The sequence below is a fragment of the Mustela erminea genome, chromosome 12 (genome assembly GCF_009829155.1).
Source record: "Mustela erminea isolate mMusErm1 chromosome 12, mMusErm1.Pri, whole genome shotgun sequence".
In the NCBI taxonomy this organism is placed as follows: domain Eukaryota; kingdom Metazoa; phylum Chordata; class Mammalia; order Carnivora; family Mustelidae; genus Mustela; species Mustela erminea.
The window spans coordinates 40689467-40761555 of NC_045625.1; positions in this window are offsets into that span (position 1 = coordinate 40689467).

The window sequence follows — 72089 nt, forward strand, 5'->3', positions numbered from 1 at the left end:
TCCAAAGGAAAAGAGAAAGGACCCAAATTAATAAAATTATGAATGAAAGGGGGGAGATCATGACTAACACCAAGAAAACAGGAATAATCATCAGAAATTATTATCAATAGCTATATGCCAGTAAGTTAAGAAACCTAGAAGATATGGATGCATAAACCTATAAACTTCCAAGACTGAAACAGGAAGAAACTGACAGTCTAAATAGACCAAAAACTAGAAACAAGATGAAGCAGTGATCAAAGACCTCCCAAAAAACCAGAGTATAGGACCTGATGGATTCCCTGGGGAATTCTACCAAATATTCAAAAAAGAAATAATACCTATTCTCCTAAAGCTGATTAAAAAATAGAAAAAGAAAGAAAACTTCCAGATTCTATGAGGCCAGCATCACCTTAATCCCCAAACCAAGCAAAGACCCCATCAAAAAAGAGAATTTCAGGGATGCCTGGGTGGTTCAGTTGGTTAAGCAGCTGCCTTCGGCTCAGGTCATGATCCCAGGGTCCTGGGATCGAGTCCCACATCGGGTTCCTTGCTCGGCAGGGAGCCTGCTTCTCCCTCTGCCTCTGCCTGCCTCTCTGTCTGCCTGTGCAAGCTCGCTCTCTCTCCCTCTGTCTCTGACAAATAAATAAAATCTTAAAAAAAAAAGAGAGAGAGAGAATTTCAAACCAATATCCCTGATGAATATGGATGCCAAGATTCTCAACAAGATCCTAGCTAATAAGATCCAACAGTACATTAAAAATATTATCCACCACAACCAGGTGGGATTTATCTCTGGGATACAAGGGTGGTTCAACATTTGCAAATCAATGTGATAGAACAAATTAATAAGAGAAGAGAGAAGAACCGCATGGTCCTCTCAATTCATATAGAAAAACCTTTTGACAAAATACAGCATACTTTACAGATTAAAACTCTTCAGAGTATAGGTATAGGGGGAACATTCCTCAATTTCATAAAATCCATCTATAAAAAACCCATAGCAAATATCATTTAACAGGGAAAAGCTGAGAGCCTTTCCCTTAAGATCAGGAACACTACAGGGCTGCCCACTCTTGCCACTCTTGTTCAACATTGTACTAGAAGTCCTAGCAACAGCAGACAACAAAAATAAATAAAATGTATTCAAATTGGCAAACTCTCTTCACAGATGACATGCTACTTTATGTGAAAAACCCAAAAGACTCCATCCCCAAAGTACTAGAACTTATACAGCAATTCAGTAATCTGGCAGGATACAAAATAAATGCACAGAAATCAGTTGCTTTCCTATACACTAACAATGAAATTGTAGAAAGGTAAATTAGAGAATTAATTCCATTTACAGTAATACCAAAAACCATGAGATACCTTGGAATAAACCTAACCAAAGAGGTAAAGGATCTATACTCAATGAACTACACAACACTCATGAATGAAATTGAAGAAGACACAAAAAGATGGAAAATATTTCATGCTCATGAAATGTTTATTCTCAGAAGAATAAACATTGTTAAAATGTCTATGGTGCCCAGCGCAATCTATACTTCCAACACCATCCTGATCAAAATACCACCAGCATTTTTCAAAGTACTGGAACAAACAATCCTAAAATTTCTATGGAACCAGAAAAGACCCTGAATCACCAAAAAAATGTTGAAAAAGAAAACCAAAACTGGGAGCATCACGCTGCCTGATTTCAAGCTCTACTATAAGCTGTGATCACCAAGACAAAATGATACTGGTACAAAAACAGAAACATAGACTAATGGAACAGAGTAGATAGCCCAGATTTGAACCTCAACTCTGTGGTCAACTAGTCTTTGACAAAGCAGGAAAAAATATCCAATGGGAAAAAGACAGTCTCTGCAATAAATGGTGCTGGGGAAATTGGACAGCCATATAAAGAAGAATGAAACTCAACCATTCTCTTATACCACGCACAAAGATAAATTCAAACTGGATGAAAGACCTCAGTGTGAGACAGAAATCCATCAAAATTCTAGAGAACATAGGCAGTAACCTCTTTGACATTGGCCACAGCAACATCTTTCAAGACATGTCTCCAAAGGCAAAGGAAACAAAATAAAAAATGAACTTCTGGGACTTGATTAAGATCAAAAGCTTCTGCACAGCAAAGGAAACAGTCAAAAAAACAAAGAGGCAACCCATGGAATGGGAGGATATTTGCAAATGACACTGCAGACAAAGGACTGCTATCTAAGATCTATAAAGAACTTCTCAAACTCAACACCCAAAAAACAAATAAGTCAAAAAAAAAAAATGGGCAGAAGACATGAACAGACACTTCTCTAAAGAAGACATACAAATGGCTAACAGACACATGAGGAAGTGTTCATCATCATTAGCCATCAGGGAAATTCAAATCAAAACCACACTGAGATACCACTTTACACCAATTAGAATTGCAAAAATTAACAAGGCAAGAAACAACACATGTTGGAGAGGATGTGGAGAAAGGGGAACCCTCTTACACTGTTGGTGAAATGCAAGTTGGTACAGCCACCTTGGAAAATAGTGTGGAGGTTCCTCAAAACATTTAAAAAAAAATAGAGCTGCCCTATGACCCGGCAATTGCACTACTATGTATTTACCCCAAAGATACAGATGTAGTGATAAGAAGGGCCATATGCATCCAATGTTGATAGCAGCAATGTCCACAATAGCCAAACTGTGGAAAGAGCCAAAATGCCCTTCAACAGATGAAGGGACAAAGAATATGTGGAAGATTACTCAGCCATCAGAAATGATGAATACCCAAATTTTACATCAACCTGGATGGGACTGGAGGAGATTATGCTGAGTGAAATAAGTCAAGCAGAGAAAATCAATTATCATATGATTTCAGTTAGTTGTGGAACATAAGGAATAGCATGGAGGACATTAGGAGAAGGAAGGAAAAATGAAGAGGCAGGAAACCGGAGGGGAAGATGAACCATGGGAGACTGTGAACTCTGAGAAACAAATAGAGGGTTTTAGAGGGCAAGGGGGTGGGGGATGGTTTGGCCTGGTGATGGGTATTAAGGAGGGTACATATTGCACAGAGCACTGGGTGTTCTACATTAACAATGAATCTTGGAAAACTACATCAAAAACTAATGATATACCATATGGTGACTAACATAACATAATAAAAAAATTTTTTAATGCTGTTATGGATCTTCTTTATAACACTCTCCTTAAGCACAGCTGATTTTTATGGGTGTATAAAAGTGTAACTGCCAAATCAAAGAAGGCATCATTTGCCATTTGCTATGTAACAAACTACAATAATTGGGTTTTTTGTTTTCTTACTGTTGAGTTTTAAGAATTCATTGGTATTTGGGAGGTAAGTCTTCTATTAGTTATATGTTCTAAAAATATTTCTCCTAGTCTATGGCTTGTTTTTTTATTCTTTTATCAGTGTTATTTGCAGAGCAGATATTTTTGATTTTAATGAAATTCCACCTATCATTATTTTAATGGATTATGCTTTTGATGTTATATCTAAAGAGGTATTACCACACCCCAGGTCACTAAGATTTTCCCCTAGGCTAATTTCTAGAAATTTAATTTTTTGAAATTTTACACTGAGATCAATGATCCATTTTAATTTTTTGAAAGGTGTTAAGTTTTGTGTCTCAATTTACTTATACACATGTGGAAGTCCAATTCTGCACCATTTCATGGAAAAAAACTATCCTTTTCTCCTATATTAAAAATCAGTTGACTATATTTGTATTGGTTCGTTTCTGGGTTTATTTTATTCTATTGATCTGTGTATTCTTTTGCCAATACCACACTGTCTTGATTAGTGTAGTTTTATATTAGGTCTTAAAGTCAGGTAGTATTCAGTCCTGCAACTTTTTCTTCATTACTGTGTTAGCAATTATAGCTCTTTAGCCTCTCAACATAAATTTTAGAATTAGTTTCTTGACATCCACAAATATTTTGAATTAGACTGCACTGAATCTATAGATCAAGTTGAGAAGAACTGGCATCTTAACAATATTGAATCTTCCTAACCGTCAACATGGGACATTTCCCCAATTTATTTAGATCATTTGTTCCCCCCCACCACCACAGTTTATAGTATTCCTCATATAGAATGTTATACAATTTTTTTAGGTTTATACTGAAGTACTTTTTTCCCCTCTTGGGTGATAATGTAAATAGTGTAGTTTTAATTTAAAATTTCAATTGTTCTTTGCTGTTAGAGAAGAAAGCATTGACTTTTTGTTTTGTTTTGTTTCGTTTTTGTTTTTGTTTTATTTTTTTCTTTTTTTTTAGCATTGACTTTTTATAACAATCTTCTATCCTACAGTCTTACTATAATCACTGATTAGTTCCAGAAATGTTTTTGTTGTTGATTCTTTGGGACCTTCTATATGGAAAACCATGTCACCTGTTAACAAACATCATGTATATCTCTACTTAGCATCCTTGTGTTATTATATTAACTAGGACTTCCAGTATTTGTTGAAAAGTAGTTATGAGAAGAGACATATTTGCCTTGTTTCTAATCTTAGGAGGAAAGCATTTAGTTTTTTACTATTAAGTGTGATTTATGCAGGTGTTTCACAGATATGCTTATCAAGTTGATAAAGTTTTCCTCTATTCTTAATATTCTAAGTTGAGAAAGTTTCCTCTATTCTTAGTTTTCATATGAATTAGTATTGAATTCTGTCCAATGCTCTTTATGCATCTATTGGTATCATTTGTCTTTTCAAATCTACTAATGTCACCAGTTACAAAGATTGATTTTTTTAACACTGAACCAGCCTTGGTGGTTGTGTACAAATGTTTTTATATATTGTTAGATTTAATATTTTGTTGAGGATTTTTGTGTCTATTATGATCGATATTGGCCCATAGTTTCCTTTCTTGTAATGTCTTTGTGTGGTTGCGGTATTAGCAGAATACTTATAAAATGAATTGGAAAGCATTTTCTCTGCTCCTGCTTTCTGGAAAAGATAATAGAGAATTGGTCTGTCATCCTTAAATGATCGGTAGAATTCATTAGTGAAACCATCCTGGTCTCATGCTTTCTGCTTTGGCAGGTTATTAATTATTGATTAAACGCCTGTAATAGATGGAGGCCAATGTGTGTGGTTTCTCCATGTGTGAGATTAGACAGATTGTGACTTTCAAGAAACTGGTCTATTTTACATATGTTATCAATTTATGGGCACAGAATTTTAATAATATTCATTATTGTTTAATGTTCATAGAGCCAGTAGTGATGCACCCTCTCTCATTATTGATTTTAGTAATTTATTTCTTTTTTGATTTTTTAATCCAATCTACTTAACATTATATATTTATTTCTAATTCCTACTTGTCTCTATGTGCAGATTTTTAATACAGAATATAAGTTCTAAATACACTGGTATTTTACATGGAATAGTAACTCTGAATTTGTTTTTTTCACTTTTTAGATTGTGAGGTGAAACATTACAGAAAAGTGTACAAAATTAAGTATGGTGCTAAAATAATTATAATGATAAGATTATGCCACAAATTTATATTTTACAAAAATTTGTAGTTTATCTTATCTTGAGTTGAAGGCCTTTGGTATTGTTTCAAGTTTGAGCTATTAAAAGTAATATATAAATATATTTTTATCTCAGGGTTGTGAGATCAAGCCCCACATTGGCCTTGGTATTGGGAATGGATACTGCTTAAGATTCTTTCCCCTTCTCCCTCTCCTCTTGCTCCCCTCTCCATCTCAAGAAAAAGCAAGGAGAAAGAGGGAAATAGAGAGAGAAAGTAAGCAAGAAAGAAAGAGAAAAAGAAAGAAAGCTGTTCTAAGCATTCTCATTCATGTCTCTTGACAAACATGTAGACATATTTCTATTTTGGGTACAAGTAGGAGTCAGATTTTTATAGATTTGTATAGTAGAATGTACAATTCAAATTTCTAATATTAATATATGGATATCCAAAAGACCTAGAATTGAAGATATTGTCCTTTTTTTTTTGAAGTATCACCTTAGTCATAAAATAAGTGGCTGTATATATATGACACATTTTCTGGACAGTCTGCCTTTTCTTTGTTCTATTTGTCTATCATTACACCATTATCATATTTTCTTTCATCGTTGTGTATTTTCAGACATAGTAATTTTGGTATTATAAATCTTTCCATCTTGCTTTTTAATTCTGTCTTGGCACTCTTGTCCCTCCAGATTTCTATGTAAGGTGGAGAATTCGTTTTTCAAATTCCACCAAAAACAAAACTGTGTTTCTATTTAAATTACTTCAAATCTCTCAATAAATCTGAGGTAAACTGACTTCATTATAATACTGCATTTTTTTAATCCATGAACATGGTTTTATCCTTTCATTTATTTAAATCTCCTTTAACTTACTACAATGATGTTTTATTTACATAGCATATTATTTTTTAAGGTTTATTGCAGTGTTTTAAACATTTTTAAGTCTATTTTAAACTATATTTTTTAAAAGAGGTTTTAACTATTTGTTGGTCTATAGAAACATAGCTAATTTTGTCTATTCCTTTAATGTTTAATTTATTGGTACTTTTTACAATATCACTTATTATTTTTAGTGACTCCAGATTGTGCAATGATAGCAGTTTTTCTTTTATTTTAAAATTTTGCACAGAGATATCTTATTAGTCTTTTCAAAGTATTGATAATTTTCCATGTTTTATATTTTCTCTATTTTATGAATTTCTACATGTAGGTCTTTATAAGAGCACATTTTATCATCTTTTTCTTGTGCCTTATTAGTTGCATTTTCTAAATAACTTTTTGGGCAAGATGTATTAGTAATTTTCAGGTTACTTTTTACTCACATATATATGTATCTTTTCCTCTAAGAATAAATTTAGCTTTATTCCACAAGCTTTGATATGTGACATTTTAGTTCTAAATTCAGTCCAAACTATTTTTTTAAATTTTACAATATGAATTCTTACTGACATATTAGTTATTTAAACTTATGCTAACTTTTAAACATATGGAGATTTTCTGTTTATCTTCTTAAAACAGTCTTCAGCTTCAGTGTACTGTGGACAGAGAACACATTATTATCATTCTATCCTCTGAAACTTCTTCAGACCTTCTCTATGTCCCAGCATATGGTTCACTTCTGGAAATGTTCTAGGGACACTTGAAAGTGTGAAAATGCACCTGTAGAATTAGGTGCAGTGTTCTCTGCCAAGAAGCTTAATTTAAGTAATCACAATGTGTCTTGTTTTAAAAATATTTTATGGAAAAAAATAAAGCAAAACAAAATGTAATACTGTGACTTTCAGTTATATTTAACTTCTAGCTATTCCCTCTGCCTAGAATGCCTTCTACTCATACTCCCCTAAATTATCCTAGTCTTTCAGGCTTGCCTTATATGCCATCTTCTCTAGAGGGCTTTTATGTTTTCCTATGTGGAAGGACTCTTTCATTTTCTAAAACCTGTAGTGCTTAATTCCTATCTCAACCTGATATTGCAGACATTTATGTATATATTTTATTCACCTGTTATAGTTTCCTAATGGTTTAGAGTAGGAGGAATTCATGTTAATTCCCAAAAATCCTTGCCTTGAGTTTGCCTCAAAAAGCTTTTTATGGTTGAGTAAATGAATAAAGTAACAAAGATTCAATGTTTAAAATGAAGATCAATAATTCTACTTACAAGGTTTAGTCCATTTTTATAATCTAACCTTCCTTTGTCCTTCTTATCTTGAACAATTACTGTCTTTCTCATTTAGCAACTGGACTTACTCTTTCTCTTTTGCCTTAATAAAATTGTAATTATATAACTCAAACCCTGAAGCTACTGGATTCTTTCAAATCCACTGTGTTTTAGTTGTATGACAAAGAATTGCCAGAAAAAAATGAACTGGAGAATACAGAAAAGGTCACACAGCTTTAGCACATAAACATGTGTATAAGCTCTCAATGCTTCAGTATTTTGTTAGTGAAGTGAAAGACCTAATGAGAAAAGAAAATGAAAACAAATGAATGTATTACTGTGATGAAGTTTGTGAGTGCAGTGGGGACCAATAGAGCAGAGGAATCAAACCTTAATATATAATTATAGGAGTTCTCACCTGAGTTTTTGATCTAGGAAATATTTTAAATTGAAAAGCCTCAATCTAATTAGATAAAGTGTATGTCTGAAAGATAGGATACATTAGTAAAAATGCTAACATTAAATTCTGCCCTTTTCAAACATTTTTGAATCATTGGGAAATCCGAAATGATAATTGTTCTGCATGCAAGTAAAATGCATACCAACTCAATAATTCATCTCATAATTAACTTAATGAAGTAGTTAGGAATATTTAAGTCCTTATTTTATTCCATTATTCTTTCCCATCTCCTAAAATTTGAATAGGTATAGTGAATTTTGAATCCCATACAAATTTTTGGCTAGAAGTGGTGTTTCGAATCCCAATTAGGCTGTGCAACTTTTACAGTACTACACACTGCATATTCTGTCATTTATTCTGTGGCATACAAGTACAACCTAATGTGCTTTTTATCTGTGAAAAGTGTACAAAAGCAGATAAAGCTACAGCTAACCCATATTTAATCTTGCCTTACCAAAGATCAGTTCTACTGATGTTCAATAAAGGAAAATTTCAATCAAGATGAAGATATTAAAATTTCAGTGTCCCAAGTGTGATAATCCAAATGAGAAAATCTGCATAGTGAAGCTGATCTAACAGAAAACTAACAACAAGAAATGACTAGCTTAAGAAAGAAAAGCAGTATATGTGGACAGACTACAACTCTGGGAAACACTTAACAAATGCACAAAAATAGCAGCACTGTTCCAAAAAGAACTGAATTCACAAGTAGAGAAAAGGAACATATGATAAATCCAATCAACTGCACCAATTGCTGAAAAGAGTAAAAATAAAGTTCTGTGTGTAACCATGTGTATAATATCGTATTCTAGTATGTGCAAATTAAAATTGACTTGTTTTCTTACCTAGCTTATAATTTTTATTTCATGCTCACAAAGTATAAAATAAGAACATTACTGTGTGTACTGAGCAATGGTGAATAAAATGTCTCATTCATTTATTCAACCAGAAAATGCTAAAATTTGTTTAGCACTTACTATGGATCTGATACTACCCTTGTTTCTGTAACTAGATACAAAGAAGTTTAAAATACAGTCCTTCAGTAACAAAAAAGCCATTTTAATTGAAAACTGAAACATTCTGTGTGTACATTATATTCTTTATTTTTAAACAAAAAACAAAACAAAACAAAACAAATGGTCCTGAATCTACATGCTTATCCATGTGTAATTCTTTTGTTAAATTATACACTGAGGTTGTGTTTTGCATTAAGAATAAAATCTACGAGAAGACATACTAAAATAATCATTGAACTTTCTTTCAAAATATTTGCTCCGCAACTATTATGGAAATGTTCTTATCACTGTCTCTGTAAACAACACTACAGTTTATTTTATAATCAAGTATAACAAAAAACATTTTCCTAATGATTGCATTCCGCTCTTTTCTTTTCTTTTTTTTAATCTAAGAGGAGACTGAGCTCAGAGATTTAACAATCAAAATTACCATCATGCTGGACTTTTCTCCTTATCAGTGTTTTTTTTCCCCCTCTATGTTAGTAATTTTCAATTTTTCTTCTCTTTGAATCTGTTAAAATTCACCTCAATTATTTTGTGACACAAGATAGGCAATTATTTAGAAAATAAGTAAATCACTCAAATATCATGTAAATGCTATAATGGAGGTGTGAAGGGGGTCCTGTGAGAGCCTAAGGGATTGAATGTATCTGGGAAGGCCATAATGTATTTAGGTAAGTGAGTAATTGGAGAAAAATTTTGAGATGGGTAGAAATGGGAAAGGTTTTCAGAATGAATGCTGTGAATACTAAGAAAATCATGTAAAAGCAATGATCTGTCTTCTGAGAAGAGGTGAAAATGACTTGGCAACAAATATTACATATGAAAGGACATTTCAAATGCTAATGTAGAAAAGATTTACGCTATAATGTCAGGCTAGATCTAAAAAAATGAAATAATAAATTATAAAAAATACCAACTATGCCTCATTTCCTTGAATAATTGAGATTATATTTAATTTATAAAAACATGTGATATTATAATATTAGTAATTATGAAGTTTTAACAATTTAATATTTCATCCCATACAAAATAAATTATCCATCTATATTTGTGCTCTGTATTATTCCATTATGGAAGAAACCCTACTTATCTATGGTAACCAAAGTTCATGGTAGTTTTTAGCTAATTAAAACTTTGAATGACACAATGAAACATAAGTTGACCTTACTAATCAATAAAGTAACAATTTAATGTTTAAATGATGCGTAAATGATTTCAGTCTTGTATCAAAACCCAGCTAAATTCTGTTTGCTTCAAATTTGAATTGGAAGTAGCATTTATTATCTTTCCTTCTATAAGTGAATTTGTAATACCTAATAATGGGAGTGAAGGCTCTATTATTCAAAATGCATGCAGTCAGAAAATTCAAGCCATTTTAAGTTTTGACAATACAGTGGACCTTATAATAGATCCATAAGACATGTTAAGGCCATATTACTAAAGATAACTTCTTGGAAAGTTTCCACCTTATTCTGAAGATAGACATATCCTAACTGACATGCAAACTGATGACTCATGTTCACATTAATAAACTTGATCTCAAAGATTCTTCTGAATCATTACAGAAACTTAAAGTTATTTTACCGAGTGCATATGAACCTTTAAATCACTGTTTGAGCTGAGGTTCTACAACTGGCTATATATCCTCGAATAACTGTTTATACTCCTAAATCTCACTTTTCCACTTATGAAATCAGATTAACATATTAGAGACAATTAATGTTAAATACTTGGCACAGAACATTCTATTATTAATTTTTACTTTAATATTGTGTTGTATGCTAATTTTAATGGATAAACTAAATACAGTGAAAACCTATTAAAAATATGCTAAAATACATCCAGATATATTCAAAACATATTACCTAATATACAGTAGCTAATAGAACAAATAAATCTCCAAATCTCAAGGCTTAATGAAATAGAATTTATCTGATCAAGAAATAAGCTATTTGTTCACAATCAGGAGGTAACTGTCTTCTAAGGAAATAGCCATGGATTCAGCAATCCTACATCTTAAGGCTTTGCTACCCTCTAAGGTTTTTTGGATGAATAAAGAGCAAGGCGACCAAACACAGGTGCCTGGAATCAGCACTTCAGTTCAACTTCCTTTGAGTAGAATGAAGTTATTTGACCCTACCTAACTACAATGAAGTCTGAAAAACTGAAAAACTAAATTAGTTTAGCCCAAGAAAAAGTATAAAATGATTTAAGGAAAATCTAGCAGATTCTGCTAAATTATTAAATAACTTATAAATATATCTTAAGTATTTGCTAACAAAGAAGACATCAAGATGGATAAAATTGTTTTATCCTAAAGTTGATTGGAAGATAATGATATATAGACAATTCTCGTGCAATGAGAGAAGTACTCACTCGTGTGCAAATTTAGTCATATAAACGAAAGAGACATAGAGAAAAGTGCTCTCTATACTGCAAGTAAAGAGAGACATCAAGATATGACAAAGCCATAGGAAGAGCCTCACAGATTGATGGATTCTCATGCAATAAAGAGGAAAAAATATCTTAAATGTGTATAAAATAATCACAAATGCTATGTCAAAATGGGGCTCCTGGGTGGTTCAGTCAGTTGAAAATGTTTACTCTTGATTTCGGCTATGGTCATGATCTTGGGGTCATGGGACTACGCCCTGTGTTGGGCTCATTTTCAGCAAGGAGTCTGCTTGAGGATTATCTCTCTTTCCCTCCTTCTGCCCCTCCATCTACTTGCACACGTTCTCTCTTGCTCCCTCTTCCCTAAAATAAATAAATAAATCTAAAAAAAACAAATGCTATGTCAGTGAACAGATGCTATCAGATTTGACAATTAGACCCTTAGATTGTTGCTAAATACTTTGGTGAAAAGAGTTCCCAGAAACAAATAATAGCAATTCAAACAGAAAAATGTAAAAAGAACTAAATAAATCCTGATAAAGCAGGATTTATGTCAGGAACAAAATTTAGCTTAACAGCCAAATTTCAATAAATGTAATATACTATAACAATAGAATAAAAAAGAAAAAAATACATAATTATTTTAATAGATGGAAGTAAGGCATGTGGGATACTTCAACACCTCTTTATGACTCAAAAAAAGCAAAACAAAATGCCAACAAAATAGTAACAGAAGATAACTTCCTCAACCTTATATAGAGCATTTATGAAAACCCACATCTAACATAATACTTAGTGGTAAAAGACTGAGTACATTTTCCTTAAAATTAAGGGCACCCATAACACGCATTCCCTAAAGTGGCAGGTCCTGGAAATAGGAGATGCTACACTGCAGGGCACTCCAGGACCTCTTCTCCCTAAGGCCATTACCTTCAAGAGGTGGAGCTATAGCTAACTTTCATTAAACAGAGAAACAGATATAGAGAGGTAGGCAAAAGGAGGAGACACAGGAAAATGTCCCAAATAAAACAATAAGATAAAACCACAGCAAGAGACCTACGCAAAATGGATATAAATAATATGCCTGATAGAACATTTAAAATAATGATTATAAAGACACTCACTGAACTTCAGAGTGGAAGACATCAGTGAGAATTTTAACAGATAGAAAAAGAACCAATCAGAAATGAAGAACACAATAAATTAAATTTAAAATAGACATGAAGGAACAGATAAGTTAAGAGGTAGCAGTAGAATGAATTAATGACCTGGAAGACAGAGTAATGGAAAGTAATCAAGCTGAACAAATTATTAAAAAAACAAACAAACAAACAAACAATAAGCAAAATGAGAATAGACTTAGGGAAGTCAATGACTCTATCAAGAGAAATAATATTCACATTATAGGGATCTCAAAAGAAGACAAAGAAAAGGACCATAAAATTTATCTGAAGAAATAACAGCTGAAAATTTCCCTAATCTGAGCAAGGAAACAGTTATCCAGATCTAGGAGGTACAGAAATCCCACAACAAAATCAACCCAAGGAGGTTCCTATCAATATACATAATAATTAAAATAGCAAAGGGTAGTTTTAAAGAAAAAAATTTAAATCACCAAGGATAAAGAAGGCAGTAATATACAAGGGAAACCTATAAGGCTATCAGCTGATTTTTTCAGCAGGAGCTTTCCAGGCCTGAAGGGAAGGGTATAATATATGCCAAGTGCTGAAGGGGAAAAAATTTGTAGCCAAGAATGCTCTATCAAGCAAGGCTATTATTCAGAATTAAAAAAAAAAAAAAAAAAAGAGAGAGCGAGATAAAGAGTTTCTCAGGCAAGCAAACACTAAAGGAATTCACGACCACTAAACCAGATTTCCAAGAAATTTTAAAGGAGACTGAGTGGAAAGGAAAGACCATAAGAATATGAAAAGCAGGAAGCACAGAAGCAGTAAAAATCAGTATATCTGCAAAAATTATTCAAGGGATGCATAAAATAAGAGGATGTAAATATGACACTATGTAACTAAAATATGTGGGGTATAGGGAGGAATAAAGAATGGGTTTAAGCTTAAGTAACCATCAACTTCTTATAGATTGCTATATACACAAGATGTTATGTGTAACTCTAATGGTAATCACAAATCAAACCAGTTAATACATACACAAAGAACAAAGAAAAAGGAATTCAAGTATATCACTTAAAAAATGCAACACACTACACAAAACAGCAAGAAAAGAAATGATTAGAGAAGAACTGCAAAACAACCACAAAACAAGTACCAAAATGGCAGTAAGTACACATCTATCAATAATTACTTTGACAGTAAATTAACTAAATGGTCCAATCAAAAGACAAAGGTGACAAAGTACATAAAAAAGAAGACACATTGATATAGCTCTCTACAAGATACTCATTTCACACCTAAAGACACCTGCACATTGAAAGTAAGGGGATGGTTGGGGCACTTGGGTGGCTCAGTGGGTTAAGCCTCTGCCTTTGGCTCAGATCATGATCTCGGGGTCCTGGGATCGAGATCCGCATCAGGCGCTCTGCTCAGCAGGGAGCCTGCTTCCCCCTATCTTTCTGCCTGCTGCTCTGCCTACTTTTGATCTCTCTCTGTCAAATAAATAATTTTTTTAATCTTTAAAAAAAAAGAAAAGAAAAGAAAGTGAGGGGAGAGAGAAACATTTATCCTGTAAACAGTGGTCAAAAGAAAGCTGGGGTAGGAAAAGTTATATTGGAAAAAATTTAAACAGTCTTTTTTTTTTTTAATTTAATTTAATTTAATTTTTTTTTTAAGATTTTATTTATTTACTTGACAGAGAGAGATGACAAGCAGGCAGAGAGGCAGGCAGAGAGAGAGGAGGAAGCAGGCTCCCTGCTGAGCAGAGAGCCCGATGTGGGGCTCGATCCCAGGTCCCTGAGACCATGACCTGAGCCGAAGGCAGTGGCTTAACCCACTGAGCCACCCAGGCGCCCCAAAATTTAAACAGTCTTAAAACAAAGACTGTAACAAGAGACAAAGTAGGGCACTATATAATAATAATAAAGGGACACTCTAACAAGAAGATCTAACAATTGTAAAAATGTATGCACCTAATATGGGAGCACCGAAATACATAAATCAGTTATTAGCAAATCTAAATGAACTAATCAATAGTAATACAATAATAGTAGGGGACTTTAAGACCCCACTTTCTGTTTGCAGATTCTGCAAACAGAAAATCAAAAAAGAAATAGTGATTTTGGATGACACACTGGACATGATAGATTTAACAGATGTATTCAGAATACTCTACACTAACAGAGCAGAAAATACATTTTTTTTCAAGTGCACATGGACACATGAGGCCATGAAACAAGTCTGAACAAATTAAAAAATATTGAAGTCTGACCATGTATTTTTTTTTATCACAATGCTATGAAGCTAGAAATTAACCACAAGAAAAAGTCTAGAAAAAGAACAAATTCATGGAGGTTAAATAACAAGCTACCAAACCATGGGTGGGTCAACCAAGAAATCAGTAAGAAATAAAAAATTACATAGAAACAATTGAAAATGAAAACACAACGGTCTAAAATCTTTGGGACACAACTTTGAGAGGGAAGTTTACAGCAATACAGGCTTACCTCAAGAAATAGGAAAACTCAAATAGCCTAACCCTATGCCTCAAAGAGCTAGAAAAAGAACAAACAGAACTCAAAACTGCAAGAAAGAAGGAAATAATAAAGATGGAAGCAGGAATAAATGATATAGAAAGTAAAAAAATAAATAAATAAAAATAGAAAAGATCAATGAAACCAAAAGCTAGTTCTTTGAAAAGATCAACAAAATTGATAAATCTCTAGCCAGACACATCAAAAACAGAGAGAGGAGTCAAACAAAATCACAAATGAAAGAGGAAAAATAATACCACAGAAATATAAACAACTGTTAAACAATTGTAGGAGAATACTCTGAAAAACTGTATGTGAACAAATTGGACAAACTATCATGAAAGCAGCCCAAGTGTTTGTCAATAGATGAATAGATGAATGGATAAAGTAGAGGTGTGTATGCACACACAGACATGCACACACAGAGTATTATTCACCCGTAGAATATTATTCATCCATAAAACAGGATGAAATCTTGCCATGTTCCGTGACATGGATAGAGCTAAAGGGTATCATGCTAAGTGAAATAAGTCAGTCAGAGAAAGACAAGCACCATACAATATCATTCATCTGGAATTTAAGAAACAAAACAAAATAAGGGGGATAAAAAAGAAAGACTGTTACGAAGCAAGAAACAGACTCAACTCTAGAGAACAGATGGTTACCAGAGGGGGAGGGGTGGGAGAATGGGGAAATAGGAGATGGGAATTAAAGAGCACGTTTGGCATGATGAGCACTGAGTAATGTGTAGTAGTATGGAGGGCACATATTGCATGGAGCACTGGGTGTGGTGCATAAACTCTGAGTTTTGGAACATTGAAAAAAAGTAAAAGAAAATTTAAAAGAAAAAAAAAAGAATCACTATACTATAATATTATATACCTGAAACTGTTATTACACTGTATGTTAATTCTACTGGAACTAAAATTAAAAATTTACAAATTTTTTTTTTTAAATAAGAAGTATTTCAGAACCAAGAAAAAAATAATTGGGCAAAGGTAAGATGGTGCACTGAAGAGCATACATTGTGTGCCAGAAAAGGCACATGAAAAGAGATCCTTTGTCATTATCCATCAGAGCAATGCAAATCAAAACCAACTGAGAAAGCACTTCAAGCCTACTTGAATGGTTAGAGTCAAAAAAGTTGGGGTAGTTTTAAATAATGATGAATCATTGAACATTACATCAAGAAATAATGAGGTACTATACAGTGGCTAACTGAACATAATAAAAAAAAAAAAAGATGGGATAGTAGCAAGTTCGGCGGAAGATGTGGAGAAACTGGAACCTTTAGTCACTGCTGGTGGGAGCATAAAATGATACAGCTACCTTGGAAAATAATCTGGCAGTTCCTTAAAATATTAAACAGAAGTTACCATATGATCCAACATTTCCATTCTACATTCTATATACTCAATATAAATGAAAACATACGGCTGTATAGAGACATGAACACAAATTTTCATAACAGCATTATTCTTAATAGCCCAAATTAGAAACAACTCAATTATTCATTAAATAATGAACAGATGAACGAAATGTAGTAAATCTGTACAGCGGAGTGTTATTTGGCCAGCCATAACATAAAAATGTTAAGAAGTACTGATATATGCAACAACATGGATGAACTTTGAAGTATTATGCTGTATAGAAGCCAGGCAGAAAAAAACTGGGTATCATGTGATTCCTTTTATATGAAATATTCAGAAGAAGAGAATCTATGAGGTTGGAAAGTAGACTGGTGTTGCTTAAGCCTGGGGCACTTTGATTTGGTTGTTGGAAATGGCGAATGCCACCCCTTATTAAGTATGGCGTTACTTTTAGGGGTGCTGAAAAGGTTTTGAAACTAGAGTAGTGATAGCTGAATAATTGTGAATGTGTTGTGAACTACTGAACTGTCCACTAAAAATGGTTGGATTGTATGGTATGTGAATTATATTGCAATATAAAGTTGTTAAATAATATTCCAGTACATTAAAACAGGCTGTGAAATATACAATGTGGAGAAAGAATTGACTGAAGGCATCAAGTTCTGTTATGTTTCACTGAAAATTACCTGCCCATTTTTCTCTCCTCCAAATTCCACACACCCATACCAAGTGATAACAGCAGTGGTTATGAGTAATTTGCTAGGGCAAAAAGTCCACACCGTGCTCTCCGTGGATTTGTTATGCTGGCTACTCTGAAATTCTGCCAATTTCTAGCACAAAAGTAGTGGCAAACTTTAATTTTAAAATGTCTTTAGAGATGACTCACCTTTTCCCAAGTTTAATGTATTTGGGCCTCAGTAAAATTACATACCCACAGTGCAGCTATTTTACATTTGAAAAACTCTCTAGCAGGTGTGTCTTTCAGATTTTCAATTGTATACTTAACTGTCTGCTCAGAAAGCAGTAAGTAGCACATTCAGTATACATAGGTTTTATTTTGCTGAGTAATTCACTTGTTTTATCTCCATTTGAGATACTCTTGGTTAGTTATATATTAAACAAATGTCTATGAACCAAATTGTCTTTTTCAACTTATTTCCACAGTATCTTTGGTTCCCACAAGAAATCTTTTGTAGCAGGTAACTATCAACTTCTACCTCACACTAAAACCAATATTCTCCAGAATGATAACATACCTGCTGCCCATGGCCAAGACATTCTACTGAGGGGGCCAGATTGCTGAACTTCTCAGTATGCCAAAATGCATGAAGAATCTTCAAAAGGGGGAAGTATGTTTCACAATCTTAAGGCACACAGATTTATAGTCCGAGAGATCTCTCGGACTATAAATCTGTGTGCCAAGTTTAGTTCCAATGAAAAACAGAACTACCACATGACCCAACAATGCCACTTCTAGGTACATATTTGAAGGAAATCAAAGTATTATATCAAAGAGACATCTGCATCTCCAAGCTCTCTGCAGCATTACTTATAATAACCAAAACAAAGAAACAATTTAAGTGGCCACTGATGGATGAGTTATGTCGTGTACACACAGACACACATACACATGCACAAAATACAACACTATTCAGATGTAAAAAATAAGGAAATGTGAGTCGGGGGAAATTGGAGGGGGAGACGAACCACGAGACTGTGGATGCTCAGAAACAAACTGAGGGGTTTGGAGGGGAGAGGGGATGGGAGGTTGGGTGAGCCTGGTAGTGGGTATTGTGGAGGGCACGTATGGCATGGAGCACTGGGTGTGGAGCATAAACAATGAATTCTGGAACACTGAAAAGAAAAAAAAAATAAGGAAATCTTTCCATTTACAATAACATGGGTGGACGTTAAGGGCATTATGTTAAGTGAAATAAATCAGACGGAGAAAGACAAATACTGTATGATCTCATTTTTACGTAGAATCTAAAAACAACCAAAATCACTAAGAAGAATTAAAAGCTTAGGTATGTGGTTACTAGAAGTAGGGATGGGATGTAAGGGAACTGAGTAAAGGCGATCAAGAATTACAAACTTCCAGTATAAGATGAGTAAGTACTCAGGTGTAAGGTACAGCATGAGAGCCATAGTAAACACTAATGTATGTCAGATTTGAAATGTGCCAAGAAAGTATATCCTGGAAGTTTTCATCACAAGGAAAAAATAATGTTTACCAACATATAAATAACTGAATTAATAACTGTACTTTTCTTTACAAGAATCTCTTTCTCTTTCCTCATCAAGAGGGTCCAGTACAAATTGCCTTGGTAGCAGTACACACTAAGTAAGAACAAGGAACTGGAGTCAGCAGCCCTGGGTCCCAGTCCTAGCTTTTCCATTGATTATTTAGGTAAGAAGATCAACCCAAACTTCCACATTCTTCATCTGCAAGAACTGAGGTAATGACTATCCCCTCCTTTGTAAGGTTATTAAAAAGACTCAATGAGGTAAATTGTGTAAAGTTCTGAGAAAGATGGTTGACAAATAACATTCAATGATCATAGCTATTTTTATTATAGATGGCTATGACAAATTCATACATTGAATCTTTTGTAGACCCACACCTAGGTTTATGAGGATGGAACTACATGTGTTCTATATTGGAGAATACTGAGAGTTTGGTTCAGGTAGAAGATCATTTATCTAAACTCAAAATCTCAATTTTTTCTAAAAAATGAAAGACACAGAATACATCCTTGCTTTTTGTTAGCTGATGTCTACCCTTTCTGGACCTGTCTCAAATTGTTTCTAGAATGGAGATAAAGTGATGCACTCTTTGCTCAGTATTTAAAGTAGTATAAACTCTTTACAACCTGTATCTGACACAGGAGTCTCCATTCTCCAGGATACCAGGACTACCATTCCACTCCTATTAAAAAGGTATTTCCACTCTTTCTCAGTAGAAAACAGGGATGCAAAGTAATGATAGCTTATATATGATAGCCATTATTGTCTCAGTCAATCTCTCTTCTTGTCCTCCAGATAGCATACAATCTGTTAGAATACATGCGGTTTTTTGTATTTTTTCTACCCAACACTTAAAGCTTTAATATCTTTTCTACCAAAAATAAGCCAGTCAAGAAGTCTGACAAATGAATCCACTTCATACTGGATCTGTCCACCAGCTAAACATGTTAACAGAATGTATCGGATCTGGCATACCGTCAAAGATTTTAAATTCTTTGCCTGATTCAGCTATACTCCAGATGTTCCAGGGTCAGTGCTGTCCAGATGTGAGGTGGATGATATTCTGCAGCTCTGTTAACAAGGTGATCATGGTAATTTTCCAATTTATAACAGCACATCATAAGTTTCAAAAACATAATTTTAAATATACAAAGCCTGGACTTTATACTCTCCTAACTAACTCCTATATTGATCTTCAAGAGGAGGCTAGAGCCAGCCCTTCAGTCTGTATCAAGAGTTCCTAGATTTGCTAATATGCCCTGGTTTCAATACCCACCTGTCCCATCTGTCTACCAATAAGGAATGAACTTACTGTAAATCATTTTTCTCCTCTTTATCACTAGGAACATTTATAGATTTAAGATGCATGTTTTAGGGTAAGCCTGATTTCTACTTGGTTGTCCTATGGACTTATTTATATCATTGTGACCAAATCTCCTTTCCCTCCCCCAGGAAAACATCACTACTGGTTTAATAGTGTAATACAATTCCTTTAAGTACTTAACAAAGTTTGTCAATATTAGATGCAGGCTTTGTCTTTGTATTACTTTTCTTCTTGATATGCTGGAATTATTCTGAATGCTGTTAAACATCTAAAAAAAATAGTTCTGTAAAACCTTACAACCATGGGAATTATTAATATTCAGAGATGATGTTTCTTTTTCTTTGGTTTCTGGGGTAAAGAGTGTTAATTCTTCATAATGGGACTATTATTTTTGTTCATATTGTCAAACTGCTAAGATTCTCGGCATCTTAAAAAGACACTGCAATCAGGGAACAAACAGGTATTTAAAAAGAAGAATGCGCATTACATTGCCATGTGGCCACTGGGTGCTCATTAAATATTAGTTGATGTTCAAAAAGTTCAGTGGAATGTAATTACTTTTTTGCATAAGGAGACTGAAAAGTAGGTCTTTGGCCATGCCTGAAACTAAAGGAGGTGATTTTAAAAATAAAGAAAAAGGGCCTTCCTCATTATATTTAAATTGATACCCTGGCTACCATAAAATTTCATAGAGAATAGTTACGATTGCAACATAGTAACAATCAAAACATTTTATATGAAAACTGGGTGGAAGTAGATGACTTGTTCAAAACTAGAAAAAAAAATTTTAGTACTCTGATAACTTTAATTTTGCATTAGTTATTTGGGAAAAGAGTAAAATTATGAGTCATTATTGATCTATAAAGATTCTATAAAATTCTACATTAGCAAATTTGTATTTCAACTGAACCTTAGCTCCAGACAAAGTGACTTGCTTCTATATAATAACTTATTTATCCCAGATTGGTCATTGAAATGCACTTACCATTGAGTCAGTGTTCAAGCCCTCTTTCCTCAGAAACATGGTAACAACAACAATATACACTGATCACATATAAAGCACAATTATATCTACCTATATACTACTGATATTTAAATAACTGTCAGTCTAATATACTGTATCCACATGGAGTACAAGAACTTTCTCACTTCCCTCATCCTCAGTTTGTTTATCAGTACGAAAGGAAGACCTGGACCTGACTTTAAGTATTATCCCTAATCTGTTTCCTCAGGAGAGTCAAGTTGCAGCTCTGAAAATGTTGTTCATCTTTGCAATGAATGGGTATTTTCTGTTAGGTTCCATGTGCTAGATGTGCTATTCACATCATACATGTTAGATGTGTTGTTCAAATCTCTTATCTTTCCTAATTTTAGTGTGTGTTCATACACAACAGTGCTATTGGTGGTATTCTGGGCATTTATTTCTCACCTTTGATCTACTACTGGTTTCTGCCCATTTTCCAAGCTTTACTGTCCAGGTATCCTCCAAATTTTCTCTGTTGTTTCCAACTGTGATGTTTTCTATTGATTTCAAAGGAGAACCTGTCTGATTCAGACCCTGGAACAAAGAATACATTGTAGATGAGAGACTTGGAGTAAAAAGGAAGAAATGTTAGCTTTATTATCTGCTTTTACTGCTAAACGCAATGAAAATCCCATTATCATTTATGGATAGACAGCCGGTTGCCTGTGACTTTCTGTTAATAAGAGCAGATTAAATTACTCTCTATGATAAACTTGATTAAAAAGCTGATTGAAACCAAGTTTGAGGCGTCCTTGCTGTTCTCATGATACAATTGCACGGTGGCCAAAAATAACTCTAGAAACACTGGATAGAATGGCTATTTCTATGGGAATTAACTAATTTAAAAGAAAAGAATGACAAGTTCAAGTTCCTAAAATATGTTTTTATGTAGGCTAAAACAAGGGACACTGCCTAACTTTAAAAATCTCTTATCTCTAGCAACACCAGCAATACAATGGCTAATAATTAACTCAAATCATTATTCTATAGGTTGCCAAATTGCAATGACAATTGAATTCACTGACTCTCCAGATCTCTTCTGTGAAAATCAGTGCATGCATTTTAGAAATTTGGGCTCTATGCAGAGAAATATAGGCATATAGGAAATTCAAAACTCGAGGTTCCCCCCAAGCCTCAGCCCTGAACCTCCTGTCAGCTCAAGCAGCCTCCTCTTACTGTTTGATAAATTTTCTTCTGTCTTTTTAATGATTGATAGAACACTCAAATGAGACACTAACTTTTTAAGATAAAGCCAATTCTTACACACTCAACTCCTTAGTAATGGAATTATAATTAAAGGACTATTCCTCCTTGTACCACAGATAAAATAGAAAGTAAAACCTTGAAAGAAAGGCTTTCAAAAAGGTACAACTTTGAAAATCCTATCAACATAAGAAACATAAATATGTAGAACATGTTAAGAAAATAGGTAATAAAAGTGATTTTCTGAAGAAGGAAAACATTACGTCAGGCTGAATATGCCAATAGCCCATGTGTTAATGCAGATCCACATATTCCGATACAGTGTGCCACGTTGAACAGCGAGGGTCATCTCTAATGCTTTACTTGTATAATTGTTTAAAAAAAAAAACAACACTAGACTTGCTGGTGGGTTTTCTCTTTGAAATTAAAATGTTAAAATCTCCTATAAATACTTTATTTTGAAAGATGGAAATTCAGACATGGCTGTGACTAAGAACAACAGGATACCTGAGAATATTTTCCTTTCCACATAACTTTAAGATGTACATACAGGAGAGGAGCCTTAGCATCTGTGTAAAGTGCTTCTGAGACTGTTCACTTTACGGTAATCATCTTGATGAGAGATACTACAGAAGAAATCAGGACAAGTGTATATTAGGTGACCCCCCCACCCCGGCCAAGTAATATATTTAAGTCACAGAAATAATAACAAAGCAGGCTTACTTAACGCAACAGGGTGCAGGGCAGTACAACAACCAAAATTATTTGATCCATGAGAAATAACTTCTTTATTAGCTGCTACTTGATCATGGGATATCCAGAACTAACATCCCACTGATGTTCTTATGCACATTTCCCAGAATTGTATCAATTCTTAGTTCTATAGGCCCTTGAACAAAATAGAAGTTGGGTATTCTAAATGAAAACCACTATAGCATCCATATAGTTTGTGAATTTTTATCCTAATCTTTACCAACAATAACTGCAATCATTTCTCAAGTTACTTACGGATTTAGATTATTGGATGCTTGCCAAAGTTAACACTATAGTCTGGAGACCTAGAATTTACTCTATTGTTTGCCAGTGTGTATGGGAGTTTATGGAGATTAGGGGTAATCAATTCATGTTAGAGCCCTAACATGAATCCATCTCACCAAACCTCTCATGGAACATCCAAATTATCCACTATTTATTGAGGTTTTTGTATCTACTATAACAGCAACAGTTAGCACCTGGGCACATCATTGTACGGGTTCTCTGATACAAAAGGGTCATGTGGAAATCATTAGTACTTCTGTTTTCTAACTCTTCCCTGGTGCATCAAAAACTAAGATATGACTGGAAGAAATTTTTAGAAACTAATGTCACTACTGAAGACTTGAATGTACATAGGAAAGTAATGTTATGTGTCATTTCCTGTTTTGCTCACCATCTCAGCTGATACCCAAAACATACGGTGTGTAACTATTGATCTGGGGAATGTTTTTCTTAATAAATGGAAAACACCAGAAGCTGTCTTGTTTATCTTAGCAGGAATTACAATGTATTTACCATCTTGCTTCTAGGGTATGTTAGCTCTGTATCTTTGTGCCATATTGTAGACTGCAGGAGCCTTAACTTTCTTACTACCATCCAGAGAACACTACGCCGGTCTTCTATACTGCCAACTTAATGCTAAAAGAACTTAAAGGCTAAATACTGTACAGGCCTTTGTAAGACGTTTGTAAGCTGAAGATAGGGAGATAAAGCCTTCAAACATCAATGAGAAATTTAAGCAACAAAAGAAATAATAAGAAAATATTATGGTCATAGAACAGAAGTAAGAACCCATGAATCCAAATGGATATAAATAAATGGTGGAGAACAAACACTTCTTCTTTAGAGCAGATTGCAAACTAATAAACATAGAAGAAATGATGGAACTAGAAAATTACCATTTGGAACTCATCATTAGTTGTTTCATGCAAGAATCACCATAACTTAGAAATAGTGTAAAAAATGAAAATAAATATTTATAAGCTTTCTCTGTAAGATACTTACTAATCACCATGAAAAATATAGTTGCTAAGGCTGGTCAAAATATTTGAAGGAAGTGATCAAATTAATATCACAATTAATAGGAAAACCTCACATCAAGTGCCTCCTTTGATAATTTCTACCAAAAATGTACACCTAAATTCCAATCAAGATGAAAATCAAACATAAATTAAGGAATAGTCTAGAAAATAAATAGCCAGAACTTTTCCAAAATATGTTAAAGTCATGGGAAAAAAAAAAAAAAAACAAGAGATTGCAGAATTAAATATATTTAATTCTGGATTGGATTCTGAGAAGTTTTTTTCCTAAAAGAGATGATTAATGGGACAATTGTGGAAATTTGTATATAGTCTTCAGTTTGGTAATAGTCAACATAAATTCCCTGATTTTGGTAATCTTCCTTTGATTATATAAGAAAAGATCATGATTTTAGGCAATACACTCCTTAAGTATTTAGAGGTATCATATCTGCAAATTTCTTCCCAACTTTTGAAAGAAAAACTATGTATATATAATGTGTACTCATGTGGTTTCACAATGTATATATGTGTGTGTGTGTCTATAAGCATTTGAGAGAAAAAAGAGGGAGGAAGAATAAAAAATATGTGAAAATGTTAACATTTGGGCAATTGAATAAAAATTAAAGGAACTTTATTGTCCTACACTTGTAATTTTTTATAATTTTCAAATCATTTCAAAATCTAAAGGATAGGAAAATCCAGTTTGATCACCATCTTGTGAAAAACTAAGGAATCCAATGGTTCATTTAAAAAAGTTTGCTCTTAGGAGAAAGACAATTTGCTGAACATTATCACTAACAAAGAAGCACATTTGTTTCTGATTGCTTGAAATTAAGAACACCAACTGATACAGCAATCTAGGGAGAACAGCTAATGACCAGATGAGACTACAAAGAGAAAAGCAATGAAGAAAAACTACCAACAATATCAAAACAGCAAAACAGTAGTCATTTGTATTGTATATACCCTCTTTTTGCAGTTTAGACAATGACCATAATGGCTATCAATTATATATGTCAGTATAATAATCTCAAATTGTTTATTACCCTTCATGTAACTCTGAAATCCTTTATTCATTTGTTTTTTAATATACACCTAATATGTACCAATAATTGCATTTGGTCTTCAAATATCCATGAACAAAAAGTCACACTTTACATTCTAACTATATGGTCTCATGGGGAACAATAACAATAAACAATTATAGAAGTAATTATTTAATATCATCACCATAAATACTCTGAAGATAAGAAGACAGGAGAGTGAGAGTTAAGTAAAGGAACTTGTTAAAGTTTCAGAAGACAGGGATTTCTGTGAGAAAGTAACTTTAGCTGGAGATTTGATAGATAAAATAAAACCTCTATTTATGGATTCTTTATTCTGACATGTTCTATTTGATTATCTTTTCACCAATATCACACTCACTCAGTTACTGAGATTTAAAGTAAATCTTGAGATCAAGTAATAAAAAGTCTTCAACTTTGCTCTTTCAGCATGACTTAATGATTATGGGGTTTTACATTTCTATATAAACTAAGATTTTCAATTCTTACCATGAACAATGTCTTTTGGAATTTGAATTGGGATTGCATTTATTACTTTGGGAGTGAACTTTTACAAATACCAAGCTTTCCAAAATTACAGTTGGTAATTTGCTTATGTATTATTTAATTTCCTTCCACAATGTTTTATTGTTTTGAGTGTAAAGCTCTTTAACATTATGTTAAATCTATCTCTCCATAAATCATGTTTTGAAACTACTATTAATAGGGATGTGTTTTGGGGTACCTGGGAGGCTCAGTGGGTTAAGCCTCTGCCTTCGGCTCAGGTCATGATCCCAGGGTCCTGGGATCGAGCCCCACATTGGGCTCTCTATTCGGCAGGGAGCCTGCTTCTCTTCCTCTCTCTGCCTCTCTGCCTAGTTGAGATCTCGGTCAAATAAATAAACTCTTAAAAAAAATAGTGTTTTGTTGTTTTTTTTTTAATTTTTACTTTCCAATGGTTAGCTACTATTTAGAAACACAATTCGTTTTCTACTTCTGCTTAAAATTTAGAGAATTTCAAAAACACATCGATTCTACCATAAAAATGAGGACAAACCACATAGTCTATAAAACCATAATTTTTTAGGCTATTAAAGATTTGAGGTTCCAAAGTAACCCAAAAAATTGAATTCCAAACAGTTCAGAACCTCTATGAGAGAAAAGAGTACAAATTTTCACTTTTTTGAAACAGTAGAAAAAAGAGGTCATCACCATATCATTAAGAATAAAATAGCTGAAATCTAAATGAATTCTTAAAAGGCAAATATGTGCTACCCTAGTAGTTTAGAATCCCAGAGAGCCCTAGATACAATGTGAATCTCTACCACACTGATTATTGATATGAGCCTCCACTGATTATTGATATGACAGATTTGAGGACTGAAACACACCCGAGAGAACCCCTCTGAAGACTTACATAAATTTAAGGGTGGTACAGCATCTTCACTCTATAGATTATTTAGAATACAAGGTATAGATTGGCTCCTGCTTTCTGGAAGATGGGCACAAAAACTGGCTGCGCCCTGGGCATTTGTCAGGTATAAGGAAGAAGAGGCCCGTTGATGAGCATGAAACAGAAAACCACTCTGCCCCAAACCATGCACTAACATGAAGCAGAAGTTATCAACTGCTGGGGGAGGGATAGGGAATCCACCCATCCTGGATCCTGCATAGATAAGTAGCAAAGTTCTACTGTCAGTGCAAAGGAGCAGGAAACTCACTCATGCCAGGGACCCAGCATAAGGTGGAGCTCTCCTGCTACTGCCCCTAGGGTAGAAACATGAAACCTACTTGTGCTCCAGATCCTGTATTGCAGAGAGCTTAGTAGAACTGTTTGACAGAAGAATGGGGAAGCTAAGGGAGCCCTACTCCTGAAGGATCAGGTATAGGAAGTCTGCCTAATGCTGAGGCAGAAGAAGTAAGGAATCCCCCCATATGAGCTTTGTGAATATAAAGTGATAACAATAGCAGTCCACCGCTGGGGTAGGGGACTGGAGCACAGAAGGAAACCTTTCTGTGGTGCAGAAATGTGGGGCATGCCAAAATCCAATGGAGGAGTTGGAATATTGAGAAATATTAAAAATAAACAGGTGAAGAACATCACTTAGAAAAATAGAATTGAAACTTGTGAAGCAACAATGCTAAATAAAGCAACAACAAATTCACATGAAATCATACGGACTCAAAACCCTCTCTGAAAGAAGAGGTTTTCACACTTCTGGGCATAAATAATATCTTCATTAGTTTCTAGAGCTTTGTTACCAAAAAAAAAAAAAAAATGGCATTCAACACAAATTATAAAGCTCAGAAAACATCAAGCAATATCATACATTCCCAACAAATAAAATAGCTGTCAGGGAAAAATTCAGATGTGGCACAAATAGCAGAATCAGATGGGAACTTTAAAATGATCAAGTACAGACATGACATGGCTCCTATATTAAACTAAGTATGGGCAACATAAACATGGAGAATTTCAAAATACAGATAAAACTATAAAAAAGAGCCCAAAAGAAATGACAGAAATAATGTGATATAGAAGTTAATTCCATTAAAAGACTTAGCATAACAGACTCAACACAGGTAAGGATCAGCTAAATAGAATGAAGTCCAATAGAAATTCACCAAACTTGGGGATAAAAATATATGTTTATAAAAAATAAAAAATTAATTAAAAAAAAAAAGAAATTCACCAAACTGAAATACAAAAAGCAAAAATAGTGAAAATTTTTGGTAAAATATCTGAAATCTATGGGACAATATGAAACAACATAATATGCATGCAAATTGAATTTCTGATGAGGAGTGGATAACAAATGTATATTAATTGATGAAGGCCAGAATTTACATGTATATGTATTTATATAGTCCACAAATTATACACATCCATATACACACACCAAGAAAAAGCCACATATCTCAGAAGCCCAGAGAACCCCAAAGAGCAAATAACTAGAACAGCCAAGAAAAGGCAAGACACAAGTAGTTCCTTCCCTGGGGCAAGATACCATATTCCATACAAACTGCTAATAAAAATTCAGGTAAATATTTAATGAATTCCTGAAGGTTGACTGTGAGCTAGTGAGAAAATACATAACCCTTAGGAGCCACAGACACAAGGGACAATCTCAACCACTTGCAGGATCTTCTTCACAGAAATTACCCAAGGAAAGATCAAGGATAGGATGACAGATCTGAGAAAGTCTCCCTGTGGTACACGGTGGAAGAGGAGAACAGTAACTACTGCTGATAAAACACAAAACTTCCCCTGAATGTGTGGTCTATCTCTCCGGAGAATAAAAGGCTGAGGCTCCTGAGGGAAGAGTTTAAAAAAAAAAAATCCATTTCCCGTAGGGTACAAATGAAGATCACAAATCCTGGAAACCGCACTCTGTCCCTGAACTGAGTAATGGGTAAACTGTGGTACAAGAACTTAGTGACATACTTCCCCGCAATAAAAAGGTATTGGTATAGTGACAACGTGAATATATCCAAAATGCAGTATGCTAAGTGAAAAAAGCCAAACTTAAGAAGCCACGTACGGCATGGCCCAATTTATAAGACATCCTCAAAAAGGAAAAGCTATAGACTAGAAAGAAATCAGTAATTGCATTTTTTTTAAAGATTCTATTTATTTATTTGAAACAGAGAGAGAGATCACTAGTAGGCAGAGAGGCAGGCAGAGAGAGAGGAGGAAGCAGGCTCCCCACCGAGCAGAGAGCCCGATGGGGGGCTCCATTCCAGGACCTTGAGATCATGACCCGAGCCGAAGGCAGAGGCCTCAACCCGCTGAGCCACCCAGGTGCCCCAGTAATTGCCCATTTTTTGTTATGATTGTCTGTTTTGTGCAAGTTGAGTTTGAGGAGTTCTTTATAGATCCTGGATATCAACCTTTGGTGTGTACTGTCATTTGTAAATATCTTCTCCCATTCTGTGGGTTGCCTCTTTGTTTTCTTGACTGTTTCCTTTGCTGTGCAGAAGCTTTTGATTTTGATGAAGTCCCAAAAGTTTATTTTCACTTTTGTTTCCTTTGCCTTTGGAGACATATCTTGAAAGAAGCTGTGGCTGATATCGAAGAGATTACTGTCTCTGTTCTCCTCTAGGATTCTGATGGATTCCTGTAAATGGGCAGAAGATATGGACAGACACTTCTCCCATAAAGACATACAAATGGCTATTGGACATATCAAAAAATGTTCATCATCACTAGCCATCAGGGAGATTCAAATTAAAACCACACTGAGATATCACCTTACACCAGTTAGAATGGCCAAAATTAGCAAGACAGGAAACAACATGTGTTGGGGGGGATGTGGAGAAAGGGGAACCCTCTTACACTGTTGGTGGGAATGCAAGTTGGTCCAGCCTCTTTGGAGAACAGTGTGGAGATTCCTCAAGAAATTAAAAATAGAACTTTCCTATCACCCTGCCATTGCACTACTGGGTATTTACCCCAAAGATACAGATGTAGTGAAAGAAGGGCCATCTGTACCCCAATGTTTATAGCAGCAATGGCCACGGTCACCAAACTGTGGAAAGAACCAAGATGCCCTTCAACGGATGAATGGATAAGGAAGATGTGGTCCATATACACTATGGAGTATTATGCCTCCATCAGAAAGGACGAATACCCAACTTTTGTAGCAACATGGACGGGACTGGAAGAGATTATGCTGAGTGAAATAAGTCAAGCAGAGAGAGTCAATTATCATATGGTTTCACTTATTTGTGGAGCATAACAAATAGCATGGAGGACATGGGGACTTAGAGTGGAGAAGGGAGTTGGGGGAAATTGGAAGGGGAGGTGAACCATGAGAGACTATGGACTCTGAAAAACAATCTGAGGGTTTTGAAGGGGCGGGGGGGGGGAGGTCTGGGTGCCAGGTGGTGGGTATTATAGAGGGCACGGATTGCATGGAGCACTGGGTGTGGTGCAAAAATAATGAATACTGTTATGCGAAAATAAAAAAATAAATTAAAAAAAAAAAGAAATCAGTGATTGCCAAGAACAGTGGGTTGTAGGACAAGTGACTGCAATTGGGCATAGGGTAATTGGGGAATTGTTCTGGATCTTGAATGTCGTGGTGGTTAGAGAACTGTAAGCATTTGTCAAAATTCTTAGAACTGTATAATAGGGTAAGAGTTGCACTGTATATAAATAATGCCATATTGTAAAAGCTGAAAAAAGAAAATATTGAGTTATGAAAGTGAAATATTTTAGACAGGCAAAACTTTAAGAAAAAGTTTCTCATTAATCTGCATTAAAAGAAGTGATAAAATATGTTTTATAGGTTAAAAGGGATATGTTACTGGTGTTTTGTTGTTAATATGGACCAGGAATCATTACAGCCTAGCTAAATCCACTTGTTAATTCTAAAATTTTACTTTTGTAGATTCCTTAGGATTTCCTATATGAACAATCATGTGCTAGCATCCACTAGGCTTTAGAAAAAAGAATCTCTTTGAAGAATTAAGAGAAATAAAATCACTATTCCAAAGTGAATACATTGACACTCTTCTCAAGTTGCAATACTTTGTAATTCAAGTTACTGTGATAGTTTTTTCTGGTAGAAAAACACTTTTAAATACCAATCAATGATCAAGAAATGGATACTTCTTTTCTATATCCTCTTCCAACTTTTGCTCTATCATTTAAAATAAGTGTCTGGCCCAAAACATGTTTTCAGGTTATTTGGTTGCACTAGGAAATTATCCATACAATCAAATAATGTATCTCTTTCTTTCAAATAATGTATCTCTTTCATTGGCAGTATTCCCCAATCTCCCCTAACCTGGAAATGCTTCAACAGCAATGGTATATTGGGATTTATCAGTTTTCTTCTGAGACATCAAAATATCCATAAATAAATCCCATTTTCAAATATGCGATGAAAAATAATTTTTAAAACTTTACTTTTACTTTAAAGGTTAAAGTTTCTAATTTGGATTACAAACAGAAAAACTAGACATTCCTGCTAATTAAAAATCAAGATCTAAGCTTAGAAGTTTGTGTTAAATCTAATTCTCAGCTTGAGGCTTGCATCATTTATATAAAATATAAATACAGACCCACCTAGTGACAATTCATTCATTACTAAAGCATTCCATTTTTGAGAATTTTAGACATTCCAGCTCTAATTTTTAAGAAAAAACTATACAATACTAAGCCAATTGAGTTTGTAAAAGGCTTTCTTCCATTAGACCTAGCTTTAACCCTAAGAGGTCTTCAGAACATGACTTTTTTTTCAGCCCTACCATGAAACATGACAATTATTAATAGTAGCTTTTACCTAAGTACTAATGTGTCGGTGCCCGAGCGCTTGTAGCGCATGCGCGGTGATGCTTCTGGGCTCCGCCGTGCCCGCTCATTGCCTCGGCCGCTGCTGCCTCAAGCCGTCGCCACCGCCGGGTGGCGACGGTGCGGAGCTGCTCCGGCTGGGCCCACGGGGGGGCCCCAGGCGCCGCACAACTTTTTCAGTGCCCGAAAGTAAACACGCCATTAAGATGGTGGCTGGATGCGAGCCAGTAGGCGGAACTTAGGATTTTGTATCTATGTGGTTGCGAGTGATTGGTTGTGCAACCTTGGTATATATAGACATGCACGGGCGGGGGAGAGAGAGATCCCAACAGCTACGCAGAAATAAAGCTTGCTTCGCTGAGGTCTCCTGGTCGTTTTGCTGGCGAGAGCGACAAGTGGTGCCGAACGGCCGCCGAGCGCCCCCGGTGCGGCCAACGGGCACCCCGGGCCGCGCGGCCCCGCGCCCCGGGGCCCAACACAAATTTATGGGGCACTAACGCAAATGCCCAGGACATGGTATCCTCCCTCGGAGAAAGGCGCGCAACCTCTGGATCAGCAAGGCTCGATATCAGAGCAGCCGCCCGAATGGTCCTAACTCCGGAGATGGGCATTCAAGCATTGGCCTCCGATCTAAGAGGGGGCCCCCCTCATGGTACTGTAGGTTTATTACTTGGCCGAAGCTCCACTTATCTCAAAGGTCTGATAGTTCACCCTGGGGTAATAGATTCAGATTATGAGGGAGAGATCAAGATACTGGTGTCTTCACCAAGGGGAGTTACTGCAATTAGCCCAGGAGATCAGATAGCTCAACTTCTCATACTCCCTAGCCATCATGAAGCCTTTCCCAGTAAAGGAAAAGAAAAAGGTATGAGAGGTTTGGGGTCTACGGGAGTTGACCTAACATGCCTGACCCTGGATATGACTGATAGGCCCATAATTACCCTCAAAGTGCAAGGAAGGAAATTTTTAGGGTTACTGGATACGGGCGCCGATAAGAGCATCATCAGCCAACAAGAGTGGCCTCCGAGATGGCCCCTAACACAAGCAAAACAAACACTCAGGGGTTTAGGAATCGCTCAAAGTCCTGATCAAAGCGCAGCTACCCTTGAGTGGGAGGATGACGAAGGCCATGGGGGAACTTTTCAGCCCTATGTCTGCAATATTCCTATTTCCCTCCGGGGACGAGACGTTTTGGAACAGATGAGCGTCCGCCTGACAACTGAAACTATATACAGCCCCTGATCAAAAGCTATGATGCAAAAAATGGGATACATACCAGGAAAAGGGTTAGGGAAACAAGAGCAAGGTAAAATAGACACCATCCCTTTCACCTCAGAATATAAGGGGTAAGGCCTGGGTTTTCGGTAAGGGCCACTGAGGCAATGAAAATAACGTGGAAGACAGATACGCCCTGCTGGGTGCCTCAGTGGCCCCTTACTAATGAAAAACTATCAGCTGCTAAAGCTCTGGTACAGGAACAGTTAGAGGCGGGCCATATGAAACCTTCTACCTCACCTTGGAATACACCTATCTTTGTTATTAAAAAGAAATCTGGTAAATGGAGACTTTTACATGATCTTAGAGAAATTAATAGGCAAATGCAGAACATGGGACCAATACAGCTGGGATTACCCATGATAACCACCTTACCAAGAAACTGGCCATCAATAGTGGTTGACATAAAAGATTGCTTTTTCTCTATCCCTCTGCATCCTGAGGATACAATTAAATTTGCCTTTACCCTACCTTCTATTAATCATGCAGAGCCTAACCAAAGATATGAGTGGACTGTCCTCCCTCAGGGCATGGCTAATAGCCCCACTATGTGTCAATTATATGTTTCTAAAGCCATACAGCCTATTAGAGAGACTTACCCTGATTTAATGTGTTACCATTACATGGATGACATATTGTTGTGTGGATCTGACTCTACTACAGTTTCGGAAGCCTTAGTAATGTTACAAAAGGAGCTAAATTCATGGGGGTTAATTATAGCCCCCAAAAAGATACAGGCTTCCAACATCAAAGACTATTTAGGCATGAAACTATACAATACCATGGTAAAACCTTCAAAAGCCTCCATTAGAACTGACAAATTACAAACACTCAATGATTTCCAAAAGTTATTGGGGGACATAAATTGGATCCGACCCTACCTGAAAATAACTACAGGAGAATTACAACCATTGTTTGATATTCTGAAGGGTGATGCCGGTCTAGACTCTCCTAGGAGCCTTACTCTGGAGGTAAAACAGGCTTTGAAAATTGTGGAGGGCAGGCTTGCCTTGACTTGAGCAGATAGATGTGATCCTAACCAGATAGTCCAAGCCATAGTGATTCCATCCCCTTCTTCACCTACTGGAGTGCTATGGCAAGGTGGGCCCTTACAATGGCTGTACCTCCCAAACACTCTTCCTCGGATAATCACAACATATCCAGTTGCAGTAGCCATGCTAGCTAACAAATTGATCACTGTTTGTATTTCTACTCTTGGAATCATACCTGACAATTGCATTGTGCCGTATACTAAGGAACAGATTCGCCTACTATGTGCTACCCTAGATGATTGGGCGATACTGACCACCTCTTACTCAATAGAATTTGATAATCATTATCCTTCACACCCACTTATAGAATTCACAAAGGGTACTGAATTCATACTACCAAAAATTAGTAGATCGACACCACTAAAAGAAGCCTCTACTGTCTTTACAGATGGAAGTAAAGAGGGCACAGGAGCTTATATCATAAATGGAATCGTGAACCCAGTCATAGTTCCTGCCAGGTCAGCTCAACAAGTAGAGCTACTAGTAGTGCTCCTAGTGCTCCAGAGATTTTCAGACACTCCCCTAAACATTATTTCTGATAGTCAATACGTGGTAAATGCAACAAAAAATATTGAAACAGCCATCCTCTCCTTAAGTGATCCACCTATTCCATGGATCTTAAGGCAACTACAAGAGGTTGTGCAACTGCGCACTGCACCATTTTTTATAGATCACATCAGAGCCCATATGAGCCTACCAGGACCATTATCCGAGGGCAATGCTCTAGCAGACCACAATAGTCGTTTCCAAATTATTTGCCCTACCTTAGAACAGGCGAAGCTGTTCCATAGCAAATGGCATGTGAATTCTAATACCTTAAGATATAGATTCCATATCACCAAAGAACAGGCAAGAGATATAGTAAGGACCTGTGGGAATTGTGCCACATTACTCCCTCAGCCTTCCTTAGGGGTAAATCCCAAAGGCCTTCAAGCTAATCATCTATGGCAAATGGATGTCACACATGTACCTGAATTCGGGCAACAAAAGTACGTACATATATCAGTGGACACTTATTCGGGTATCATAATGGCTACTCCCCTCACGGGGGAGAATTCAAAACAAGTCATCACACACTGCCTATGATGCTTCGCAGATTGGGGTATCCCAAAACAAATAAAGACAGATAATGGACCTGCATATACATCAAAATCTATCCATCAATTCCTAAGTCAATTTGGTATAGTCCATACTACAGGTATACCTTACAATCCACAAGGTCAAGGAATAATTGAACGCGCCAATGGCACCTTCAAACGATGCTTACAAAAAATAAGAAAAGGGGGAATAGGGGATGACTACAAGTCACCCCATGATCTTACATCTCTCACCCTTTACATTTTAAATTTTTTGTCCTTGGACCATAATGGTACATCTGCAGCGGACAGGCATGCGGCGGTTACTGAACGCACTCTAGCCCAGGCAAAGTGGAAGGATATACTCACGGGCCAATGGAGAGGCCCTGACCCAGTCCTAAGATGGCACCGAGGTTCTGTTTGTCTTTTTCCACAGGATGCCCAAGTGCCTATCTGGGTCCCGGAGCGACTGATTAGAAGAATCGATCAACAGGGCCCGCCCCGTCCTGATGCTTGGCCTGATAGCGATCCTGGCGCCACCAGCATCCCTTCAACAGATGCACCAATGGGCAATAGTGAAAGCCTGGCCGTTCCCCATGCCACTGACGAATGAGTCCGCCATCCTCCCTCCTGTATACCTACTTTCATTCCCATGCCCGTTTCTGTAAATCCTAACAATTCGCCTGTATTGCTCTCAAGACATAAAAGAGACTTTGGGATCACTGCAGCCATTATTGCAGCTGTAGCAGCCTCCACAGCTGCAGCAACTGCAGCGGCTATAGCTCTCACCACATCTGTAACAAGTGGACATTCTCCAGAAACTATTGACGACCGGATGCATCCAATCACTTTCTGGACTTTGCATAACCTCCGTGGCCTATAATGACCTTTCTACTGCTGCTAATCTGTCGAAAGAGTTAAGCAGATAAGATTGACATAGCTCCATTACGGGATTGGGTATCTGTTGTAAATCCTTATGTTCTGCCGTTTTGCATCATTACGTAAACAACAATGTAGGCAACAGTTGGCGCTAGTACAAGCTTGCATGGCACTGGAAGCTGGTACATTTCCCCAAATTTGGCTGGCAGCGCTAGATCGGTAGTCAATGACGGGTAAGATTGGCTGCATGCACATAGCAACCTAAGCCAGGAGTTCTCCAACCAGGGGGAATTATCCGATGACGGGTAAGCATGTTCATGCAGCTGACAACCTAAGACAGGCACGATCTCCTGCCTTGCATGCCTAATATAAAAGAAAAGGGGGAGATGTCGGTGCCCGAGCGGCTTGTAGCGCATGCGCGGTGATGCTTCTGGGCTCCGCCGTGCCCGCTCGTTGCCTCGGCTGCTGCTGCCTCAAGCCGGCTGCCGCTGCCTCAAGCCGTCGCCACCACCGGGTGGTGACGGTGCGGAGCCGCTCCGGCTGGGCCCGTGGGGGGGCCCCCGGGCGCCGCACGACTTTTTCGGTGCCCGAAAGTAAACACGCCATTAAGATGGTGGCTGGATGCGAGCCAGTAGGCGGAACTTAGGATTTTGAATCTATGTGGCTGTGAGTGAGTGGTTGTGCAACCCTGGTATATATAGACATGCACGGGCAGGGGAGAGTGAGATCCCAACAGCTACGCAGAAACAAAGCTTGCTTCGCTGAGGTCTCCTGGTTGTTCTTGCTGGCGAGAGCAACACTAATGAGAAAAGTACATATATTTGAAATTTGAAATACATAGAAAAGAGAGAAAGGTGAACATTAATATAACCTGTCATTCTGCCAATCAGTGATATCCATCAATATTTTAGTGCATTTAAAAATATTTATTTTCTGTCCATTTCATCTACTGATGGACACTAGGGTTTTCTTCCAGATCTTGGCTATTGAATAATGCTGCAATAAACATAGGGGTGCATATACCTTTTCAAATTAGGTGTTTTTATTTGCTCTGGGTAAATACCCAATAGTGGATATTTAGATGTATGAATAAAGAAGTTTGTTATGTATGCCTGATGGAATATTACTCAGCTATAAAAAAGGAATGAGATATTGCCATTTGTGACAACATGGATGGACTTAGAGGTTAAGTGAAGTAGGTCAGACAAAGAAAGACAAATACCATATGATTTCATTTTAATGTGAAATCTAAAAAACAAAACTAACGAACAAAAAAAACAGAAACAGACTGATATATATATATAGATATAAAATCGGCTCATATAGTGATATATATACATCATACTATATATCATATAGTATATACACACACACACAAACATATATAGACACATGTATGCATGCATGTGTATACACATATATGTGTATGTACATATATTTTAGTGTATGTGTTATATATGTATGCATGAATACATGTGTATGTATGTGTGTGTGTGTGCATGTGCACGTGTGTGTGTGTGTCCTGTTGGTTTTATTTCTCTCGATAACTCTAATACAAGGGGACACTACAGATGAAGGTTTCATCTTAAATCGTCATTGGCTGCTGTGGAAATTAGTTTTCAGGTTCATCCCTAAACTAATAAAGGCTTACTCTTTTTTTTTTTTTTTAAGGATTTTTATTTATTTATTTGATGGACAGAGATCACAAGTAGGCAGAGAGGCAGGCAGAGAGAGAGGGGAAGCAGGCTCTCCACTGAGCAGAGAGTCCAATGTGGGGCTCCATCCCAGGACCCTGGGATCATGACCTTAGTTTAAGGTGGAGGCTTTAACCCACTGAGCCACCCAGGTGCCCCAAAAGACTTATTAACTTGAATTTCTTTTGGCATGTGGTAGTCCCCCCCCCCCCCATCTACAGTTTTGCTTTCCATGGCTTCAGCTGCCCATAATCAACTGTGATCCAAAAGAAGATAATCTTTCATCTGAAGGTCAAATAGGAGCCTAGAGCTATGTCACAATATCTCTGGTATTTCTCTTACTTTTTCTCATCACAGGCATTTTATCATCTCACATCTTCACAAAAAAAAAAGGAGTACAGTACCAGAACATATTTTGAGATAGACCATATTCACATAACTTGTATTATTGGAAATTGTCATTGTTCTATTTCATGAGTTATTTTTAGTCTGTTACTATGTCTAGTTTAATTCTAAATTATCACAGGTATGCATGTATAGGGAAAAGCAGTGTATAGAGGACTTGGTTCTGTTGGTGGTTTCAGGCATCACCTGAGGGTCCTGGAACTTATCCTCCCATGGATACAGGCAAGAACTATGTATCATCTATTGTCTTTTTCACTGTAAGGTCAGTTCTGCTGGCCTACAACAGCCCACAGCCATAACTTTCCAACATCAGAGACAGTTTCAAAAACTTTTTATGATCCTGCTCTGCTTCTCTGATACATTTTTCCTATCAGTAATGCTGCTGTGACAGAGAACAGTAAACTAAGCATAGATTCCCTGTCATTTTAGGAATGCCATTCTAGTCACACTTCTGTCATCCACATACTCAAGTAATATTTACTGAATGTGTAACATGTGCTAAACTTTTGACTAGGTGGGCAGTGGAGAATAAAAAGACATGGATCCTATTCTATGAAGTTGACAGTCTGCCTAGGGAGAGAAACCATCTAAAACACTGCACACATATACACACACATACCAGAATCTTAAATTTGAGAAAAAGAACAGATTTTGCCATGCCATAAGAGAATAGCAGGAGGAAAGAAATTTCATGGGGGTGGTAGTAAGAAATTGTGTCCTTGAGAAATTATAATTTAAGTTGAAAATTAAGCAGATGCAGAGCTTGGAGAAAGAACAGAGAACAGTATGTAAGAGATCCTAAAGCATTCGAGGAACTCAAAAGAAGGCTCATGATTTTAGCACATAATAAGCAACAGCAGCATAACACGCCTTTGGGAAAGAAGGCAGAATCAAGACCATCCTCAACCGTGTAAGATAATTTGAAGTAAATTTACTTTTTAAAAAATTGGATTCTAAATGCAATGATACTTTAACCGCAATAGTAAGACACTGAGGGATTTTAAGAAGGGTGATGGCATTCCCCAACTTTAACTCAAGGCATCCGCACCTCGGATCTGCTTTCCTGGAAGCCACATGCAAATTTATTTTAAATGTGCAATCAGTATAGTGATAATTTCAAATTTACACCCAAACGAACAAACAGAGAAAAAAAGAGACATATCCCTAAGTAGAAAAAGAAAAAGTAAGAAGTAAATAAAAGCAAAAGAAAGCTTATTTTCATTTCTGTGTTTTCCCCAGAGTCTCTGTTGGTTTCTTCTTTAATCGTAATAAAATCAAAAGCTAATACAAATAGCAACTGTTTCATGAGTCTCCACTGTGTCCTCTTTTACCTGTTCTGCAGCTATATAAGGAATATAATATTAGCCCAATTTCTAAATGAGGACACTCAGGTTTATAGGCAGCAAAGATAAGTGATGGAGCCAGGTAGTGAGAGCTTCCTAATATATTTAAAGCACTTGGGCCAATTTATGAACAAATATATTTTTTATTTTGCTCTTTCCAACTCTAATAAAACTTAGAACTTCCACCCAGTTCGGTTAAAATCCTAAAAGCCTAGCCTTCCTCAAATCTACAAGGTTTCTTCTAATTCCTCTTTCCTCAGAGTTTGAGGATGTTCACCTCAACATTTCTATTACAGTGAGGATTCCAGGTATAGTCTTCTCAATGACCAAAGTTTTCAGGTCCAAGCTACCATGGGAACATCAACTACATGTTAGACTCATTAACTCTTTGGAAGCCTCTGGGAGTAATCCTAAAAGGCAGTGGAGACAGTGTCTATGGAGGAAAAAAACTCATCTGTGGTCTCCCAAGCCACTAAGGCTTATGACTCTATTCACTTAAACTCACCTTCTCTCACACCTATTTCCTATGCCATTCCCCCCAGCAAATGCCATGGACTCCAGTTTCCTGGTTTACCTTGAACATGAACCTGTCACTGAACATATTAATAGAAACACTAACTGAAAAAAGAAAGGATGTCACCCACAAGGATAAGTGACTATTCACTTATTTATTACCAAAGCCATAGGTATTTCCCACTGGGACTTAGATTTGTGGAAATGAGGAATTCTGGATATCAATTCCTGCTTTTCTCCAACACTTTATCCTTCATAAAGTCCCTGGTTGTTATTCATATCTTTACTTGGTAAGTCTTGGAATCAAGGACAGATTCACTTTTTTTTCCACTCTCAGTAACTTGATTCTAAAGCCAATCATTCACATTAAATGTGTCACCTCAGCTTTGTATCTCTTCTGTCTCACACAATTAAAAAAATATTAGATTCCGTAAGTAACAGGGCCAAATTATCTGAATGGAAGAATTAAAAGCAGGTCTGGGATGGGAAACATGGGAGCCTCCCACCCACTCACACAGATTTCTGTCACCAACGCCATCAAAAATCTCAAACATGGCCCCAAACACCTTCATCCTGCTCTCACCTCATGGACTGGTGAGACTGACAAAGACTGACAAAGATCTCAATTACCACAGATTACCTTGAATAGGATCCTTTGTGAATGAACTCCCCACACTAACATCAGTATAAACAATCAACATGGAAAGATCTAAGGGGTGGGCTGGAGAGATGGCAAAGCAGAATTAATTCTCTAGAGTCATGAGGATGAATCCCCAGTAGTATGACACGGCTGGTTCCTAAATGTTCTGTCTTCTGGCACTGAGCCTTCAGAGAAGCACTTACAAGAGGGCATCTAAGTGCTATTGCCAATATTTGTGCTTTAAATTCCCTCTAAGATTTTTAGCTGGCTGACCATTTTGAAATCGTTTCAATGTCTCCATAGTGTCTTACTACTACTTGATTACTTTCATTCTCTCCCAGAGGACATGAAAAAAATCCCACAGGGTAAGGTTTTTAATATTTCATAGCCCACATGAGACTTCGGACTCTACTTTCCTCAGTGGCATTCACTATACTGGGACATCTGTTCTCAGATAAAAAGTCGATATTGAGGAAATTCTATAAACTTTTACCAGGACCTCTTTTCTTTTTACTGAAGCATAATAATTAAAATGATAAAAGCCATAACTATCTTTTTTTTTTTTTTCCAATGGTCTCACATCTCCTCAGATTATACCGCAAGCAAGAGGCTGAGCTGCTCCTTCAGCCCTCTTCTCATGTGCAGGAATGGCCCAGGAACTCCCAGACCCCCGATGAACCAGTATCTCCATAAGGAGCCAAATGTGTTATGTTAACAATCTTATAAACTTTTCACCTTTTTCTCTTCAGCCCAAAATAGAAGATCTAGGAACAGGATCTAGACAGTAGCTCCTTCCAGATCTCCTCTGTAGCACTGGCTTTCCTATAAAGCAGGAATGGCAAGTTAGGTCTACAGGCCAAATCCAGCCATAACCCTGCTTTCCAAATACAATTTGATTAGAACACAGCCATACTGTGTTTTGTACATATTGTTGGTGGCTTTCTCAATATAAGAATAAAGCTGAATAGTCATGGCAAAGACCAAATGGTCTGTAAACCTCAAATATTTATTACATGGCCCTTGAAAGAAAATGATCCCTGCTCTGGAGACTTTCTGAAGAGTTTTAAAACTTTTTCCTCATTGCATTGGCTCCCTGACAATCTAGTACTCCTCACTGGCCAAGCTAACAAAACTTCCTCCGCTCATGAGATTCCTCTAGAGCTCCAGCCAACTTGTAATTTTTGACCTCTGGAATCCAAATAGTCACTGCAAGCAGGGACTTCTCATGTTCTAATAAAAAAGCTTTATTAAAGGAATCTCAAATAATCACCTCCATTGGTCTACAACATATTCCTTAGAGTCCTCAAATCTCTGGTCTCCTCATATTCCCCAAGTGTCTATTTAGAAATACTAGGAATTGAGGTTTTCATTCAGATTTCTCTGGCATACTTTGACTATTATGCTTTTCAAAATAGGATGTTAGGTATAATTCACATGTCATAAGATTCACCCATTTAAAGCTGGCAATTCTATGGTGTTTAACATATTCCCAGATTTATACAACTATCATGGCAATCTAATTTTACAACATTTTCATCATCCCAGAAAGAAGTCCTGCACCCATCAGTAGTTGCTCCCAAACACCTTACAGTACCTTAAGCCTTAGACAAACACTAATCTACTTTCTGCTATACAGATTGCATTTATATGGAAGGTCCACAATAGGTAATCACATAATTAGTCTTTTGTGACTAGTTTTGTTCATTTAGCATAGTATTTTCAAAGTTCATGCACATTGTTGCATGTACCTGTACCTCATTCCTTTTAATGTATGGCTAAGTAATGATTCCTTGTAAGGATATGCCACATTTTTTAATCCATTCATCAGGTGGTGGACATTTGAATTATTTCCTCTGTGAATAATGGAGGCTAGGAGTATTCATGCACAAGTTTTTATATGGACATATATTTTTATTTCTCTTGAGTATATACCCAGAAGGAGAATTGCTAGGTCATGTAGTAACCCTGTATTTTATATTTTGAGGAACTGCCAAACTATTTCCCAAAGTCACTGCAACCTTTTAAATCTCTATCACAAATTGCAGAAAGGTTCCAACTTCTTCACATCCTCACCAACACTTACTGTCTTTTCCATTATAGTCATTTTAGTAAGTGTAAAGTGGCATCTCATTGTGGTTTTGATTTGCATGTTCTTAACGATTAATAACGTTGTGCATTTTTCCTGTATTTACTTCTCTAAAGATGAAATAAAAACAGTTAATATCTATTAAATGATGTGTGCATTTTCTTAGTTGGATAATTTCCTTTTATTATGGAGTTATAGGAATTCTTTTTAAGTTAAGGATGTAAGTCCATTACGAGATACATAATTTGCAAATATTTTTTTCTCATTGAGTTGTCTTTCTACTTTCTAGATGGTGTCAAGTACAAAAGATTTCAATTTCTTAATTTTTTTATTATGTTCAGTTAGCCACTATATAGTACATCATTAGTTTTTGATGTAGTGTTCAATGATTCATTAATCACATATAGCATCCAGTGCATCTCACAGCACATGCCCTTCTCAATACCCATCACCCTATTACCAGCCACCTACTTCCCTCTGAAACTCTCAGATTGTTCCTGGGTTCCATAGTCTCTCATGGTCTGTCTCGCTTTCTGATTTCTCCGCTTTCAGTTTTCCCTCCCATCTGCTATGGTCCCCCATGCTATTGCTTATGTTCCACATATGGGTGAAACCATATGAAAACTGTCTTTCTCTGCTTGACTTACTTCACTTAACATAATCCCCTCCAGTTCCATCCAGTCAATAAAAATGGTGGATATTCATTGTTTCTGATGGCTGAGTAATATTCCCTTATGTATATGTACCACATCTTCTTTATCCATTCATCTGCTGAAGGGCATCTCAGCTCCTCCCACAGTTTGGCTATTGTGGATATTGCTATGAATAATGGGGTTCATGTGCCCCTTCTTTTCACCACATCTTTATCTTTGGGGTAAATACCTAGTAGTGCAATTGCTGGGTCATAGGGAAGTTCTATTCTTAACATCTTGAGGAACCTCTATACTGTTTTCCAGGGTCACTGCACCATCTTGCATTCCCACCAATAGTGTAGGAGGGTTCCCCTTTCTCTACATCCTCGCCAACATTGCTTTGTTAATTTTTGCCATTCTAACTGGTGTAAAGTGGTATCTCATTGTGGTTTTAATTTGCATAGTGATGTTGACCATTTTTTCATGTGTCTGTTGTCTATTTGTAGGTCTTCTCTGGAGAAGTGACTGCTCATGTCTTCTGCCCATTTTTTGATTGGGTTATTTGTTTTTTGAGAGTTGAGTTTGAGAAGTTTCTTATAGATCTTAGATATCAGCCCTTTATCTGATATGTCATTTACAAATATGTTCTCCCCTTTCATGGGCTGCCTCTTAGTTTTGTTGATTGTTTCCTTTGCTGTGCAGAAGCTTTTGATCTTGATGAAGTTCCAAAAGTTCATTTTTGCTTTTGTTTCCTTTGCCTTTGGAGATGTGTCTTGAAAGAAGTTACTGTGGCTGATGTCGAAGAGGTTACTGCCTGTGTTCTCCTCTAGGATTTTGACAGATTCCTGTTTCACACTGAGGTCTTTCATCCATTTTGAGTTTTCAATTTTGATAAGGTCAATTGATCTCTTTTCTTTGGCTGCTTGTGCTTTAGTATCATATCTAAGGAATCACCACCTAACCTAAGGGGGTAAAGATTGATTTCTATGTTTCTTCTAAGAGTTTAATAGTTTTAACTCTTGTACTTAGGGCTTTGATTTATTTGGGAGTGATTTTTGTGTATGGTAAAAGTTAAATAAAGTTCAATTCATTCTTTTGCGTGTGGGTATTAATTTGTATTAATGCCATTTGTTAAGACTGTTCTTTCCCAACTGAATTATCTTGGCATCTTTGTACAAATAAGTTGACAAGAAATTTGAAAGTTTATTTCTGGACATTCAATTCTATTCCATTGATCCATAGTGTGTCTGATTTGTGACTCCTCCAACTTTGTTGTGTTTTTTATTTTCCCTTAATACTGTTTTGGTTATTGTGCATTTTCACATGAATTTTTGGATCAACGTGTCAATTTAGGCAAAAGAGCCAGCTTGGATTTGATATGTATTGCCAAACACTGTTTTACATGTTCTCTGTGAAACTAAGATAACCTGCTAACATCATAAATATGCTTGAGTGGATAACAAATTGGGGTCCACTATACTAGGTACAAAAGACTAATTTCGGAAACAATGTCTAGGAAGGGAAATGACAAAACCCCTGAGCACCACAGAAAGTTTATTTCCAGCTAGACTACTAGGGGATCTAACTCTGGCATAACTCCATTATTCTAGGAAAAACTCATTTCAACCTAATCAATTTCTCATGAGGAGTTCCTCGTCCCTCTTCCCTAGCATCTCTCATTGTTACTTCACTACATTAAAGTATAAATAATAGCATTAGATACCATATGCATACCACTCATTGCTCAAAAGACAGTGTTTATATAACATATTTAATGCTTACAATCAATGTAACAAGTAAATAATGTTAATTTTATTATACAGACCAATGTATGAAGGGCCAGTAGAGAACAGCTTTGTATGTTTAGGAAGAAAGTTTAAGAGATGAGATTTGGAATGCAAACGGATGTAACTCTTAAATTTAAGCTCTTATTCAGTATTTAAACTTCCCTCCCATGAAGTATCCAATTAACAAATGTCTTTGGAATCAATTAATTTATCAAAATTAAAACAAGCGTCAGCAGCGGTAACAAATTGTACTGCCTTTCTAAGCTCTCTGGATGACCATGAAACAGAAATTCTAAGTCCACAGCTTTTATATAGCCAGAGACTTAAAGAAGCCTACCTATTATTTTGTAAGGCTTAACCACAGTAAAATTATATCATGTCTTGGATGTGCTTCCAGGTAGTCCATGGAGATGAAAAGCAGAAAGGAATTTGATCAAACAAGTTGTTGGAAATAGCTGAAAACAGGGATTGATATATTGAGTCCATTAAACTATTTCATCTGTTTTTGAAAATCCTCATGTCCATAGTAAACATTTTTTTAAGCAGCAGTTTTTCAAGTTTCTTATCTCAAAAGCATTTGGTTAAATAATGTCTCTTTTATAGAATTAGTGGGTTATGTACAAGCAAGTTTCTTGAGGAATCAGAAGATAAAATAAGACACAAAGTAAATACATAAATAAAAAACAGCATCAGCAACTAAATTACCTGAAAAATATTTAAACTAGTGATCCTAACATTCCATGTTATTTTAAAAGTTCCAGTTCTAACTCTTCTCCCTGTCCAGGCCATGGCTGCTACTGGGCTATTTGATCACTGCAAATCTGCCTCAGTCATGTCCTAGACTCTGAATAATAGGTCTCTCCTGTTCTTACAAGCTGTTCATCAATCTGTCTGATGTAATCACTTTATCGATCAGTCTGAACTTGCGGTGCTCAAGCTTCAATTTTTTCCCAACACTTCCTTTACCCATGCTCTATAAACTCCCCTTTACTTTCTTTAACTATTGAGGAGGCTATAAGAGTATTTCTTATAGACCATTAGCTACAGGGAATGTAACAGACTAAGTGCTGTGCTCTGAAATCCATTATCTTTATTCTAAGGCCACACTTTGCACAGGCTGCTACCATCAAGTAAGTACGTACAGCAAGGACACTAACACAAGTCCATTTCGGGGAGGCACAGAATTCCTCTGATTGGCAACGTTGCCTGACAACTTCCCCAACACCTTGCTGGAGCTTCCCTAGACTGCTGAGCTGATCATGAGGTTTCTACCCAAACTTCCTGCCCTCTTTTCTTCACCTGGAGTCATCCTGTACTGTCATCTCATGATTAACTCTCCCAGATCTAGGCTTCCTCCCTACCTTCCCTCAGAGATGCTTTCTATAATAAAAACTCTTCCTTATTTGACCACCTGGGCACCAGCTTCCTGGAGCTATGTTAATAGCATGATTACATATTGGACAGATTCCCTAACTTCCAGCCACTTTTAAGTTCTTTATACTTGTTTTAATGTTTAGTCTCGTATGGCATTTAATTTTCTCTCTCTTCCCCTCCTCCCCAGACTTCTGCCAAGAAGCCTGGGGAGTGAAGTGTTACAGCTCTTGATTCTAAGCCTGCTTTTAGAGGCTCCTTTGGCTGTTCTTTCTTTCATTAAATAGTGACTGTATGTAGCTCGATATTCAGCTCGTTGCTAATGTGGGTTATGTACAAGCAAGTTTCTTGAAGGACTTTGCAGAGACACCTTCCACCCTGCTGCACAATTTTCTAAGAAGGGAGATCTAATTCCAGCTTCATTTCATTCTACTCTCTACCACGACTTCAGCCTCTGTTGGGAGAGTCATCCACACAGGAAACAATCTTCTTGGGTGAGGTACTTGCAAGACAGCTCAAACTCCTCACCTTCTTCCGAGGTCCCCTTAAACAGGGTAGGAGGCTGACTGCTGCCTTCTCTTACCTCCCCAGCCCCTTTATCCACCCTGCCCCCCCACAATTACCTTATAGCTCTATTCAAAAAGGCACAGATTTCAGATCAGCAAATCACTCTGTAAGAAAACATCCAAAAGATAAATGAAATGCCAGTATGCTCTCCCCTTTCAGACTTCCCTCATCTCTACAAATTAATTCTCTCAAAACCACATTCACTTAGCTTGTGGGTGGCAGACACATGCCTTCTCTTCAACAGAAAAGGGTAGCACAAGCCACATCACTCATTTCTAGGCTCTTATATAGGATTTCAAAGGAGTGCTTTGAAGTATTTAACCTCCCTGTGGTGCTTTTATATAAGCAGAATAGAGGGAAAAGGAAGGACAGTTTGAGTAGCAGTGCTTATTTGACCATGACTAAGTTCTAGGAAGATGTTAGACCTCAATTATTTGGAGATTTCTTTGGAATATGATATTTGAAACGTCTTTGTCATCAGTGTAAAATTCCATAAATCATATAAGTTTCATGAAATATTCTGTGATATTAATTTGCTCCCCAGATTCAAATCTCTTGGATACTGTATTCTCTTTTCAGACTGCTAACACTTAACACCATCTATGGCTTTTAATTGTGCCTAGATGCAGTTTACCTGTGCCCTCTTAAATAGTATGTTTTTTGGATCTGCCCCTCCTCTGGTTTAACCCAGGAAATGGATGGAGAAAACAGACACTTGCCTGCATAAACACATTCCTTTCATTGGTTTTTTGAATGATATTTGAGTGATTATTATACTTTCTCTTCTATTCACCTTATTTGCCTTGCATTTTATTAAAATTTGACAGCAGAATGATTTCCAAATTCAGATATTTTAGCCTATGACACCCATAAGATAGTTAAAAGCATCAGTTCCAGTACTATAACTCACAGTTTTTCTGTTCTGAGTTATTCTGGGTGCCCTGGCTACTGATTTGAATTATTTTGTGAAAAGGAACTTTATTGAAGAAAATAGTTTCAAGGGTAAAGAGAGCATCACTTCTACTTTCTTAAGCATGATTTCTCTATCATCAGCATGTCCTGAAAGATTGCTCTGTCTGCTATATCTGGAATGTTTGTGGCAAGGGCCCAACTCTCACACAACCAATGAGCCATTAGGCTTAGCTGCACCTCACTGCCTGTCAAGACCCACCAACTAGGTTTCCAAGGATTACTGATTTCCTTTACACTCCATCTGGTCTCCAATACATTCCCCCTATTTCTGGTCTTCCTCAAATCCGTAACCATTTCCCTTTTGTAGGAGTATTTATAAATACTAGAATTCAAGAACTTACAAATTCACTTCTATCTTTTTTTTTTAAAGATTTATTTATTTATTTGACAGACAGAGATCACAAGTAGGCAGAGAGGCGGGCAGAGAGAGAGAGGAAGGGAAGCAGGCTCCCTGCTGAGCAGCGAGCCTGATGAGGGGCTCGATCCCAGGACCCTGAGACCATGACCTGAGCCAAAGGCAGAGGCTTAACCCACTGAGCCGCCCAGGCGCCCCTCACTTCTATCTTGTCAGACATAGGTTCTTAACCTGTATATAAAATATTATAGGAAAGTTGCAAGTCTTCAAAAGGAAAAGAAGAGATTCCTTTGCTCTACTGTTTGGGACACCATTCTTACTACTTATCAGTCACTGTATTTCTGTCATCCTTCACATTTCGTGGCATTTTGTCCCAACTGAACCTTTAAGTATAAGCACTCCCACATAAGCTCAACTTATGAAGCTAATGGAGTGAAATGTTCACAAGCAGAAAAGACAGCAATATTCACAACTTGAAAGAAGAGATTTTACAGCTAAAGATTCAACAGCGATGCTTCTTGCTTTATGAACATTTTCAGATAGAAATGTTTGTCCCATAGTCCAAAAGAAATCTTAGGATAATTGTCTCAAAAGAAATCTTGGGATAATTTTCAGTTACCAGATTTACTCCTTACCCAATCATTCTCTCTTTCTAATTCAATCTTGACAGGTAGTATTTGGAATCTTATTCATGGTAGATTCTAAAATTTCCACCAAGACACAACCTACTAATAGAAATTTCCGGCTGAGCAAATATTTTTTAGCACAGGTTGTGTTCTTTCTCCTCGTTCTCTGACAGGTCTTATGAGGCCCCGTTGCCCCACCTCTTTGCCCCTATGACACAGCTCACCTCAGAACTGACATGTCCCTTTCAGGCACATTCTAAGTAAAGGACCAGGAGTCAACTTTAGAGCTGTAACATTCCTTAGTCAGCAACGTGTCCTGTCCATTTCTCTCCAAAAGCATTATGGAGAGGGACTTTACTCAATTTTCTGTAATTTGTACACCCCCAAAACTCAATTTTCACCATTTAAAAAAGCACTGGAGTGGGCTAAACTAAAAAACAACAACAGCAACAACCACCACCGCCACCACCACAACAAAAAACCTTAAAATTTCTTTAAAAACAAACAAAAAAGATTTAGCAAAGGAAGAGAGTGGAAGGAGGGAGAGGAGGGCCAAGAGGAAGATGAGGGACACAGAAACATTACCAGTTACACTGAGGAAGAGAACTGCCAGCCAGACCAGCAAATGACCACTCCCCCATTTGAGCCGAAAAACCCTCCCCTTCCATGCTCCAGAGACTGTGGGTAATACATCATAGCCCTTCTAGCCCAGGAGTCTCCTGTGGGTGACTGTACCTCGGCAATTAACTTCTTGCCTTTCATCACTCTCTCTTCCTGTCAACAACTATGTCTGTGCGCTGGGTGTGAAGGGAGAGAAGATCAGCTCAATATTCCCAGAATAAGCTATATGCCACTTAGTCTGAGGAAGTTCGCCATTTCCCACAGGTTTCAAATATATTCGCTATGATTTATATTTGCCTAATTAGCTCAACTTCAAACAGAGTATCTTTTGGATTTTCTCTAACATACTTTAGGAGTCATGTGTACTCAATAGGTTGCGGTATAATTTCTTAATATTTTGTTTCTGACAAGAGAACTTAATTTTCAATGGAGAGCATCTTACCCTTGAAAATAGTTTATGAGTTTGGTAGTTCAATCACTCACAAGGGACTCCTCTTTAATCTCCTCCAGGGTCTCTGTTCTTTTTACGAAAGATAATGAAAAATGACTATAGCTACATCGACTGAATCCATACTGACTGCCAGGCACTGAAATCACATGACAAGTATCATCTCACTCTGTTAAGTGACTTTATGAAGGAGGCAATATTCACTCCATTTTAGAGGTAACAAAACTAAGGCCCAAAGGTTATCCAAAAATTGCAATAAAGGTGTAAATTTTTAAATTTTAGAACATTTTCCCATTTTGCCCCCCCCCGCAATTATACCTGGGTTTTGTTGTTGTTGTTGTTTTGTTTTAGTAAATAAACTTACTCTTGAGAAGCGTTTCCCTGAATTTGTTTTTCCTTTTTTAGAAGACTTTAAAAAGTTAAGGTAACCTTAAACGTGTTTCTCAACTGTCTAGTCTACTTCACATCTATTAGTCTACTTTGGTTTACATGTTAGCTAAGAAATTTTAAAGTCTAGTAAAATCCATATGTAGATTATCACGTCCATACCTTGATGATTTCACCTGAAACCTCGTTCCCTAAATGAATGTCCTCATCTTCAAACCTCACAACCCCTAATAGCCATAGCACACAGCACGAAGTATTAGTACAGACAATGAACAGACCACCTATCCGGGGGGAAATAGAGCAGAGGACCGAGAGGAGTCTTTCTTTCCAGACAAGGAAGTCTCTTTCTTTCTCTTCTCATGTAACTTCAAACCCTGACGTTCCTGGTTAACCTTACTTTTTAACAACATATGTACACTGTTATCATAATTATACAGCCAGCTGGAATTACCATATTAACTATCATTAACAGAACAAGGAAAGTCATCACAAATCTGGGAAAATATAAGGGCAAGAGAGAGACACTGATACACAAAAGACACTGATATAGAAAATAGTTTTAAAGAAAAAACAGAAATATGACATTAGTTCTGAAGTCTTTGTTCTTAAATATTATTTCTGAAATATTACTTGCTCTGTTCCTTCAGGGGTGGGGGGCGGTGCGGTTACAGTGTGGTTGCACCAAAAGAAAACAACCTTCTATTTACTATCAGAAAATGTATTCCTATTGACAACCTTCCCCCTCCCCCAACTAAGGTTTCTACACAGTTAAGATTCTCCTAAGCTTGCTATTTCTTATTAGGTGTATGTTCTCTTAAAGGATGTCTATTAGGGAAGTCCATTGCTCTACGTCTGTTAATATTTTATAACACAATGGAAAAGTTTCCATTCATCATTCAATATAATGTGACACTTGAGAGTGGGCTGAAAAATACAGTCACACATAGGCTTCCCTATCTGGCCTGCACTGCAAAGAAACATTATCTACCAAGTCTGGGACACATAGTTCTAGCAGGAGGCAAAACTATCTTCCTCTGCCTCGTTAAATGGATCTGCTTATCTGAATGAGGCACTGTGGTGGGATTCTTGGTTCCCATACTTAAAGGTGTTTGTCCTCTTCAGCAATGTTTCTCAAATGCATAGGGTTCATAATTGCTATTAATATTCGTCTGGAGAGTTCGAAGCTTGAATGCTCAGAAACGTATTTTTTTCCTCCAACAAAACTGGGACACGTTTATTTGGAATTTTTATCCGGAATAAATCTCCTTAATAAATTACCAGTTAATGCTAAAACATATGGTTCACAATGCAGATCCTAAAACCAAAAAAAGTGGGTCCAGCAGTCTTATGTAGAACTTAAAGAAAACATCTCAAGGGAGCAAAGGAGAGGCTACCTTCTGTACATCACAGAAAAGTTCCTGCACATGTGTCTCTAGGAAACACCATTCTAACTCCCCCAGATACCAGCTTCCTCCCTGCCTCCAAATCCACAGCTAACTCTTTTTTGAAAAATTACTGGTGATTATTAGACAATGGAAAATTTGAGGAGGAAGACGGGATATTAAAACATACTATTTCAGGGGCACCTGGGTGGCTCAGTCCGTTAAGCATCTGCCTTCAGCTCAGGTCATGATCCCAGGGTCCTGGGATCGAGCCCTGCATTGGGCTCCCTGCTCTGAGGAAGCCTGCTCCCCCACCACCTCTCTCTGCCTACTTGTGCACACTCTGTCAAAGAAAATCTTAAAAAGTAAAACATACTACTTCAAAGTGAACATAATTAGAAAATAATATATGGAGAGATTAACAGAACAGTTTTGCTACCATAGCCTCTCCTTGAAATCTCTTGCTTTGAAAATAGATTCCACAGAGCATTCCTACTAGAACATAATCCATTTATAGAGGTTTCATGAAGCTCTTACATTATTTGAACAATGCTTCCTCTACTTCCTCTTTTCTGGAAGTTCATGCCCAGTCATTATATTTAATATTTCTGGAACTTCTACAACAAAGTCACCACAGCTAAAATGAATGCATGAACGAGATTTTCTGCGTGCCATGTTAAGACACACTCAGACGGACCTGGGGGTTGAAGACTTCCTATCTGCCTTACCCATTAGGGTTTTCCAGAGAGAAAGTGTGTGTGTGTGTGTGTGTGTGTGTGTGTGTGTGTGTGTGTGTGTGTGTACATGAGTGCTTATGTGTGGTGTGGCAGTGGAGAGAGCAGTGAGACATATACACATAGATTATGTTGGATGAGTGCCAACTCCAACCTTCTCTGCTCAGCATGTGCAAAACAATTACGAAGTCTCTTCCCTCAACTATTTGCTGGTATCAAAACCTCTCTGCACATTCTCTGATTTGCTGTTTTACAGATTCTTTAGATGGACACTTAGATCATTGATTCTGAAATCTGTCTTTTTTTCTAAAGTTTCCATTTTAGGCCATGCATTTCTCTATAAAGAATCACTTACCAGCATCCCACAAGTGATTGTATTTTCAAAAATGTATCACTTAATTTGAAATACTTTCTGTATCTCCTTGTTATTTCTTCAGCACAGTGTTTTTTTAAACAATATGTGATCTCCCTTCAAACATTTGGGGATTTTTCAGGATGTTGTAATGGTACCGATTTTTAAATTAATTCATAATGGTCAGAAAGCATACTCTGTGGTTTCAGTCATTTGCCATTGAGACATTCTATGACCCAGTATATTGTCTATCTTAAAGAACATTCGTCTGCTTTTGAAAAGAATATGTGTTCTGATCGTGCTGGGCTTAGAGTCCAAAAATATCTACTGGATCATGTAGGTGGACATTGTTATCTGAACTTCTCATATTTTACTATTTTCCATATAATCTTTCAATTATTGGGAAGGAATGTTAAAATTTCCAAATATAATTGTAATTGTGTCTATTTCTTTTCTTATACCTGTTAAATTTTGCTTCATATACTTAAAATTTCTGTTATTACAAGGCATATACACATTTAGTATTCATGTTTTCTTAATGAAATATCCCTTTACCATTATGGATGTCTTTTCCCCTGGTAATATTCCATTTGTGAAGTCCTCTGCATAATATTAATATAGTCATCTTATCATGAGTACTATTTTCACAGTTTATACTTTTTTATCTTTCTACTTAAAAGCCTGTATGTCCTTCTAAATTTAAAAAGAATTCCTCAGTGGCTTTGTATCCAATATTGTTTTTGTATCCTGTCTGACAATCTGCTTTACAACATGATTGATTAGATGATTTTTCATATAATTAAATTATTAATGCTATCAGGCTTAAATCAGCCATCTTCCTGATCGATTCTTTTTGTCCTCTCTGTTTCTTTCTCCCTCCTTGCCTGCTTTCTTTTGCACTGAATTTTAATTTTTTTCCTCCTTCATTGCCTTTTGAGTTGTATCTGTTTGTAAATATTTAGTGGTCACCATAGGAATTAAAACATTCCTTTTGAATTTATGACAGTCTATTCTGAAATATTATACCACTTCACATAGATGCAAAAACCATAAATATATTTCAATTCATCACTGTGTTATCCCTTGTGCTATTGTTGTCAGTCTTCTACAGCTTTTATGAACTTTATAATGTATTGTTTTTACTTTACAGTCACTTTTAAAAAAATTATTCAAAGGGAAAAATAATTCTTGATCATTATACAAATTTTATAATTTGCATTTTCCATATTCTTGCTTTTAAGATCCCAGTTTCTGTTACCTTTTTGCTTTAGTCTCAAGAATTTATTTTAGCATTTCATATAGTCTAAGACTGTTAGATACAAATTCTCTTAGGCTTCATTTATCTAAAATATTTGCTTTCCTTTATAATATACATTTTCGCTGGATAAAGACTTTCTAGGTTGACATATTTTTCCTTTAAGTATTTTAAGATGTCCTTTTATTGTTTCCTGCCTCGCCTTGTTCCTGATGAGAAGTAACTCTTATTTTTTTTTAAGATTTTATTTATTTATTTGACAGACAGAGATCACAGTTAGGCAGAGAGGCAGGCAGAGAAACAAGGGAAGCAGGCTCCCTGCTGAGCAGAGAGGCTGATGCAGGGCTCAATCCCAGGACCCTGGGATCACGACCTGAGCTGAAGGCAGAGGCTTTAACCCACTGAGCCACCCAGGTGCCTTAACTCTTATTTCTTATTGTAATTCATCTGTTTGCCTCTTGCTATCATTGGTATTTTTTGTTTTAGTATTTTATCTCGCCTTTTGGCTTTCAACAGTTTGATTACAGTCGTTATTTAACATACTTGGTCTATGCCAAGTTCTTTAATCAGTGCGTGTGATTTTCCTCAAAACTGAAAAAGAATTTTTTTTTTTTTAAAACGGTGGTGGAGTGCCTGGGTGGCTTAGTCTGTTAAGCATTCAACCCTTGGTTTCAGCTCAGGTTTGAGCTGAGATTGAGCCCTGCATCAGGCTCTATGCTCAATGAAGAGTCTGCTCGTCCCTCTCCCTTACCATTTGCCCCTTTCCTCTCTCTCCCTCCCAAACAAATGAAATGTTTTTAAATAAATAAATAAATAATTGTGCTTTATTCACTCTCACACCTCTGAGAATCCATTTGCATTTATGTCAGGCTGTTTGCAATTTTCCATATTCTTGCTTTTAAGATCCCAGTTTCTGTTACCTTTTTGCTTTAGCAAAGCCTCTGACACTCCTTTGACTTTTTCATATGCTTTTTTCTTTTCTTTCTTTTCCTTCTTCTTTCCCTTCTCTTTTTTCTCTTTCCTTTTTCTTCTTTTTTTATTTCTTCTTTTTCCCCCACATACTTTTCTCTCTGAAGTTTTGATAATTTCCATTGACTGGCCTTCAAGTTCAATTATCTTTCCTTCTTTAGTCAACAAATTGTTCTTAAACCTATCTAATGCATTTTTGAAATCAGGTATTGTTTTAGTTACAGAATTTGTATTTCATTCTTTTTAGTTTTCATTTATCTACATGATGTTCCTGTTTTTTATTTAAATCTTTCCCTAATTTTTTTTAAAGATATTATTTATTTGACAGAGATCACAAGTAGGCAGAGAGACAGGTGAGGGTGGGGGAGGAAGCAGGCTCCCTGCTGAGCAGAGAGCCCCATGTGGGGCTTGATCCCAGGACCCTGAGACCATGACCTGAGCCAAAGGCAGAGGCTTAACCCACTGAGCCACCCAGGTGCCCTGCTTTCTCTAATTTTTTAAACAAGTTAAAATATTTCTTTTAGAGGTACATGTATGCTAGCTCCAATAAGTGATGATCTGCATACCCTTCTAATAAGTGTGGTTTATCTTGACTTGGGGTAGTGGTTTCCTATTCCTTACTTTTTTTTTTTTAAAAAGATTATTCTACTCTTTGTTTAAAATGGTAGAGACAGAAGTGTAATATTATGTTATTTTACTTATTACAGAACATGCCATGTGTCCTCCTTTGTGAGATAGGGTGAGAGGCTGATCATTGGTTTTTTTTTTTCTTTTCATCAAATTGAATGAGGTTTGAAGCAGCATTAATTAGGCTGAGTTCATCTGTAATTAGTTCAACCCAAAACTTCCTGTGCTTTGTGTTGGCTTTGCCATTATTTGAACTAGGAGCAACTGACACTGTAATTTTATTTAATTTTAACTTGATATGCTTTGATAACATGCTTTGATTTAACTAAGGTACAGCCCCAGAACCCAAGTACCATAAGGAAATTTAAGAACATAATTCTCTCCATTCTCTAACCCCTCCTCTACTCCTGCTCTCTTGCACAAGTTAGAAATGAAGAAGAGAATTTTTAGTCCTAGTGATTTACTTTTGCATTTGGGGATTTTCAGGGTTATATACTAGTCATCTAACTTATATCATTCAATTCTCAACTATATCATCTTTTCCCTCTCTACTCTCTGCTTCTGTGGCCACCCATTCCTCACACTGCTCACTTCCAGAAATAGCACTGCACCTCTGCCATCCTATGAAGGGTTTTGCTTTCTCTGGTATTCAGTTCATCAAAGCTTCCTTGAGTCACTGTTCTTTATTAGACGCATAGAAAAAAATTTTTTTTTGTTCCAATTTTTTTTTTTTTTTACCAAGGGAGTCAGAGTACTGTGAGCCCTTTAACCTAAAGTAAAACAGAAGTTGTCTGTCCATAGCCTTTAAAAATTTATTTTAAGCAATTCTCACTCTTCTATAATTATTCTATAATTTTAGCTTCCTCATCAATTTTACTACCGAAGTTTTCTGATGCCTAAAAATAAATGCCCCTGAATATATAATCCCAATAAACGAATTTAATGACAATGTTTCCAGCTCTGAATAAGAATTTATCATATTTTATTATCATTGATTTAAAACCCATTTTTATGTTATTTTATATACTTTAACCAGTCTCAGCCATCTCTCAAATTCCCTGGGCTTCTTCATGTTAAGAATGTCCTCAACTGGGACGCCTGGGTGGCTCAGTTGGTTAAGCAGCTGCCTTCGGCTCAGGTCATGATCCCAGCGTCCTGGGTTCGAGTCCCATATCGGGCTCCTTGCTCGGCAGGGAGCCTGCTTCTCCCTCTGTCTCTGCCTGCCATTCTGTCTGCCTGTGCTCACTCTCGCTCCCTCTCTCTCTCTGACAAATAAATAAAATCTTAAAAAAAAAAAAAAAAAAAGAATGTCCTCAACTTCAATTCACATGTACTAAGAAATTCTAGCAAGAATTTAATGGACACTCAATCAAACTGCATAGATTTTTTTCCCCTGGATATTCTTTCTGGAATGCAATTTTTCAGGGACTAGCCTCCCCATCTATGGTCAGAGTGGTGTTAGTCTAAGACTACCTGAAGGTATCGGAAATCCTGCTGTATATTTTTCTGATAAAGGTATTCAGGTGATCCCTATTCATTGAAAACAGGAAGCCAGTTACTTAGACCACGAGGAGTATCTTTCTAACCATGCACAGATACCACGTTTTTGCCCTCAGTCATACTCTATGAATGTTTATCCTGATCAAGTCTCACTTACAATATCCATGCTCAGATTCAGCACATATATGCTAACAGTGGAGTAAAAAATGGCTGAACTATACATAACTGTCGGGGGGGAGGGGAGGCAAACAAGAAGAATGAGAATAGAAAGGAAAATAATAATATAGTCTCAAATTAAATCTTGATAATCCTAATTTTATGAAAGTTTCACTACCCTACTAAATACCACAGACACTCTATGGGCATTTACGGACCACAGGTTTCCTCCTGACTTGCAGGGTCTTTTGCTCTGAACACTTCATTCAATAATATAAGAGCACTCCTTGTTTTGGGGGTGTTTTGTTGTTGTTGTTGTTGTTTGTTTTTCAGCAGAGAAATTTTTTTAGATAATTCCAGCCAGAACATTCAGCATGACTGGCACATGTTGGCAGTGATGCCTCTGCTCACACTACTCCTCCATGATACCCATAGTCCTTCTCATACATCAACTGGGTTGTTAAAAGCATACTTGTTAATGTTTTGTTTTGAAGATGCCCTAATCACCAGTGTTCCTCAGAGACTTACCCTGAAGAGGACCTATTACTTCAATATTATGAAGCACACAAACAAATTGAAAATAATACTCTGAACAACCTAGCTGTCTCACACTTGACTCATTTCTATTTTAGGAATTTCTAGAACAATCTCACATTACATACCAAACATGAGCAGTAAACTTAAAAGAACAGAAGATCGAGAGAAGAAAGAAAAGGACCAGTGAAAACAAAAAACGTAACTATAGTAAGTCAGTACTTGGGATAGTGAATTTCTAATAGTGGCACTTATTCATATACTCAAATATGAATAATCTAGAAATATGACTATCAATTCCTAGCCAAGTTCTCTTGCACCAATTGAAAAACTCCAGAAAGTAGCTTCAGACCATTCGAGTAAAAAATACATTCCAAACACACAAATGGCAACTTCCAAAATTTAAGTAAAGAAGAAATAATTAAGATAAATAAACCAAGTTACAAAGAGAAAGACAATTTCATAGTCATAAAGTCAATACTACTGCTGTTACTTTTAACTTTTTACAACAGTAATATATGTTATCCAAAATCTTTTACCTTAGGATACATTAGGATATTCACAAACATGAGGTTTACAAATGACTTGTGATTTGTCTATTCTGAGTCACCCTAGAAACCACATGGCCTGGTACACATTTCCATTGTGCAAACAGGTTTTATTTAATTACTATTGACCTCTACCTCATTCTTTGGAATTTTCTTTAAGATTATTTTTAAAATATGCAGCAAAAATAGCCCACAGCAATAGGTAAACTATTTCCTGACAGTTCAATTGTTAGGGAATTTCCATAATTTAACACTGGAAAGCTAACCATATTCAAATCAAAGTATGATGGGCAGCCTCTCCTCCAGTACTTTCCTAAAGGGAACTCAGTATAGCTGTGTTAGAAATCTGAGGGCCAATCAAAGACTTCAATTCCTTCAGTTAATTTCCTTAGAAACATCCAGTGTCAAGATTACAGGACTCTGAGACTTTAGAGTTTTGGCTGTTTTATTAGTCTAATCTTTAAAACCTCTAATTCCATCTATCGTAATTCTTTTTTCCACATATTTATCTTTGACTCATTCAATGTTTCAAAATTCATCTGTTTGCAGAATTGGCCATCAAATTAGTAACAATGAAAAAGAGAGACAGGGAGAGAGGGAGAAAGAGTGAGTGAGGTAGAGGCAGATAAATACACAGCCCAGAATGGGAGCAGCATTCCTTTTGCTTTATGATTCAGAATCTCAGGAAGACTAGCTAAGGCAGCTTTCACACTTTGCTACCAGTAACCTTCAAGAGAAGGGTCTCACCTCACATTATCCAGTGTAGCCACACAGCTTATCCTGTGATAAGCTTATCCTGTGATTATCCTGTTGCACAGGCTTCAAAAATACCTACTTTTCCTTCTGTTCGTTGGCATGGTTCTACATGACATATTGAACAGGTGATCCACATACCACCTTGCCAAACTTTTTATAGGTCACGGTCAATGACAAGATTTAAGCTTAACCTCCAGTGGGGACATGTAAGTTGTTGGAAATATTTTTGAACCTCACCTATGGGTCACACATAGAATGATCCTTCATGCTCTCCTCTGGCATCTCTCGTTCCTTAGTGAAGTAGCAAAAAAGTATTGATACATTTACTGAACCCACTTTCTGCTGGAAGCCTTTCTCCATTGACATGCAATAACACCTAGCACGGTATGTGCGAGCTAGGATTCCTTGTATAGATGTTGAAGGTGAGATGCAAGAATTAACTCTTTCTCAAAAAACTCAGCTTTGTAAAATATAAGAGCTGTGATTTGTGTGACTTCAATGCCAGGGATCTTAAGCATGACACACTACTTACTGATTGGCACAGAGCAGATTACCAATTACTGTCTGTTGATTGAATGAATGGTTCCATCAAACAATCATGCAAATAATGAGAGTCTCCCAGAAAACTGACTTTACCAGACTCCCCAGTCACTTCAATGGCTCCACAACAAAGAGTGTTTCTTAACCAGCACGGTTGTGTGAAAATATCACAGCAGGAAGCTATATGCAAATAGAAGTTTGTTTGTTTTTTGTTTTTTTGTTTTTCCTCTCCTGCAAAATAAATTACACAAAATATTCCAACTGGGGCATTGCACACTGGTACGTATTTCAATTGTGAAAAGCCCTTACACCATTACTAATGGCCTGCCCTCCACACTTGGCATGTCCTGGACCTTCTTCTCTTGTCAGTCATTCCTGGAATGCCACAGCGCAAGTGCTTTCCCACCAACAGCCTTGTTCTCCAAAACCTGTGACTTTATGTTCTCGGCTATTGATCACAAACATCAAGCCAGGGCCCATTGTCTTTTTGTTTGCCATACAAGATAGTACATGATAAATGTTGAAATTTGGATATATTTTAGTTTGAAATGTCAATCCAAATCAGCTGACCTACTAGCTAAAGTAAAAAGCTCAATAATTCTCCCCAGAGCTCTCCCTGGTATCATTTTCGACACTGTTCTTCATGTTCTTCAGACTCTGCCCTTCTGTCTGTTCCCCTTTGCTAGGTTATTAGTTGCTCACTACTCAGATCTGGGCAGTTCCAATTTCTCCAGGTAGTCTAGAATTCTGAGGGGCATCTCTTGGCTACAGAGCTCAATCACATTTCCTGGGTATCCTGCAGGAAAAAAATTCATGGATTTCCTCTGAACGCTTCCTCTGTATGCTTCCCATTTCTTACTCATATTACCTTCCAACTGCTCCCTAGAATCTTTTCAAAGCTTTCTCCCCATTACAATGGGATTTGTCATTCATTTTGCAAATGTTAACTAAGTACCTATATTTTGCAATGTATTATTTAGTTGTGGGGAATGCAGCCCTGAATCAAACAGGATATCCCTAACAGAACTGATGTTCAATTAGGAGGAGGAAGGATTATTTTATCTCTTCAAAATAATGAAGTAAAACATACATTATATGGTGGTAAGTGACATGGAATACTAAGCAAAGAAGGGCAACAGGAGGTATGGTTGTGGGGATAGAGTATAATTTTAAATAGTATGGATGGGGAAGACCTCATTAAAAAGGAAATATTTTAACAAATTGCGGATGGAGATGATAGAGTGAACCATGGAAAAATAAAATTATTATAAAAACAATAGGAAAAATTATTATTCTGAGCACAAAGACACCTTCATCCTCCTCAGACCTTTAAATTAATATCTACACTTTTTTGTCTTAAGTTTAAAGAAGTTTGTTTTTAAAATACTAAATAGGGGCACCTGGGTTGCTCAGTCAGTTAAGCGTCTGTCCTCAGCACAGGTCATGATCTCAGGGTCCTAGAATGGAGCCCTGCATCAGGCTCCCTGCTCCGTGGGGAGTCTGTTTCTCCCTCTCGCTCAGGCCCTCCCTCCCCAATCTGTGCTCTCTCACTCTGTCTCAAATAGATACATAAAATCTTTGATAAAAATACTAAATAGTACCTATCAAATATTCTATGATATACAATAAAAAGAGAAATCATTGTCACTGGGAAAATAAATTTAATTACCCAGAGGTTTTATCTACTGCACTTTGAAAAATACTGTAATCTGAAAAGTATTCCGCTTACCTTTAAAATAATGTTTCCCAACAACCTCTGAACTACTGACACTGGTGGGGATGGAGATTCTGTGCATTTGTTTGGTAGTATCCCTGACCTCTATCCATTAGATGCCAGTAGCACCAACACACACATTTATGACAACAAAAAATGGCTCTAAAGATATTGCGCAATGTTACCTGGGGAGCAAGATCACCTCCCATTAAGAACTGCTGTTTTAAAAGCATGAGGGCCAAGAGCCTCTACAACTTATACTGCTGAAAGTTCAGTATATCACATTAAGTGAGATGTTTTACCCTTGAAGAAAAATGTATAAACAAGCATAATCAGTAAGCTCTATGATTTAGAATGGCTTGAAAAATCTTTAAGGGAAACTTCCTCCAAATCAGAGCTGCTGTTTGCGCATTATCCTCTCATCACCAGGAGGATTTTACAACTCGGCCAATGCAATATTTTAAGATTTGGGTTACGAGAGGTAGAGTGAGGAGTGTGCCCTTATGGTTTAAAGTACAAAAAGGGCTGGTGTGAATTCAGGCAAGTTCTAAGGGAGTTTTATAAAAATAGTATAATGAAAGTGGAGAATCTGGAAATCGATTCCCTTCAAACAATACACGTTGCATATCCCACTTTTCTTCTATGATCTATTTCCAATTGCTTTATTTTCCTCCACAGGCACTTCTTCAGTCATTTCAAAACTCTCCTTCTATCTCAGTATCATCCACACAAGCTAACCCTTGACTCAGACTGGACCATAAAAGCTTTTTTATGGGTTGGATTCATTATATCCCACAGAGTTCTTACATATGTTTCCTGGACCCTAAACCATCTTCAAATACATGCTATCCTCAGACAGAGGCTGAACTAGAATTTCTCAAAAGTATTTCTTCCTAAATTCAGAGTTCATTTAAAAATATTATCCTAGCCTCTATCAATTATTTCTCAAATCTGTGATCTTTCTCAAATTCATAAATACCTACAAGTTCGTTTTCTTCCATCAGATCTTAGAATTCAATTTTAGGAATCCATTCCATTCAGCAACCTTTAACCTTATGAAAAGATATCCAGCCTATGGCAAGGGCATAGACTGGACAAATACCCCACTGTACAGAACATGCTAGTACTGGAGAATTGAATGTGTAAAGCACTTCCCCCCCGGGTAGCTGCGGAACCGTCTCCAGCTCTTCCAGCCCCACTTCTACTTCCTCACCAGTAGAACCAACATTTGTGATTTCATAATACATTTTTACTCAGTAAAAATAAAGATAAACATATAAAGGCAAGAAATGAAAAGCAGTAAGGGGTTCAGGGGTGGGGCATAGGAGGAGGAGAGAAAGTAAAAATTCCGAACCTCGAATAGAGTGAATCAAAGGTCTAAGTTCCATGTATCCTCATTATAATTTCCACATAAAAACCCTCCACTAGACACTGTCCAAATGTAACTTATTCTTTTTATTATATTATGTTAGTCACCATACAGTACGCCATTAGTTTTTGATGCAGTGTTCTAAGACTCATTATTTATGTGTAACACCCAGTGCTCCATGCACATGTAACTCATTCTTGAAAGTTCTTGTCTGTCTGTTTCAAACTGAAGGATGCACCTATGAGCGTGGGGTTTAGGTCAGGTCCCTTATAGCCAATCCTCCTTTGCCAAATCCCCCAAAAGCTTCTCTGGTTTCACAGCCCGAAAGTGTCCCCTAGCACACCCTTCCTTTCTCCCCATAATTTTCTAATTTTATTATCTGTTTCTAAACTTAGAGTCTCTAATATTCTCTAAAATAGTCCATTAATGTTCTTCAAAAATTTGAAGAAGTCCACTTTATCTTCCCAATGCCCACATTTGTTGAATTTTTATACTAATTTGCCTTATGCTTTCCCTGCCTCCATAAGGACCTATATTCTGAGCCATTTGTCTCTGTCCGTCTCTACTTCCTGACTGCCTTTCCCATGCTTTACTTCACTTGACTCTTTACCTAAGGACTACTGTGTTCCTCTATGTTTGAGTCTGCCTGGGGAAATGGCACAATTCTGCATCTCTGGTACTGACCTGGAGGTCCTGCCCCAGTTCCTGGCTCATTTTGATGATATGCTTTCTGCCCATCCCCAGAAAATCCAGGGACCTAACAAAACTAACAAAAAGGGCCCTTCTAACAAAGGAAGCACTTCACATAATCGATTCTCCAGTACTAGCACATTCTGCACACAGGCCCTCTATCCACATCCTCCTGTTCAACTGTAGCCCCAAGCACTAGAATGCAGAATTTTACTTGCATCATCACCCAATATTTTATTCTCTTTTGTTTCTCGATCATCAGTTAAGTTACAGAAGCTACCAATGTCTCCTTCTGATGGCACCTATGTCATCTTGATATTCTTGGCTTTGTTAAATCTTCAAAGCCTAAAAAAGTTGGCCTAAAAGACTAAAACCTTTCTTCACTTCCATTTACAATCACTGGGCTCATTCACTGATTTATGATTTACCTATCATAGGTTTTTCTCCCTTTTGCATATATTTTTTAATTTATTTCCTTCAAAGGTAAATTCTGAACATTCTGGGAAGGACCACTGCTCTTTTAAAAATCTTTTCAACTGAAAAAATACGCCTTCATTACACTTAAAATTTGTTCTTTGTTTTTTTAGAAAGTTCTGCAGGAACACCAGGTAGGCTATGCATGGGACATGGATGTCAAGGACATAGAGTCTCTCACCAGCAGTGGATTGAGCTGCTTTCCTGGGCCCTATCAGTGTACAAAAATTGGCTGTTAATCTTGATATAAGCATAAAGATTCAAATCTGCTGCCCCTGCAGTGAAACTCTTTTATCTTACTCATATGTTTTCTACGGAATCCTAGGGTTTAGGAACTAATTTATTTGTGTTTCTTCACTTCTGAGGTCAAAGACCATAGATATTTGTAAACTTTGGGGTTCTTTACCATCACTGTCTTTCCTGTTAAATATATCCCTCCCATAGCACAAGTAGGCTACATAACTGATGGAGTCATTTGACTGCATGCAAACAATTATTTTTAGAAAACAGATCTAGGAAGGAAAAGAGGGTGGTAGCCCTAGCACAACAGACAGGTTTCTAATGAATAAGATCTTGAAAAAATAGGATAATAGATGATGCGATAAGCAATCAAAGGATAAAACATCTCATTCTGTCATAGGTCAGAGAGATAGTCATAGAAGATATTCTTAGAGAAAATATCACTTTGGTTAAAACTTGGAAGACAAAGAATATGTTAGGTAGGTAGTTGAAGAAGAAAGGCATTCAAAATAAAGGGCATGTACAATATAAAAACACGAATTTGAGTAACCACAGATAAAGCTATCCTGTGTGTATTATACTAGATAAATGCTTGAATATATGGCTGCAAAGAAAGTAAGAGACTAGATTATGAATAGCTAAATGAAATCAGTATGTATAGAGATGTGCAAAAGATTATAAGAGTATTTAAGTAGGAGACTCAACAAAATAACCAATTGTTTCTGATTAATGTGATTATAAATTTATCACTGAGCCCAAGAAAGGCTAAATAGTCTCTGGTTTTTTAAAACCACTTTATTAAGGTATGACTGACATACATTAAAAAAAAACCCACTTTATTAAGGTATTACTTACATATTTTAATATATACAATTTGAGTTTGGAGATAATTGCACCCTCATGAAACCATGACAATCTATGCCATAAATGGATTATTTCCCAAAGTATCCTCCTACCTTCCCTCTTTATTTCTTCTGTGAAAACAGTAAAACAAGTCTATTCTCTTAGCAAAATTCTATACAATATTATTAACTATAGATATGATGCTGTATAGATCTTTAAGACTTACTCATCTTATAGCACTGAAACTTTATACCTCCTGACTAATAACTCCTCATTTCCCTCTTCCCACAGTTCCTGGCAACTACCATCATACTCTCTGCTTCTCTAAGTCCGACTATTTTAGATTGCTCGTATAAGTGGTATCCTTGGTGCAGCTTACTAGGGAAAACAGTATGGCAGTTCTCAAAAAATTAAAAATAGAAATACTATATCAACCAACAATTCCACTTCTGGGTATAAAGCCAAAGAAATTGAAATCGGGATCTTGAGGACATATCTACTTCCTTGTTACCTGCAGAACCGTAATAGCCAAGATGTGGAAACAACCCAAATATTCAAGGAGTGGATAAAGGAATTTGGTATACACATGCAAGACAATATTATTTAGCCTTTAAAAAGAAGGAAATCCTGCCATATGTGACAACATGGTTGGACCTGGACAACATGATGCTAAATGAAATGAGCCAGACACAGAAGAACAAATTTGTGTATGGTTTTCAAATTATAAATATCTGAGCTGAAAATGGAAGGTATAGCTTATTTATTTATTCTTACTTAAAAATATTTATTTATGAGAGAGAGAGAGAGAGAGAAAGAGTGTGTGTGTGTGTGTGTGTGTGTGTGTGTGAGCAGGGGGAGGGAAAGGAACTTCCTCAGGAGAAAAGTAAAGATAGAAAGAAAAATGCAGGGGGAGTGAAATAGTTTTTAAAAACTGAAGAATTCTGCCTGCCATTTCTTTTCATGAGCTAAGACTTGGAATCAGTGTAAGATGCAAGATATGATCCCATATTTCTCTCCACTGGATCTCAGTGTCCTTATTTCAATTTCATTGTGGGTACTTAGCTCCTCTGAGTGTGATTTTAATGTGTGGCATATATTTTTCATACTTCATGGTTCTTAAATCCATCAACCACTTCTTTTGGTGCTTCTGAAATAAAACGGGAGTCTTCTCCAATACTGGAGGAAAACCTGGCTGTCCTAGATTTATTGAGAGTGGCATTCTCCTCATCTACTTAGGTAAGAGCTCTAATTGATAAGAGTCAGATATTGTATGGTCAGAAGGGCCACTGCAAGTAGTAGGGTCATTATTGTGAAATTGTTTGAGCATCACTGTATGATAGTCATGATACTAAGTTCTGTATCTACCTTATCCCATTTAAATTTCACAGCCATCCTAGAAGGTGCTTGTATTACCCAGTCTTACAGATAAAGTTACCACCTAGAAATTGAAGAATCTGAGGTTCAGAGATATTAACCAACCTGTTCAAGTTTATATAATTACTGAGTAGTTGCCTCTTAACAAGGATGTAACTAATTTTCTCCAATAGTTAATAGGAAATGCTGAAGTAAAAAAGCCAATTACTGACTGGCTTTCAGATAGCATTGTTTTCTGCTATTCTAACTTTGTAGTATTTCCTCTTATAATGATTAGGGGGCTACTAGTTGATTTTATGTCATTTCAAAACTAGGGAGCCAAAGGAAGAAATGTATTCTAATGTTATTGTTATCACTGCCTTAAACCTAGTATTTCATGGGTTCTTAAACAATAACATGCTTCATCTGTCCATGATTACAAATATCAATTTTGGAGGGCAAAAAGATAGATGTGCAAAAAAAAGGCATTAGAAAGACAGAAAACTTTGGTGTGAGTGTGTATGTCTGCACATATATGTGTTAACTGTGCTGACACTTAGTTTTTTAACTAAATTTATTTTTAGGTGATTTTACAGATTATGTATTTTCCACTATAAAACAAAATTTTAAATGAAATTCAACATAAAAAAGGACATTTTTCTTTTCCTAAGTTGTTTCTACAAGTAGCCAACATATTGACTGATTTTTGGCCGTTTTTTTTGTTTGTTTGTTTGTTTGTTTTAGGTGCCTCAAATGGCACAATCAATCAAATTGACTACAGAACGATCCAGAATAGCCATTAAGAAACAACTCTGAGGTGAAATGCTTTGACCTTTATAAAACTTTAAAGACTGGCTTCCCCAAGGATCAATTCCTGACCCTAGACTTTACCTTTGGAAGCTGACTCCCTGAGGCACTCTATCAATGTAAAATCTCATTGAAGTCTTTCACTTTCATAAGAGTTGTCTGCAACTCCATTTATCATTTTGTTTCAGTGGAAAAATACCTCACTCCAAATACCCTTGAATTCTGTAAGAATTCCATGATAGCTCCTTTTTCTTTTTTTTTTTTTCATTAAGGTAAAAAATACACATTTGTAGCTTTTTTAACATAAAGAGTTACAAGACCGCTCTCCCTTAGCTGATACATTTCATATATATATAATTTTTATCTCAGGCACAAAGAAATTATTTTAGAATCGAAGGGTAACATTAGGCCACAGACAAATGTGTCATACTTCTGTGTAACTGGAGCAAACTGGTTACTCAGTCTTCTCTGGAAGGGTAGTAAATACACGATGTCTGCTCTAGAAAGGCCAGCATCCTACATGCTATGGTAAGAATATGAGCAGATGATTTTGGTTACAAAGAACAGAGATTGATTCTGCCAGCAGAAATTTATTGAAAGGACCATACTAGAATAAAGAATTGAGAGAAAGTCTAGGAAATCAGGTTGTGTCGAGATTCAAATAGAACTAGTCACAGTCAATCTGCTGGCAAGGAATTTCAGTATGCCGCCGCTGCTGGAACTATCACCGTCACCACCACTGGTCCGCTCCTCACAACTGCATATTCTCAGTACTCTTCATTGCACATGTGGACTCTCCACTCCGCTACTGTTAAAATCACAATCTGATCTTGGCCCTTTGTCCCCACCATCCCCCCAAAATCAACATACAGGATATATGTATCTGATTTACCATTTTTGGATCACAAAGCAGGTGCTAAAGGAAAGAGGGAAGAAAGGAAATGCATAGGATATTTCCCTGTATCCAAGAGAGAAGGGGCCTACCAAGGTTCTTAGGGCTTAGGAAAGCCAAAATTGAAATTAGTTTGTGGTAAAGATACATCCTCTAGTCATAGTTCCCAAATAAAGTAAAGTAAGAGGAGAGACATACATCAAAAACATTTTCCACAGGGTCCCAGACAAATAATTCTATTTGAGGTAGGAGATGATAAAAGGATATGTTAGATGCTATTAAATATAAAGTTTGAAATAGTATAATTCAAACATTAAATTTAAAAATACCAGTTTTCAGGAACTAGAGAACACTTTTCAAGCTGTTCTATCAGGCAAGTATAAGCCTCTTAACAAAATATTATGAAGATATTAGAAGAAAAAATTAGAGACTAATATCCCTTTTGAGTATATTCATAAAAATAATTAATAAGATATTAAGAAATGTAACCATATAATATATATAAAAAATATACTACATCATGACCAGTTGTATCTCATATCAGGAATACAAAGTTAGCTTAACATACAAAAAACAAAATAATTGATGGCTTTAGCTGAGTTAAAAAAAATAAATATCCATACTTACCTCAACAGATACATTAAAAAGTACTTCACAGATTTAATGTTCATTCATGGTTTTAAAGAAAATATTCTTAGCACGCTGAAATAAAAAATAATCTCCTCAATCTGGTCAGTGTCAACAACAAAAGAATAACAAGTAATATTCATTTAATGAATTCCCAAAGGTCAAAAACAAGTCAAGGATATCAGTTACTCAATTCTATTTAACATTGTGTTAGAAGATAATTAAATGAAAGTCATAGAGATTAGAAACAAAAAAGTAAAAATGTCTATTTGCAGAAGACATTGTTATGTAGAAGAAAATGCCATTAAACTTAGAAAAAATATATTAGAAAAAACTAGATCAACATGCAAAAAGTAAATCAATTGTTTTTCTTTCTGTGTATTAGGTAAAACTAACAGAGATGAAATAGAAGAGATAACATTTATAAAATTATCAAATAACATCAAATAGCTAGGAGTAAATACTTGAGTATATGAGAGAAATTTTTAAAAACTTAAAAAGATCTAACATGGTCATGTGTTGGAAAATCATAAATTATTACAACATCCATTCTCTCCAAATTTGGTTATACTAGATTCAATGTAGTTTCAGTAAAAATTACATCAGAATATTTTACAGAAATTGACAAGCTGATACGCAATTTTATATAGAAATACAAAAAACTCAAGTAGCCAAAGTAATCTCACTAAACAAGAGCTGTAATAGATAACTTCAACCACCTGATTTCAAGACCTACCATAAAACTACAGTAATCTCAACAGTGGGATATTCATCTAAAAATAGATAAATTTAACACATGAGTGGTCAGTCACATACACATGCTTAACTGATTCTTTACTAATGTAACAAGTTAATTCTGTAGGTAAAGGAAACTATTTGGGGACTTACCAAAAAAAAAAAACAAAAACAAAAAACAAAAAACAGATATTCACATGGGGGAAAAAAAAGAATGTCAACCAGTCACTATATACAAATGTTAGGCTGAACAGATCACAGACCTCAATGTTCAATCCTCACAGTAACATTTCCAGAAGAAGACGTAAGGCAATATATTTACAATACTGAGGTCAAATCATCCTCAGTGAGTTAAGAATTTATTATGAGCATCAGTAGGGATCTGAAAGGAATATACTCATGGAATTTATTTCGGATGCATATTTACCTATTATGAATTCCCTCACTGTGTGTTACCTGCGTGGAATATAGCAGTGAAGCGTGCAGACAAGATTCCTGCTCTCACTGAACGAAGGGAAAGAAAGGGAGGGAAAGAAGGGAAGAAGGGAAGGAAGTGGGTGGGAAGGAAATGGGAATAGGGAGGGAGGAGAGAGATGAAGAAATTAGGAAGAACTACAGATAAAGAGGCCTCAATTTTAACAGACAATATTTTTCTAATTATAGTGACTCTCCCTAGACACAGTACAGGAGCTGGAATGAAAAAGGAATGATCATGATAGGAGAGTGGCATCACCAGAACAGTACAGTGGTGTAGAAGACCCCAGTCTGTCTCCCCCAGGGATCAATAATCAGACAGCCATTCACAAACAAAAATAGCTCTGGGAGAGCTCTGAAGTATACAAGAAATTCCAACAACAAATGCAACAGAAAATATTAGAATAACTGTGTAAAAAAAGGGGGAAACAGCTTCATTTTACCTATCATTGCATCCCCCAAGCCAGCATTGCACTGTGCCAATTGGGAACTCCCAAATTAGAAAGAAGTCCCTTTGCTAGGAAAGAAAGAGCCGAGTGAGCGACCAGCTTCCCCAGCCTTTTGGGGATCATACAAGAGTCCCACTTTAGTTTTACCTCATGCAGACCAATAAAACCAAATCAGACAGAGATGGCTAGGAAGAAAAAAGAGGGAAAAGCAGGAGCTTTCAATGGTATCCATACAGCAGGAGCCCCATGCCACCCACAGGAGTCCTCCCAGCTCCTTACCCCCATGAACTACCAGAGTCCTTGAAATGCACTTGTGGCCAGCCTAGGCGTCCACAGCTGCATAGTGCAAGATGATACACCTGACCCCCATGAGTCAACCTCAACTCGATTCGTATGCCTGAAGCTAGCCCCTCCAGCTGTGTACTTGCATATCACCAGTCTGATGTCTGTCACTGGCCTCCAATAGTATGTATATGTCTGGGGGAAACTGTGCAGTCACCACAGAGCCTGCTGACAGTCAGGACCTCTACAGCTGCTTGTGGGACTAAATCAGGCCCTGTCCCCTGTCACTGGCCTATACCACCAAACTCACTTGCAGCTAGCCCCTCTAGCTGTGCACCTGCATGCTTCTGCAGCTGCCAATGTACCTGTAGTTGGTTCTAGCCCTTGCCACCTGCCTGACCACACCACTACACATATGACTGCAACTGTCCCCTCCACTGCAGAGATACCTTCAGCTGGCTTCCACAAAAGAGCATGTGCAGACAAACGACTCTGGTCACTAATGTTTCCTGCCCTTTTCCCTAGTCAACAGCCCTAGCCAGTGCCCCTGCTGAGGAACCCAACAGCCCTAGCATCCAGTGTGGACACCCAAAGTGCTCTCCAAGCAACACACAGTGGCCAATGCTGTGAACACCAGGATCCTGAACCAAAGAGACATAATGCTTCCGTGGACCTGTTGCCACCACATGTCCATGCACTTGATACCCGGCACCACTAGACACCACAATAAAAGAAAAACTATGGGCCAATATCCCTTAAGACTATAAATGCAAAAACTCTCAACAAAGTATTAGCAAACCGAATTCAGTAACCTACTGACAGCATTATACTTTTGGAATGTATCCCTAGGATGCAAGGATGGTTCAACATATGCCAACTGAGTATGACATGTCTTAATAAATCAAAAGCAAAAGCTATGTGATAAACTCAAATGCAGAAAAAGCTTAACAAAATTCAACATCTTTTCATGAGAAGAATGCTCAACAAATTAGGTATAGAAGGGATCAATATCAACATAATAAAGGCCATATATGACTAGCCCATAGCTAACATCATAATCAATGGTGAAAGGTTGAAAGCTTTTCCTTTAAAATCGGGAAAATGAAAGGAATGCCCACTCTTACTGTTCCTATGCAACATAATACTGGCAGTTATAGCTATCACAAGCAAGAAAAAGAAATAAAAGACATATACATTGGAAGAAGTAAAATTGTCTTATTTTTAGAATCTATAAAATTATGCACAGAAAATCTTAAAGACCACTAAAAATGTAAGAATAAGTTAATTCAGCAAATTTGAGGATACAAAATCAATAGACAAAATTAG